Source organism: Nicotiana tabacum, chromosome 23, assembly GCF_000715075.1.
Source record: "Nicotiana tabacum cultivar K326 chromosome 23, ASM71507v2, whole genome shotgun sequence".
Lineage (NCBI taxonomy): Eukaryota > Viridiplantae > Streptophyta > Magnoliopsida > Solanales > Solanaceae > Nicotiana > Nicotiana tabacum.
Window position 1 is genome coordinate 26,088,678 of NC_134102.1, and position 72,089 is coordinate 26,160,766.

General features: G+C 37.5%; 1 protein-coding gene across 1 annotated transcript; it reads right to left on the reverse strand.

Moving 5' to 3' along the window:
- Positions 1 to 24,170: 24,170 nt before the first annotated feature.
- Positions 24,171 to 27,328, reverse strand: LOC107785741 (transcription factor bHLH14-like). Its single transcript, XM_016607110.2, has 3 exons — positions 26,465 to 27,328; positions 25,704 to 26,018; positions 24,171 to 24,584 (listed from the first exon to the last, which is right to left on the reverse strand). The coding sequence occupies exons 1-3, from the start codon at positions 27,212 to 27,214 to the stop codon at positions 24,330 to 24,332; spliced, it is 1,320 nt and encodes a 439-aa protein (XP_016462596.1). The 5' UTR covers positions 27,215 to 27,328; the 3' UTR covers positions 24,171 to 24,329.
- Between the last annotated feature and the right edge of the window lie 44,761 nt (positions 27,329 to 72,089).

Below are 72,089 nucleotides of genomic sequence, written 5' to 3' on the forward strand. Positions count from 1 at the left end.
GGCTACAGAGTGATTTGGACTTAGAAAAATAGCTGGTGTGCTTCAGCTGTGTTGCGGGTTTCAGACCTCGCAAATGCGAGGTCAGGGTTGGCATTTGCGATCACTGTTGAAGTCGCATTTGCGAACTTCTCATCACAAATGCAAAGAGAAGGTGGGCCAACCTTTGTTCGCAATTGCGAAATTTTCTTCACATTTGCGAAGGGAGTCTGGGAGGAGTATGGATCGCAAATACGATCTTTTGTTCGCATTTGCGAGGTCAGTGATCGCAATTGCGACACTTTCCTTGCATTTGAGAAGGGCAGCAGGATTGTGAAGACTTCGCAATTGCAATAGCCCCTTCGCAATTGCGAGCTTCGCATTTGCGAAGCTCAGGTCGCAATTGCGACGTCTGCAGCTGAACAAAATGTCTTTTGGACGGGAATTTTGATTCATTTCCCAATTTTTCAAGACCTAAAACACAAGATGCGATTTTCCAAAGACCATCTCTTCCCCAAATCATAGGTAAGTGATTCTAAACTGGTTTCTTTCAATCTTTCACTACATTTTACAACATTTCAACCAAAAATTTGAGGTTTTCATGGTAGAATAAGGGGTTTTTGGTAGAAACTAGGGATTTCGGAAATTTGGGTATTTAGACCTCAATTTGAGGTCGGATTTCAAAACCAATTATATATTCGGGCTTGGGGGTGAATGTGTAAATGGAATTTGGTCCGAACCTCGGGTTTTGACCAAGTGGGCCCGGGGTCGATTTTTGACTTTTTGGAGGAAAATTTAGGAAATCTAAATTTATGCAATGTAATTGATTCCTTTAGCAAAATTTGATATTATTGAGTCATCTTAATAGATACGAGTGGTTTGGAGGTGAATTCCAAAGAAAAAGCTGTGATTGAGAATTAAGTGGCCTTCGGAGCAAGGTAAGTATTGTGTCTAACCCTGACTTGAGGGAATTAGGAACCTTAGATTACTTGCTAAGTGAAATTCATGTGAGTGGCGTATATGTGAGGTGACAAGTACTTATGCGCCGCCAATTTACCTGTTTTTCATGTTTCTCAGTTTTTCTTATATTGTCTCAATCCTATGCCTAATTGCGATGTGTTATACTAGTGTTGTTCAACTTATCGTTCTTATCATGTTTAAGAATTTTCTGGTGATAATCGAGTTTTTATTTCAAAGTTGAGATTGATGTTATGGAACCAAATGTTGAGGTAAGGTTTGTACTTGCTATTCTATCTCCCTGTTGATATTTATGCATTGCATTATGGTAAGGGAGAGTGTTAATGCACGAAGGGTGATGTCGTTCCATATTGTTAGTGTTAATGCACGAAGGGTGATGCCGTGCCAAGTGTTAATGCTAATGCACGAAGGGTGATGCCGTGCCATATTGTGAGTGTTAATGTACGAAGGGTGATGCCGTGCCATATTGTGAGTGTTAATGCACGAAGGGTGATGTCATGCCATGATATGAGAGTTAATGCACGAAGGGTGATGCCGTGCCGTTTCTATTGATTTTTATGGTGAGATTGAGAGTAAAAGCACGAAGGGTGATGCCGTGCATTTTTCCATACTGTATTCACTATTCCTATTGATTCATGGTATATTGACTGCTCTGGTGATCATTCTATTGTAGTTCTTTATCTTGTATTCCCCTCAGTATGTTCCCCTCCCGACAATTCCTGTTTAGATCTTCATTTCTGTTATTTGTATATACACTGTTAAATTGTACAGGTTGATTCGTAGGTGCCTTGCCTTTGCCTCGTCACTACTTCGTCGAGGTTAGGCTAGACACTTACCAGTACATGGGGTCGGTTGTACTGATACTGCACTCTACACTTTCTGTGCAGATTTTGATACCGGCTCGGGTTGATCGAGATTCTGCTATTGGTCCGCTGTCCGGAGACTCAAGGTAGATCTGTCGGCGTTCACAGACCTTGAAGCCCCTGTCTATCATTTCTGTTCTACTGTTTCTTTCATTCAAACAATTGTATTTCTTTCTGACTATTACTTGTAGCAAATTCTAGAATGCTCGTGAATTGTGACTCCAGATCCGGGTGGTAGTAGTTAATACAGATTTATGATTTTTCGCACTTATTATATTTCATCTTAGTTAATTATTGTTAATTACTAAATAGAAATAAGGAATTGGTTAATGATTCTCTAACGTTGGATTGCCTAGCAAGTGAAATGTTAGGCACCATCACGGTCCCGTCGGTGGGAATTTTCGGGTCGTGACAGTTGGTATTAGAGCGCTAGGTTACATAGGTCTCACGAGTCACGAGCAAACTCAGTAGAGTCTGAAGGATTGGTACGGAGACGTTTCTACTTATCTCTCACAGGCTATGAAGTTTAGGAAAAATATCACTTCTTTCATTCCTTATCGTGCGGCATTGATTTTTGTTTGAAACCTATATCTCGTATTCCATTATATCCACTCGTGTATGATATTTTGCACTCGATATCAGTTGTGCGTCGATGGTTCGTGATGCCGCAGATGAACTACGAGGGAGCCAGAGATGCTCAAACAATACCTCAACGTGTGATTCTGACTAAAGATCACCCAGTGAATAATGTGGGGGGTGCAACGTACCTTTGCATCTGGTTGATTTATACGAGTTGTGAAGGTTAGTATTTTGGACCATCAGACATTGTGAGCTACGACTTCGCGCCGAGTGGGGGAGTCCACTATCAATGAATGGATTGCAGGGTCATGTGTTATATCAATTTTGGCCTGAAATATATATAAGTAGTACTGAAAGGTTCCCCAAAATTTACACATGTTTAAGGCCTGAGATTTTGTAGAGGATAAGGTTGGTACTTGCGGTATGTCCGCCTACTTAATAATCATATACTTCAGTACCAAAGAAGTTAGAGAAACAATTTTAAATTTATAGAAGATCTACTCAGCGTGGACGTCATGGTTGCAGATTTTGGGATGCTTCAGAGGAAGCACAGTGGTTGACGAGATTCTGGACTATGTGGTTTGTGCCAAGATTTGTCTATATGGAGATCTACTTTTGTGATCGTTGTGTATAAATAGGGGTAAGGGATACCTCTGAGAAGAATCGAAGAGTATGTTAAGAAATGGGTCAGCTCAACAGTGTTGAGTCAGCATAACAAAAGAAGAAATTGGCCTTGGGAGAGATAATTCTCCATAGGTATCCGTGGCAAGCCTATGAAGAGGGCAGACCAACCAATGCAACACTGCCCACTTGGCTCAGTTCTCAGAAATGCTTTTGAAAGAGTTTGTTCCCGGACTCTCCGCATAGGGTTTGAACGATTGCGTCAGGTCAACATGACGGTGTCATAATATTCCATAGGGTTCAATAAGTTAGCCCATCATATTCCTACTTTGCTTCTTACAGCTAGAGAGCGAGTCCACAGACTCATTAAAGGATTTAATAATGATCGTAAAATTTTGTATGACTCGGGAGCTACAGGTTGATACTTGATTTCCACTAGTGGTAGAAATTGCCAAGATATTAAAACGTGTTCGGGGTGAGGAAAAAGGAAACTAAGGAGACTAAGACGTCTCAAGGTTCTGGGGGATTCAGTGGATTCTATTATGCGAGTATAAATCATTATGGCGGGGGCTTGGGTAGTCAGCCAGCCCGGTTCGCACATCGAATTAATCGAGGTGCTCCAGTAAGTTCTTTTAATGCACCACTGGCATGAGTTTCCTACAATGGTTATTCCAGTTATCTGGCACATACTAAATATGAGCATCCAAACCCGCAAAGGGGTTGATATAAATACGGCGATATTAGGCATCATGAGAAAATTGTCCCAGACTTGGGAGAGATATATTTCATCAAATCACTCAGGCTACGTGCCCCATTGCAGTTACCACACCACCCACACGATCAGTTAGGGGTGGAGGACAGGCGAGTAGAAGGCGTCCTAGAGGTGGAGACTCAGCCGTTGTTATATTTGTTTTATGGTATGATGGAGGTCGTTACATCAGATGGTGTCGTTATAGGTACGAGCTCGATTTAAAATAAAGGAATAATTTCCTTAACTTGATTCGGTTCTGAGTATCAAGACGAGTCCTATTGTGCTCCACTTATGAGTGAGCTTCGTAATTCTATAATCTACTTATGTGTCTACTTCTGTGGGGAGGTTTTATGGAGATAACTACACCTATCATTCCATAATAGACTCTATTAAGATCTGTGAGGCTAAAGGTGCCTTTTTGGTATTTATTTCGGTATGTTTTGATGTATTTCCGGATAATTATTTACAAATTGTGAATTATATGCCCTACCGGTGTAGGGTTCATTAGGTGTTGTGATTTTATTTAACGAAAGTTATTTAAAAGGAGAAAATGGAAAGTTTCGATTAGCAAGATGTGCATATTACTTGTGATTCAGAACTGAGGCCGAGGTCCTCATATTTTTAAAATAAAGTGATATGTTTAAAATGGGCTATGAGCTGCGATGAAAGTTATATAAGGATGAGATCCTTGTGCTACAAATTCTTGTGTTTAAATTCTCCCTTGTGAAAATTAAATTTATACTACAGTACTAATAGGGAGTCATGCCTTCTAGGCTTATTTGAAAAAAATTTGTATGAAATTCTCTGTGCATACTTTCCAAATTCGTGTTGTAATATTGAGGTGTAGCCTACGAGGTAGGTGCCCGCTCATGTGGCGTTAAATGTGACTCGTTAATTCGGGTAAATAATTATGAGGTCTTCATGCCTCGCATCTCGTTATTAGTATTGTGAAGGTTTGAAACGAGATTTTTGTTAACATGAAGTTAATTGGCGATTCTGTAATTGATTATGAAAAACTATTAAGACCAGATTAACCCAGAAGGGTGCCCCATTTAAATGGTCAGACAAGTGTGAGTTAAGCTTTCAGAAGCTCAATACCGCTTTGATTACAACGCTAGTGTTGGTATTACCCACAGGTTCAGGATCATATACGATATATTATGACCCTTCTCACATTGGGCCTGGTGCAGTATTAATGCAAGATGGCAAGGTAATTGCATATGCGTCACGGCAATTGAAAGTTTACGAGAAGAATTATCCTGTTCATGACTTAGAACTGGCAGCCATTGTTCATGCGCTGAAGATTTGGAGGCATTACTTCTACGGTGTTTTGTGTAAGGTATTTACTGATCATCGCTGCCTTCAGTACCTGTTCAAACAAAAAGATCTTAATTTGAGGCAGAGAAGATGGTTGGAGTTGTTGAAAGACTATGATATCACCCTGGAAAGGCCAATATGGTGGCCGATGCTTTGAGTAGAAAGGCTGTGAGTATGGGCTGTCTTGCGTATATTCCGGTTGGTGAGAGGCCATTAGCTGCATATGTTCAGACTTTGACTAATCAGTTAGTAAGGTTAGATGTTTCGGAACCCAGTTGGGTTCTAGCATGCACAGTCGCTCGGTCTTCCTTATATGAGCGCATCAGAGAGAGGCAATATGATGATCTTCAATTACTTGTCCTTAAGGACACAGTGAGGCACGGTGATGCCAAACAGGTTGTTGTGGGGGAAGAAGGGGTTCTGCGAATGCAGGGTCGTATTTATGTGCCTAATGTGGATGGGCTTCGTGAATTAATTCTTGAAGAAGCACACAGTTCCAGGTATTCTATTCATCCAGGTACCGCCAAAATGTATTAAGATTTGCGGCAACATTATTCGTGAAAGAGAATGAAAAAGGATATAGTTGCATATGTAGCTTAATGTCTGAATTGTTAGCAAGTTAAGTACAAGCATCAGAGACCTGGTGTTTGCTTCAGAAGTTAGAAATTCCTGAGTGGAAGTGGGAGCGTATCACTATGGATTTTGTTGTTGGGCTCCCACGGACTCAGAGAAAATTTGACGCAGTTTGGGTCATTGTGGACAGGTTAACCAAGTCAGCCCATTTCATTCCAGTGGCAGTTACCTATTCTTTAGAGAGGTTAGCTGAAATTTACATTTGTGAGATTGTCCGCCTTCACGGTGTGCCCGTGTCTATAATTTCAGATTGAGGTACGCAGTTTACCTCATATTTCTAGAGGGCTGTACAGCGCTAGTTAGGCATGCGGGTGGAGTTGAGTACAACATTTCATCCACAGACAGACGGATAGTCAGAGTGCACTATTCAGATATTGGAAGATATGCTTTGCGCTTATGTTATAGACTTTGGAGATTCTTGGGATCATTTCTTACCGCTTGTGGAGTTTCTTTATAATAATAGTTACCAGTCGAGCATTCAGATGGCTCCATATGAGGCATTATACGGAAGGCAATGCCGATCGCCAGTTGGTTGGTTTGAACCGGGAGAGGCTCGGTTGTTGGGTACCGATTTGATACAGGATGCCTTGGATAAGGTCAAGATTATTCAGGATCGACTTCGCGCAGCTCTGTCTAGGCAAAAGAGTTATGCCGACCATAAATTTTGTGATATTGCATTCATGGTTGGAGAAAGAATATTGCTCCGGGTTTCACCTATGAAAGGTGTAATGAGGTTCGGAAAGAAGGGCAAGTTGAGCCCTAGGTATATCGGACCGTTTGAAATTCTTGAAAGGGTGGGTGAAGTAGCTTACATGCTTGCATTTCCACCTAGTTTATCAGCGGTTCATCCGGTGTTCCATGTGTCTATGCTCCGAAAATATCATGGTGACCCGTCCCACGTGTTAGATTTCAGCTCTGTCCAATTGGACAAGGATTTGACTTACGAGGAGGAGCCGATGGCTATTCTAGCCCTGCAGGTTCGCAAGTTGAGATCAAAGAATTACCCTTCAGTTCGAGTGTAGTGGAGAGGTCAGCCTATTGAGGCAGCTACTTGGGAGTCCGAATCCGATATGCAGAGTAGATATCCCCACCTTTTCACCAGCCTAGGTACTTTTCTATGTCCGTTCGAGGACGAACGGTTATTTTAAAGGTGGAGATTGTGATGACCCAAAAGGTCATCTTATGTTTTAGAACTCGAATCTGCGCTCTTAAGCCTTAAAAATCTCATTTTACCCTCCTCGATTTACGTGCGCAGTCAGGGCAGGTTTCCGGAAAGCTTTTATGTTGAAAACTAATGAAAATAAGACCTTTTGTCTGAAAAGTTGATTTTAGTTGTCTTTGGTCAATATATTTGGTAAACGGACCCGGATTTGTGTTTTGACGATCCCGGTAGGTCCGTATCGAATTATGGGACCTGAGCGTATGCCCAGAATTGAATTCGGAGGTCCTTTGCTTGAGTTATGAATTTTTGATGAAAATTAAAAGTCTGGAAATTATTTGTTTTTAAAAATTTATTGATATTTGGCATTGTTAGTATCGGGTCCGTATTTTGGTTCTGGATCCCGGTACAGGTTCATTATGATATTTAAGACTTGTCTGTGAAATTTGGTGAGAAACGGAGTTGATTTAACGTGATGCGGACGTCCAGTTGAGAAAATAGAAATTTTAAAGTGTTCTTGAGAATTTCATTTGTTTTGGTACTAAATTCGTAGTTCTAGGTGTTATTTTGGTGATTTGATGGCGCGAGCAAGTTCGTATGATGTTTTTAGACTTGTGTGCATGTTTGGTTTGGAGCCCCGATGGCTCGGGTGAGTTTTGGATAGGCTACAGAGTGATTTGGACTTAGAAAAATAGCTGGTGTGCTTCAGCTGTGTTGCGGGCCTCAGACCTCGCAAATGCGAGGTCAGGGTTGGCATTTGCGATCACTGTTGAAGTCGCATTTGCAAACTTCTCATCGCAAATGCGAAGAGAAACTGGGCCAGTCTCTGTTCGCAATTGCGAACTTTTCTTCGCATTTGCGAAGGGAGTCTGGGAGGAGTATGGATCGCAAATGCAATCTTTTGTCCGCATTTGCAAGGTCAGTGATCGCAATTGCGACACTTTCCTCGCATTTACGAAGGGCAGCAGGATTGTGAAGGCTTCGCAATTATGATAGCCCCTTCGCATTTGCGAAGCTCAGGTCGCAATTGCGACGTCTGCAGCTAAACAAAATGACTTTTGGACGGGAATTTTCATTCATTTCCTAAATTTTCAAGACCTAAAACACAAGAGGCGATTTTCCAAAGACCATCTCTTCCCCAAATCATAGGTAAGTGATTCTAAACTGGTTTCTTTCAATCTTTCACTACATTTTACTAGATTTCAACCAAAAATCTAAGGTTTTCATGGTAGAATTCGGGGTTTTTGGTAGAAACTAGGGATTTTGAAAATTTGGGGATTTAGACCTCAATTTGAGGTCGGATTCCAAAACCAATTATATATTCAAGCTCAGGGGTGAATGTGATGATCCAAAATGTCATCTTTAAATTTAATAAGTAATTATGTGTTCTAAGACCTCGAAAAGCACCATTTATCATTCCTCGACTTGCGTGCGCAGTCCGTACATTTTTCCAGAAAGTTTTTATGTGAAAAATAGATTAAAATGGGAAATAGAGCTTTAAAACTCAACTAAGTTGACTTTGGTCAACATTTTGAGCAAACGGACCCGGATTAGTATTTTAAAAATTCCGATAGGTCCGTATTGTGAATTGGGACTTGGGCGTGTGCCTGAAATCGAATTCCGAGGTCCCTAGCCCGAGTTATGGAATTTTGATGAAAAATTAAAATCTTGAAAGCTTAATAATTTTTAAGAAATTACTGATATTGGATTTATTGACCTCGAGCCCGTATTTTGGTTCCGGAACCCGGTATAGGTCCACTATAATATTTATGACTTGTCTGCCGAATTTGGCAAGAATCGGAGTTGATTTGACGTAATTCGGACGTCCGGCTGTAAGTGTCGGGGTTAACCTTGACTTGAGGGAATAGAACCCTTAAATTGTTTGTTATGTGAATTGCATGTAAACGATGTATAGGCGAGGTGACGAGTGTCTATACGCCGTCAAATTAATTGTTTGCCTGCTTACTTGAAAAAAAACATAACTTATTTTTAATCATAAATTAATTATTATAATAATTGTTTCTCTTTTATTCTTTGCAAATATAAATTCTTGAATTCCTACATTAATTGTTACATGCTATTTGAGTTATGTGCCTTAATTGTTATTTGACATTTAGCATAATAAATATTAAACTGCCTATTTGCTCCCTGATTTCCATAATAATTTGCTATTTGTCATTGTTTGCTTCATAATTAAACCATAATTATTGTATGCTTGTTGTCTTGTAATTTTATATTAATTTTTATATTTATTGGGAAAATTTCTTCAATAAGAATTGGTAAATGAAAATGTTGGAGGAGCGGGTTGCACGCCACAATATGATTGATTATTAAAAGTCAATATTGGAGGATCGGGTTGTACGCCGCAACAGATTTATTAAAAGTCAATATTGGAGAATCGGGTTACACGCCGCAACAGACTTATTAAAAAGTTAATATTGGAGGATCGGGTTGCACGCCGCAACAGACTTGATTAAAATGAATATGTTGGAGGAGCGGGTTGCACGCCGCAACAGAACTGAATGTGGATATATTGTGAGAGCGGGTTGCACGCTGCAACAGAAATAATGGAAATGATAATTGGTTATGACTTCTGAGTTGCCTTCAATTATTATAAATGAATTACCTGATTTATTCCTATTATTGTTATTGTTACTAATATTGTGTACATGTTAATGTAAGTGAACCGCCTTAGCCTCGTCACTACTTCGTCGAGGTTAGGCTCAGCACTTTCCAGTACATGAGGTCGGTTGTACTGATACTACACACTGCACTTCTTGTGCAGATTTTGGAGTTGGTCCCAGCGGCGTACCATAGACTTGCTCGGATTTCAACTATCAGAGAAGACTTGAGGTATAACTGCATGGCGTTCGCAGTTCTGAAGTCCCCGTCTATTGTACTTTAGCTGTGTGTTTATTTCCAGACAGCTTTATTTTATTCAGACATTTATTTGTATTTATTCTAGAAGCTCGTACACTTGTGACACCAATTCTGGGATAGTATTTAGACACCGTTATTATTATGGATTATTTCAAAATAGCTTCCGTATTTTCTTCCTTGTTATTAATAAATTTAAAAATTATTTTAAAAATGGATAATGTTATTCTAACGTTGGCTTGCCTAGCAAGTAAAATGTTAGGCGCCATCATGTTCCGGAGGTGAAAATTTCGGGTCGTGACAGTTGGTATCAGAGCACTAGGTTACATAGGTCTCACGAGTCACGAGAAAGCTTAGTAGAGTCTGAAGGATCGGTACGGAGACGTCTGTACTTATCTCTCAGAGGCTATGAAGTTTAGGAACAATATCACTTCTTTCTTATTCTGTTGTGCGATTTTATTCTATCATCGATGATCGAACCATTCTACTCTTATTCTCTCGCAGATGGTGAGAACACGTAATACCTCTACCGATGGACAGGGACCAGAACCCCCGGTGGCAACTATGGCCAGGGGTAGAGGTCGAGGCCGAGGTCATGCTAGAGGCCGAGGCAGAGGCCGAGGTAGAGCTCAGTCCAGAGCTCAAGCAGCTGCACCTGTTGAAGAACCTCAGATAGACCTTCAGGAGGAGGTCCCAGTTCAGAATGTACCAGTTGGACCAGTTCAGGTCCCAGTTCAGAATGTACCAGTTGGACCAGTTCATGTCCCAGAAGGATTCATAGCCACTCTAGTGCTTCAAGATGCTCTAGTCCGATTGGTGAGTCTTATGGAGGGTGTCGCCTAAAATGGTACATTTCCAGTGGTACCAGCCATCTCACAGGCTAGGGGAGGAGCACAAACTCCCACTACTCCCGCTCCGGAGCAGATGGCTCCCCAGAATCAGGCTCCAGCAGCCCCGCCAGTTAGGGTAGTTTAGCCAATTGTTACGGCACAGACCGGTGATAGGCCCGCCATGTCTTTTGAGGCCTTATTGTGACTGGATAAGTTCACTAAGCTCTTTCCAGTTCACTTCAGTGGTACACCTTCTGAGGACCCATAGGATTATCTTGCTGCCATGAGGTGCTGCGGAACATGGGTATAGTTGAGACCAATGAGGTTGATTTTGCTGTATTCCAGATGAAGGGTTCCGCCAATAGGTGGTGGATAGATTACGCATTGACCCGACCAGTCGGATCACCTATACTTACATGGGAGCAGTTCTCTCAGCTATTTCTGGAGAAGTTCCTCCCTATCACACTAAAAGAGGAATTCCATAAGCAATTCGAGCGTCTACAGCAGGGCAGTATGACTGTTATTCAGTATGAGTCCCGTTTTGTGGATTTGGCCCGTCATGCTCTCCTTTTACTTCCTACAGAGGGAGAGAGAGTGATGAGGTTCATTGAGGGACTCACTCACCCTATCAGACTTCAGATGGCCAAGGAGACCGGAAGTGAGATCTCTTTTCAGGCTGCTGCTAATGTCGCAAGGAGGATCGAGATGGTTCTTGCACAGGAAAGAGGGCAGAGGTCCGATAAGAGGCCTCGTCAGTTCGGTAGTTACAGTGGTGCCTCTTCTGGAGGCCGGGGTAATTTTGGCAGGGGTCATCCTCCCAGACTGTTTCATTCAGCACTTTATGTATCTCCCGGTGCTTCAAGGGGTCACGATCCTATTATGCCTTATTCTGGGCAGCCAGTATTCAGTGCACATTCAGCTCCTATCAGTGCACCACCACTCCAGAGTTACTATAGTGGTTATCCGACACATCTGGGTCAGCTTCAGCTTCAGCAACCACGACATCAGGATGGGTGTTATGAGTGTGGGAACATTGGTCACATCAGGAGGTATTGCCCTAGATTGGCAAGTAACAGATCTCGGCAAGATTCTCGTGCCATCATACCGGCACCGGTTGCTTCACCGCCTGCTCAGCCAGCTAGAGAAAGGGGTCAGGCAGTTAGAGGTGGAGGTCAGGCCATTAGAGGTGGAGGTCAGACCGTTAGAGGTGGAGGCCAGCCAGTTAGAGGCCGTCCCAGAGATGCATTTCAGAGTGGTGGGGCCCAGCCCCGGTTTTATGCTTTTCCAGCTAGGCCTGAGGCCGAGTCATCTGATGCTGTGATCACAGGTATTATTTCAGTTTGCCATAGAGATGCTTCAGTTCTATTTGATCCAGGATCTACTTATTCCTATGTGTCCTCCTATTTTGCTTCATATTTGGTTGTGCCTTGTGATTCGCTGAGTGCTTCTGTGTGTGTATCTACACCGGTGGGAGACTCTGTGGTAGTAGATCATGTCCACCGTTCGTGTGTGGTTACTATTGGTAATCTTGAAACTAGTGTGGATATTCTACTTCTTGATAAGGTAGATTTTGATGTCATCTTGGGTATGGATTGGCTGCCTCCTTATCATGCTATATTGGACTGTCATGCCAAGACAGTGACCCTAGCTATGCCGGGGTTACCTCGATTAGAGTGGAAAGGAACTTCTGGCCATTCTGCGAGCAGGGTTATTTCTTATATGAAAGTTCGGCGTATGCTAGAGAAAGGATGTCTAGCCTATTTGACTTATATTTGTGATCCCGGTGTGGATGTCCCTTCTATGGACTCAGTACCAGTTGTTCGTGAATTTTCAGAAGTATTTCCTGCAGATCTGCCGGGGATGCCACCCGACAGAGATATTGACTTTTGTATTGATTTGGCTCCAGGCACTCAGCCCATTTCTATTCCACCATACTGTATGGCCCCGCCAGAGTTGAAAGAATTGAAAGAGCAGTTACAAGACTTGCTTGATCAGGGATTCATTAGACCCAGTGTCTCACCCTGGGGTGCACCAGTATTATTTGTAAAGAAGAAAGATGGCTCGATGCGGATGTGTATAGACTATCGGCGAGTTGAACATTGCCACATCAAAAACAAATATCCGCTGCCAAGAATTGATTACTTATTTGATCAGCTTTAGGGTACCAAGGTATTTTCGAAAATTGATTTGAGATCTGGTTACCATCAGTTGAAGATTAGGGCATCTGATGTCCGTAAGATAGTTTTTCGGACTCGGTATGGGCATTACGAGTTCCTAGTGATGTCATTTGAGTTGACAAATGCTCCAGCATCATTTATGGATTTGATGAATTGGGTGTTCAAGCCATATTTGGATTCTTTTGTGGTTGTATTCATTAATGATATCTTGAATTACTCCAGCAGTCGAGAGGAGCATGAGCAGCATCTTCGAAGTGTGCTTCACACCTTGAAGAATAATCAGTTATATGCCAAATTTTCAAAATGTGAGTTTTGGTTAGACTCAGTTGCCTTTTTGGTACATGTTGTATCGGCAGAAGGCATAAAGGTGGATCCTAAGAAGATTGAGGCTATTCAGAATTGGCCTAGACCTACTTCGGTTACATAGATTCGGAGTTTCCTGGGTTTGGTAGGTTATTATCGTCGGTTCGTGGAAGGGTTTTCATCTATAGCAAGCACATTGACCAAACTAACCCAGAAGGGTGTTCCATTCAGATGGTCAGACGAGTGTGAGTTGAGCTTTCATAAGCTCAAGACCGCTTTGACTACGGCGCCAGTATTGGTATTACCCACAGGCTCAGGATCGTATACGGTATATTGTAACGCATCTCACATTGGGCTTGGTGCAGTATTAATGCAAGATGGCAAGGTAATTGCATATGCGTCGCGGCAGTTGAAAGTTCACGAGAAGAATTATCCTGTTCATAACTTAGAATTGGCAGCCATTGTTCATGCGCTGAAGATTTAGAGGCACTACCTCCACGGTGTCTCGTGTGAGGTATTTATCGATCATCGTAGCCTTTAGTATCTGTTCAAACAAAAAGATCTTAATTTGAGACATAAAAGATGGTTGGAGTTGTTGAAAGACTATGATATCACCATTTTGTATCACCCCGGAAAGGCCAATGTGGTGACCGATGCTTTGAGTAGAAAGGTTGTGAGTATGGGCAGTCTTGCGTATATTTCGGTTGGTGAGAGGCCATTAGCTGCAGATGTTCAGACTTTGGCTAATCAGTTCGTGAGGTTAGATGTTTCAGAACCCAGTCGGGTTCTAGCTTGTACAATCGCTCGGTCTTCTTTATATGAGCGCATCAGAGAGAGGCAGTATGATAATCCTGATTTACTTGTCCTTAAGGATACGGTGCGGCACGGTAATGCCAAATAGGTTGTTGTGGGGGAAGATAGAGTTCTGCGAATGCAAGGCCGTATTTGTGTGCCTAATGTGGATGGGCTTCGTGAATTAATTCTTGAAGAAGCACACAGTTCTAGGTATTCTATTCATCCAGGTACCGCTAAAATGTATCAAGATTTGCGGCAACATTATTGGTGGAGGAGAATGAAAAAGGATATAGTTGCGCATGTAGCTCGGTGTCTGAATTGTCAGCAAGTTAAGTACGAGCATCAAAGACCTGGTGGTTTGCTTCAGAAGTTAGAAATTACTGAGTGGAAGTGGGAGCGTATCACTATGGATTTTGTTGTTGGGCTCCCACGGACTCAGAGAAAATTTGACGCAGTTTGGGTCATTGTGGACAGGTTAACCAAGTCAGCCCATTTCATTCCAGTGGCAGTTACCTATTCTTTAGAGAGGTTAGCTGAAATTTACATTTGTGAGATTGTCCGCCTTCACGGTGTGCCCGTGTCTATTATTTCAGATTGAGGTACGCAGTTTACCTCATATTTCTGGAGGGCTGTACAGCGCTAGTTAGGCATGCGGGTGGAGTTGAGTACAACATTTCATTCACAGACAGACGGACAGTCAGAGCGCACTATTCAGATATTGGAAGATATGTTTCGCGCTTGTGTTATAGACTTTGGAGATTCTCGGGATCATTTCTTACCACTTGTGGAGTTTGCTTATAATAATAGTTACCAGTCGAGCATTCAGATGGATCCATATGAGGCATTATACTGAAGGCGATGTCGATCGCCAGTTGGTTGGTTTGAACCGGGAGAGGCTCGGTTGTTGGGTACCGATTTGATACAGGATGCCTTGGATAAGGTCAAGATTATTCAGGATCGACTTCGCACAGCTCAGTCTAGGCAAAAGAGTTATGCCGACCGTAAAGTTCGTGATATTGCATTCATGGTTGGAGAACGAATATTGCTCCGGGTTTCACCTATGAAAGGTGTAATGAGGTTCGGAAAGAAGGGCAAGTTGAGCCCTAGGTATATCGGACCCTTTGAAATTCTTGAAAGGGTGGGTGAAGTAGCCTACAGGCTTGCATTACCACCTAGTTTATCAGCGGTTCATCCGATGTTCCATGTGTCTATGCTCCAGAAATATCATGGTGATCCGTCCCATGTGTTAGATTTCAGCTCAGTCCAATTGGACAAAGATTTGACTTACGAGGAGGAGCCGGTGGCTATTCTAGCCCGGCAGGTCCGACAGTTGAGGTCTAAGAGTTATCCTTCAGTTCGGGTGCAATGGAGAGGTTAGTTGGTAGAGGCATCTACCTGGGAGTCCGAGTCGGACATGCGGAGTAAATATCCACACCTTTTCTCCAGCTCAGGTACTTTTTTTCTAACTCCGTTCGAGGACGAACATTTATTTTAGAGGTGGAGAATGTGATGACCCAAAATGTCACCTTTAAATTTAATAAGTAATTCTATGTTCTAAGACCTCGAAAATCATCATTTATCATTCCTCGACTTGCGTGTGCACTCCATACATTTTTCCGGAAAGTTTTTATGTGAAAAATGGATTAAAATGAGAAATAGAGCTTTAAAACTTAACTAAGTTGACTTTGGTCAACATTTTGAGCAAACGAACCCGGATCAGTGTTTCAAAAATTCTGGTAGGTCCGTATCATGATTTGGGACTTGGGCGTATGCCCGGAATCGAATTCCGAGGTCCCTAGCCCGAGTTATGGAATTTTGATGAAAAATTAAAAGCTTGAAAGCTTAATGATTTCTAAAAAATTACTGATGTTGGATTTATTGACCTCGGGTCCGTATTTTAGTTCTGGATCTCGGTATAGGTCCACTATAATATTTATGACTTGTCTGCCGAATTTGGCAAGAATCGGAGTTGATTTGACGTGATTCGGACGTCCGGTTGTAAAAATATAAGTTTTAAAGTTTTCTTGAAAACTTTCTTTGATTTGGTGTCCGATTCGTAGTTCTAGGTGTTATTTTGGCGATTCGATCGCACGAGCAAGTTCGTATGATGTTTTAGAACTTGTGTGCATGTTTGGTTTGGAGCCCCGAGGGCTCGGGTGAGTTTCGGATAGGTTATGGGGTGATTTCAGACTTAGGAAATCTAGTTTTCTGCAGACTTCAGGCTTCTGGTGTGTTCTTCTTCGCGTTCGCGAAGGTACTCTCACGCACGCGAAGAGCAAATTGAGCTGGCATGTTTTGTGCTTCGCGTTCGCGCCATAGTGACCGTGTTCGCGAAGACTTGAGGTTGAAAGCTTTGCCTTCGCGATAGAAGCCTCGCGTTCGCGAAGGGAAAGAGACTGGCCAGGAAAATTTAGCCTTCGCGTTCGCGAAGGCCAAGCCAGGCATGCATCGCGTTCGCGAGGTATCCCTCGCATTCGCGAAGAGTAAAATTTGATACCACATAATTGTGCTTCGTGAACGCGAGGTACTGACCGCGTTCACGAAGGGTAAAAATCCCAGAAACAGAACTTAAGTTCTGGAAATGGGGTTTCGACCCATTTTTGAGCTGGGGTAAGGCGATTTTTGGGAGATTTTTACGGGAAAATATTGGGGTAAATGTTCCTTATCCTATATTGATTATATTTCATGATTTCATACTCATTTATATCATGTATCCGTGAATTTATGGAAGAAAAATCAGATATTTATAAAATCTTCCAAAAACAAAAATTTAAGATTTGAAGGTCCATTTGATATCGGAATTGGACAAATTTGGTATGGTTGAACTCGTATCGGAACGGGTGTTCGGATTTCATGAGTTTTCCGGAATTTGAGATGTGGGTCCCACTTCCAAATATTTTAATGAATTTTGGATTTTTATCCGGAAAATTTATAAATTCATATGGAATTAATTCCTATGATTATTATTGAATATATTGAATTGTTTGTGAATAGATTTGAAGCTTTCGGAGGCAAATTTAAAAGGAAAAGCTGTGGTTGAATAATTGATTTGGAATTTGCAAAGCGAGGTAAGTGTCGGGGTTAACCTTGACTTGAGGGAATAGAACCCTTAAATTATTTGTTATGTGAATTGCATGTAAACGACGTATAGGCGAGGTGACGAGTGTCTATACGTCGTCAAATTAATTGTTTGCCTGCTTACTTGAAAAAAATCATAACTTATTTTTAATCATAAATTAATTATTATAATAATTGTTTCTCTTTTATTATTTGCAAATATAAATTCTTGAATTCCTGCATTAATTGTTACATGCTATTTGAATTATGTGCCTTAATTGTTATTTGACATTTAGCATAATAAATATTAAACTGCTTATTTGCTCCCTGATTTTCATAATAATTTGCTATTTGTCATTGTTTGCTTCATAATTAAACCATAATTATTGTATGCTTGTTGTCTTGTAATTTTATATTAATTGTTACATTTATTGGAAAAATTTCTTCTATAAGAATTGGTAAATAAAAATGTTGGAGGAGCGGGTTGCATGCCGCAACATGATTGATTATAATGAATATATTGGAGGATCGGGTTGCATGCCGCAACAGACTTATTAAAAGTCTATATTGGAGGATCGGGTTACACGCCGCAACAGACTTATTAAAAGTCAATATTGGAGAATCGGATTGCACGCCGCAACAGACTTATTAAAAGTCAATATTGGAGGATCGGGTTGCATGCCGCAACAGACATGTTAAAAAGTTAATATTGGAGGATCGGGTTGCACGCCGCAACAGACTTGATTAAAATGAATATGTTGGAGGAGTGGGTTGCACGCCGCAACAGAACTGAATGTGGATATATTGTGAGAGCAGGTTGCACGCTGCAACAGAAATAATGGAAATGATAATTGGTTATGACTGCTGAGTTGCCTTCAATTATTATATATGAATTACCTGATTTATTCCTATTATTGTTGTTGTTACTAATATTGCGTACAAGTTAATGTAAGTGAACCGCCTTAGCCTCGTCACTACTTCGTCGAGGTTAGGCTCAACACTTACCAGTATATGGGGTCGGTTGTACTGATACTATACTCTGCACTTCTTGTACAGATTTTGGAGTTGGTCTCAGCGGCGTACCATAGACTTGATCGGATTTCAGCTATCAGAGGAGACTTGAGGTATAACTGCATGGCGTTCGCAGTTCTGAAGTCCCCGTCTATTGTACTTTAGCTGTGTGTTTATTTTCAGACAGCTTTATTTTATTCAGATCTTTATTTGTATTTATTCTAGAAGCTCGTGCACTTGTGACACTAATTCTGGGATGGTATTTAGACACCGTTATTATTATGAATTATTTCAAAATTGCTTCCGCATTTGCTTCCTTGTTATTAATAAATTTAAAAATTATTTTAAAAATGGATAATGTTTTTCTAACGTTGGCTTGCCTAGCAAGTGAAATGTTAGGCGCCATCATCGTCCGGAGGTGGGAATTTTGGGTCGTGACAGTGAATGTGTAAATGGAATTTGGTCCGAACCTCGGGTTTTGACCAAGCGGGCTCGGGGTCGATTTTCGACTTTTTGGAGGAACATTTAGGAAATCTAAATTTATGCAATGTAATTGATTCCTTTAGCAAAATTTGATATTATTGAGTCATTTTTGAATAGATACAAGTGGTTTGGAGATGAATTCCAAAGGAAAAGATGTGATTGAGAATTAAGTGGCCTTCGGAGCAAGGTAAGTATTGTGTCTAACCTTGACTTGAGGGAATTAGGAACCTTAGATTACTTGCTAAGTGAAATTCATGTGAGTGGCGTATATGTGAGGTGACAAGTACTTATGCGCCGCCAATTTACCTGTTTTCCATGTTTCTCAGTTTTTCTTATATTGTCTCAATCCTATGCCTAATTGCGATGTGTTATACTAGTGTTATTCAATTTATCGTTCTTATCATATTTATGGATTTTCTAGTGATAATCGAGTTTTTATTTTAAAGTTGAGATTGATGTTATGGAATTAAATGTTGAGGTAAGGTTTGTACTTGCTATTCTATCTCCCTGTTGATATTTATGCATTGCATTATGATAAGGGAGAGTGTTAATGCACGAAAGGTGATACTGTGCCATATTGTGAGTGCTAATGCATGAAGGGTGATGCCATGCCATATTGTGAGTGTTAATACACGAAGGGTGATGCCGTGCCATATTGTGAGTGTTAATGCACGAAGGGTGATGCCGTGTCGTTTCTATTAATTTTTATGGTGAGATTGAGAGTAAAAGCACGAAGGGTGATGCCGTACATTTTTCCTTACTGTATTCACTATTCCTATTGATTCATGGTATATTGACTGCTCCGGTGATCATTCTGTTGTAGTTCTTTATCTTGTATTCCCCTCAGTATGTTCCTCTCCCGACAATTCCTGTTTAGTTCTTCATTTCTGTTATTTGTATATACACTGTTAAATTGTACAGGTTGATTCGTAGGTGCCTTGCCTTAGCCTCGTCACTATTTCGTCGAGGTTAGGCTCGACACTTACCAGTACATGGGGTCGATTGTACTGATACTGTACTCTACACTTTCTATGCAAATTTTGATATCGGCTCGGGTTGATCGAGATTCTGCTATTGGTCCGCTGTCCGGAGACTCAAGGTAGATCTGTCGGCGTTCACAGACCTTGAAGTCCCTGTCTATCTTTTCTGTTCTACTGTTTCTTTCATTCAGACAGTTGTATTTCTTTCTGACTATTACTTGTAGCAAATTCTAGAATGCTCGTGAATTGTGACTCCAGATCCTGGTGGTAGTAGTTAATACAGATTTATGATTTTCCGCACTTATTATATTTCATCTTAGTTAATTATTGTTAATTACTGAATGGAAATAAGGAATTGGTTAATGATTCTCTAACGTTGACTTGACTAGCAAGTAAAATGTTAGGTGCCATCACGGTCCCGTCGGTGGAAAATTTCGGGTCGCGATAGATAGACATAAAGACGACTTGTGACACAAGAAGATTTATAAATATCCTAGCATTGTTTATATGGAGACGTGTTCTTTTGTGGTGGATGTAGTCATTTCAGGTTTTAATCTGGAAATACATGAAAAACTTGATATGCGTATAATGGAAATCATTGAAGGATTTAAATTATTCTGAAGCATATTAAGGTTCTCAAAAAATTTATTAAATAAAGCTTCAGAAAATTCTTATGTGAATTAGAGCGATCATGGCGTACACGATTTGTTTTTGTGTCTAGTATAATTGGTGCACTAATGTATCTTGCTAGAACTATGAACACAACAATATGCAAGCAAGATATAGTTTTATTCCTATATGAAGATATTGGAATACTATTAGGATTATATTGCAAAAGGAATCCTTGATATAGATTTTTTTATTCTAACAAATATTGCCAAAGTTTTATTGGTTATGCAAATGCAAGCATTTTCTGAAGTTCGTTCTTCAAACAATCTATTTGTATGTGAGGGCACTGCCATATTATTATTTCACAAGGAAATCAATTATTGATACTTATTCAACAATGTCAATATACTAGCAACTGATTAATCAAGTCACTCAACACACAACCGGTGTATGACTTTACTTTGAAGAGAAGACTCTAATAATAGTGAAGATGATGATGTTTGCTTATCTCAATTGAAAGAAGGATATATTGAAGGAGACAGAATAAATCATATATTTCATCAAAGTTCTTTATTAGACATAATCTTCACCGAACGGTGAAATAGATGTTCAATAAATTTGTTCGCTTGATAATTTGGTGATTCTATTCAACGAAGCATGATCAACCTCAACATTTAAGAAGTTCGTATACATGATCGTAACACATCATCTAAGTGAAATAAATTGATGTTTTCATCAGGGGGAAGCAAATACGCGTTGTACTCTTTTTTCCTTAGCTACGATTTTATCCCACTGGATTTTTCTGGCAAGGTTTTTAATAAGGCAGCAAGCAACGCGTATTACATGATATGTGTACTCTTTTTCTTTCAATAGGATTTTTTTTCCCATAAGGCTTTTTCTTAGAAAGGTTTTAACGAGGCACATTATCTATGGACATCCAAAAGGGAGTGTTATAAAATCTTGAATTATGGTGGATGTCCAGAACCACCAAAGGAGTAATGCTCACTACTCTTCTCCATTATCTCCATAACTTTCACTACTATAATACTTATGGAATTATGATATAACCTCCCCATGATCTGCCTCCATGATCTCAAATGCTTAATGATATATTCAATGACATATTTCTTTATTTTTTATGCCTATATAAAGGCCTTGTAATAGATGAAAAGAACACACAATTGAAGAAAAAATAATAATCTCTCCTCTCTTTCTCTCTATATCTCTTAGCTTGTTTTTCCTTATTCTATATTATTACTTTGAGCTATATTTTATAACATTAACCTACTTCTGATTTTTGTTAGAAAGGGTTAACGTTAATAAGTAGAATGAACACATAATATGGATGGCCAACTTAAATGGGGACTATTACCTAGTGATGTGACTACTCCCTTGTCTTACTCCCTAATTTCATTTCGTGTGAGTGTTTATCTAGACATAGAGTTCAAGAAAAAAAAAACAAAACTTTTAGAGTGTGTTTGGTATAACGAAAAATATTTTTTTGGTAAACAAGTAGTAATCTTACTCATTTTTCGGTGTTTGGTACGTAAATTAAGGAAAATAATTTCTCAAGAGTATTCATAAATAATTTAGATACAATAAACATGAAACCATAAACTTTCGAACCACCAACCTTCCGAACCCACAAATTTCATAAACTTCTGAATCACTAAACTTTCAAATCCGAAAACTCTATAATTTTTAAACCTGCAAACTTCCAGACACATAAACCTCCAAACTCATAACTTTGGAACTCGTAAAATTTCGAACCTGTAAACTGAAAAATGAAAAAATCAGAACTGAAAATATTTTTTTTTAAAATTGCGGGGGGTGGGGGTGGCGCGAAAAAACGAAAAAAATTGAAAATTAAAGTTGGAGGGGGTTGAGTTAAATGTGAGGGTAGGTGGAGTTTTTGAAAACTGTTTTCCTAACTTTTTATAGGGAAGTTATTTTCATTCAATTTCAGGAAAATGTGATATCTAGAAAAATATTTTTCAAACTATTTTGTGCAACCAAACAGTGAAAAATGGGAAAATATTTTCCTTCATACCAAACACACCCTTAGGATATGTGGTTTTAAAATGTCAAGACACGTCCCTTCGTTTCCATATAGATGATTTAGCTTGACTTTGCAAAATGTTTAAGAAAAAGAAGAAGACTTTTGAAACATGTAGTCCTAAAGGCTTAAGGGATAAAAGCTTTGTGGGGCCATAGTATTTGTGTAACTATAAAAACTTCTCATTAAGGGTAAAGTGGGTAGAATGAAAAGTTTAAAGTTAAATTGTTTCTAAATATAGAAATGTGTCATTCTTTTTGGAACATACTAATAAAAAAAGTGTATCATTTAAATTGAAACGGAAGGAATATGTATTATAAAAATTTAATGAACGATAAAATGAGAAGTTTTAAAGTTAGATCGTGTCTGAAGAAAAAAATAAAATATATTTTAAAAAAAGTATATCACATAAAATAAAATAGAAGAGTAAATTTTGGCAGGGAAAAACATTAGTAGTAAAAGAAAGAAAGGTATATATGATTAATCACGGCTCGTTTGGTACGAGAGATGAGCAATAATTAATCTCCGAATTAAATTTAAGAAGAGTTTATTTCATGTTTGGTAGGTAAACAAATACGGTATAATTAATTCCGAAGAATTGTAGTGTCTTTTTATCCCCATTAAAAAATAGAATAACTAATACCATAATAATTAATCCTGGAATAACTTCTTTCCGACCAAACGACCCCTCACATTTGTAGTAATGGCGGGGTCACGGGTAACAGGATTGCATGTGACAATAGCCGTATACCTCAGTCTTTCCGTAGAAATGAGGGAATCCATGCGAATATATTCCTGGACGATTTATTAGCTGATAGTTTACTGTTAAAAATTTAGTATTAATGTACTTTTACCTATTAAAGCAGGCCACGTTTATTTTATCTTTAAAGTTACGACATTAGGTTTATTTATAAACAATTACATGTGGGGTTGTGAGTTTCACCTTCAACCAAGAGGTTGTGAGTTCGAGTCACCCCAAGAGTAAGGTGGGGAGTTCTTGGAGGGAGGGAGCCGAAGGTATATCAGAAACAGTCTCTCTACCCCAGGGTAGGGGTAAGGTCTGCGTACACACTACTATCCCAAGACCCCACTAGTAAAATTATACTGAGTTGTTGTTGTTGTAATTACATGTTGTTTTTCACAATTTAACCATATGTGTGTAAATATTTTGCAGTATTAATGCATATAAGTTAAAATCGTTTCAAGATAAACAAGTAAGATAGACATATATTATCAGAGGTTTCGAGTTTGAATCCTTGTAATTGAGGAAAATCTCTGATTGAAAGCGCTTCATTCTCAGTTGGTTCATGCGGCATGAATTCAAAAATTAGTTGAACTAGTGAGTTTCGGATAGTATATTGACAACAATAATAAGATACCCAGTATATCTCACAAGTTGGGTCTTGCAATGGTAGTGTGTACGCAAACCTTACTACCACCATGTGGAGGTAGAGAGGTTGTTTTCGAAGACCCTCGGCTCAAGGACAAAATGAAAAGGAGCAGTAGCAACAAGCTGCAGTAACAACAGTGATATAGTAAAATAACTGAAGCAAAAAAATAACATGTACAAATATAACTCTACAAACAAAAATACAAGACTAATGCTACTGGCACCGGTATGGCAAAAGAATAAATCAATTACGTCATAGCCTTATACCCTAATCTTCGACCTCCATACCATTCTGTCAATGGTCATATTCTCAGTAAGCTAAATTTGTGTCATGTCTTACCTAATCACCTCACTGCAATATATATTTCCGAACAGTAGATCATTAAACAAAAAATGACATGACTCGACCATCGTAATTTTTACACCGCGTGCTCGTTTAATTTTAGTATCCGAATTAAAAAAAGCCACATAAGAATATGCAGCAATGTGCATCCCATTAATTTGACCAAAGCTTACTATACAAGGATTTGGCTATCTCATAAAAAACCATTATTACACAATTACAGTACAAACGCAAGATATTAAAGAAGGATTTTAGTTACTATAACAACAACAATAAACTTCGTGTAATCTCATAAGTGAAGTTTACGGAGGATACTGTGTACGCATACCTCACCCTACCTCGTGAAAGTTGAGAGACTGTTTCCAATAGATTTTCGGCTCAGTAAAACATAGTCACAGGCTCACAGCGTTATTGAAAAGAAATAGGGTAATGGATACATACGGATATTAGTTACTAGCTAGAAGAAGATTTAAAAAGGAAGAAAAGGCAAAAGAAATATGTACATGCTCAAAACTAAACGACAAGATAAGGCAATTATATATCAACAGGCCTCTATTTGCTCTAAGCTTCTAAGAAGAGCAGCTCTTAATCCATCTTCAGTTTTCAACTCCTTAGGAACTCTAATCACTATATTTTGAAGCAAAATGTTGTTGACACTTGAGATGCTGGCATGGTGGACATGAAGTTCAAGATCTTGAAGTGCACACATCAATCTTGTTGATGGGTAATTCACATTTTCTGATTGAACTCTAATCATGGCATTTGGACCCACCATCTTCACTTCAACCTCCAATGTCTGGTTTTGTTTGGTCGAAATTAATGTTGTAGAAAATGATGTTAGATTGTGAGTTTGTTTGTAACATAAGAAATGAACTATCTTTCCATGAAATAAAATAACTATTTCTCAATATCTTTTTGTCAACTCTATAAATCCACCCTTCTCCAAATGGCAGTATTTTAAAAATCGCGGGCACAAAACAAGGTGTTTTCTCCCCGAGGCGTTGGCCGTATGCCCCATGATCTTTGATTTTTCGTATTTTATAAATCATTATAATAGAAATAAATATCAAAAGAAGGTAAAATTATAAAAAATTTAAGAAAATATAAAATAAATATAAATGTATATAGAACGGTTTCATCTTAAACACTAATCATAATTAGCAATTGACTAAAAAATTAATTAGAACTCTTTCATATAATAAAAACTAGCCATACTTTGAAAACAAATGAGTAGAAATATATAAACTAACTTGAAAGAGCAAAAGAGTTTGAAAAGAAAGTTGCAAATTGATTTTTTCCTTTACCCAATAGAACGCGAAGAGAAAGAATAAAAATTAGGGCTAAGATAAAAAAAAATCTTTTGACTTTTAAGTTTAAATATTTTAGAATTTAATAACAAGCAGATATTTGTGTTTTTTAGCAATTTTATTTCTAACTCGAGGAGGTTTTTGGGGCTTATGCCCCAAAGCAAAAACTCGCTCAACGACTAGGCGTACACCTAGAATAATGGGGCTAACGTCTCGCGATACTTTACCCCCAAATCATTTCGATGCGTTTTTGCTATCCCTCGACCCGAGACTCGCCCCAGAAATACTTTTTAAAACACAGTTAAAAAGTGATTAAGTTAATTAGTGCCTTTGTTAACTATGTTCTGAAAAGACTTGCTATATATAATATCCTAAAGAATATACATGCAATATTTATTTAAAAATAATGATTATTTACGTGTCAAAACATTTTTCTCTTGCTTAGGTTTTTCTTTTTCATCGATTCTTGATACTAAAAGTAGTCTACAGATGCATAATATATGTATAATTTATGTATACTGGCTAGAAAAAGTAAATTAAGAATCCGTCGGACTATTTGTATAAAAATACGTAGTTTTAGTCTATTTTCAAACTGGAGAAGGGCTTACATGATCAACCGAATTGGTAGAGCTTTGGTTGTCCACAGCATCATTGGATTCCATTTGCAGTTTCTTCTTGAGCTCCAAGTTTCTATGAAGTTTTGACTCCAATTTATCCACTTTGGCTTTGAGTTCATTGATATAGGCCACAGCGTCTGATAGCAATGAGGCTTTGTCCATTCTTGTAACCTGCGGAACCACCGAGCGCAACGCGTAGAATCGGTGGTTGAGTTTCTCCCTCCTCTGCCTCTCCACCTCTACGTGGTTCATTTGCTTGTCGCAATCTTCTCCTGGCTTTCTTCCCCTTTTCTTGTAGGTCCTTTTCTGCAACGCGAATTCGTAAGTTTCAGAAGTTCAGAATGAATTATTTCTTGAACATGTTTGATGTGACTAAAGTCATTTAATTTTTAAAAATATATTTTTCATGAGGAAGTCATATGTGGCGTGTGGCGTTTGGTTATAAGAGTTCTCCATAGAAAACATTTTTCATCAAAACGAGAAAAATGATTTCTCTCTTTTATAGTCGGAAGTCATTGTTCAATGAGTTGTGAAGCCAAGATTTAGAATTTATGGATTAGGAATTCTAATTCTTTTAAGTTACTGAATTCTAAATTAATTATTTTTACATATTTAATGAATTTTTTAATATAAATATAAGATTTGAACCGAAACTATTAGGTCAGCTGAACACGCAACCAATGTGCTGGTTCTGTCCCATGTGTATATGGAGAGAGAGAGAGAGAGTTGAAAGCAATAATTTCAGAACCCACCTTAGATCCAACTCTGCTTTTCTGCACCGGATGTTCTAATAATTGACAATCTGAAGCCGATAGCTCGGAATCTGGAAATGAAACATGGCTTGTTGTGGCTACCTCTTCGAATTTCTTCAGCTTTGATTCCTGATTTTTGTTACTGTTGTTCTCTGATTCTTGACCATCTTCTTGCAAGCCGGTGACAAGATCAATATTAGCAAAATAAATGGTATTTTGATCAAGAAAGTTATAAATTGGACCATTTTCTTGATCTGAAGAAAACAGAGACTTGACTTGTTGAACCAAGCTCCAATCCTCTTTGATTATATCACTCGAGCCCAATTCGAGCACCCCATTTGAAATTGAAACATAAACTAGAGTTTTAACGCCATTGTTCTGAGCTTCTTTAGCCCTTTCGCAGCTACAAAACTGAACTTGTTGTGCCCCTGTTAGCCACACAAAAGTAGCAGTACTAAAAACTTTTCCTATAACCCCTTCATTAACAGAATAAGACTGAGCCAGTGACAACACGTAGAACCATTCTATGTCTTTATTGGTCCCCTGAAAATGGCCATCGCCCCAAGTTAAGAGGAGGCTCCCATTGTTATCTTCATTGGAAGTTTGCCAGAAAATGGTGTAAGCCCAAGAATCTGTTTGACTATTGAGAATATATTTAAGCTTCTGTTGAAGAGTTGATGGCTGATTTTCTTGAGAAATTAAGGCTGGTGTAGAAAATGATGATGTTGCGGGAAAAATTACTTCATTCATTTTTGGTAGTAATTTTGTTTAGATTACTCCATTAGATGTGATGATGGAGATGGAAAGGAGAGATGAATAGTTGAAGAAGGACGATGAGGGAAATATGATTGCAACTTATATACATGCACTATACAGTTTTTGGTTTAAATCATACACTTAGGGGGCGTTTAGTAGGATGTCTTAGGTAAAATAATTATACGTGTCAAACCATAACATTATCACTACACTGATTTTTTGATAGATGGATAAGTATATATAAAGACAAAATTGCCCTTAAAATCAACACACCAAACAATCAATAAGAAATAATTTTAATATAACTAATTCCAGCATTACTAATATTTTATATTCAATACTATTTTTATACACCTTAAGGGTCGTTTGGTAGGATGTATTAGGGAATTTCTTTTGTATTAGTTTTGATATTACTAATCCATTATTTATTTATTTTTTATAAAAAAATTGGGTTTGTTTGTTGTTGGCGTTGTTATTTGGTAATATTTTTTAACATATATATAACTAATACTTATATTAGTTATACATCCTATTTAGTATTATTATTATTATACATAGCAAACTATAGCAAGCAATGCCATAGTGTTTAATACATGGATTAGCATTTATAAAGATAGAATTACCTTTTCAAAACTTTTTTCAAATCATTTCCAAAGAATGTGGAGGGTATTTTTTGTAAACAAACAAATTTTTCAAAAAATTATGCAAAGCATGTTGTTTTTAATAAACCAAACCAAACAGTCGCTAAGAAATAATTTCAATATAACTAATTCCGGCATAACTAATCTCATCATTACTAATATCACCATTGCTAATACACCTTAATCAGTATATTATTATACACCCTACCAAACGACTAGGGTAAAGTTTTTTTTTATACCAGTGAATTTTAAATGGAAAAATGACATAGTGTACCACTGTAAAAATAATAGCCGAAAAAATATATAAAATTTATATATTTTTTGTATATATATACATTATGTATGTTATATACAAAAATTATACAAGTTTTATACACTCTTTCGGCTACCAAATATAAATAGTTTCTGGCGCGAGTTAAAAGTGATAATACCCCATTTAAAATTGTTATACTAGGTATAGCTTACAAATTTTACCAAATTATTAATTACTTAATATTTATCAAAAGATTTACTAATAATTACTTAATAAATAATCTGATTATATAAATAATTTAGACATCATCATTGCAAAGAACTTAAACACGAACCCTTTTTTATTTTATGTAATTAGTGTTTCTAACTGATTATAGCAGATCATTTACTGTATTTTTTGTTATTAAATTTAAATAATTACCATAGGAAAATACGCATATTTATGTGAGTAACCTAAGTTAATGATGTAAAAATTGTACGCATCAATACACAAAAGTTAAAAACTGCTAAAATATGCAGAGCTAGCTACGTCTTGGTTAGTAGTAGAACGTTATCATGTTCAGAAAGGGTAGGTTGAAACTAAAGCTTCTTGCTTGTACAGTGTACTATGTTTGCTCGTCATTGATTACCTCGAAATTTAAACACACGTTTCAAGCTACCAATAAAAAATTAGGACGTAATCTGTCTTTTTAAATAAAATAATAAAGAAGTCCTAGACCGCCATTGTGAATTTGGTGTTGAAAAAGTTTCCGGAAAAAGTTTTTTGGAAAGTTCCTTTATAGAATTTTTCACGTGTCGAGCAATATTTTGTGAAAAATACTTTTGATTTTAGAAAAAAAATAAGTTTTAGGGTAGAAGAGGTGGATTACAAAGAGAAACGATTTTTTGCAATTTGCAAACGTCTTCGAAAATATTGGCATGGATATATTTTGAAATTAAAATGTTTAATTGAACCACAGCTCCTTCTTAAACAAGCAAGTTGACCATAAGTCCATAACCAAAGGCCATATAACAATAAAATTATGTTCTATATCTTTGATTTGAGTTATTAATAAATCCAAATAGACTTGATTCTATTTAAGATCGAATCATGCCTCAGTAAAGGAAACATGTCTTATCATTCTCTATCTCATCATGTCTTGGCCATTCTTTAATCTTTTTAATTATTTGGTGTTTTAGCCTATACTTTGATTAATTTGAATTAACGTCATATTTAATATTTTAGTATTCCCTACTAGAAATAACTCAATTTCTCCTAACTTGAACTCTAGAAGCGATTCCTTGGCTTGATTACTTGATTCTCTGTCTTCCTCTATTGTCTCTTTTTTTAATTGTCTTCGTGGTATACGTCGTAGCTGTGTGCTCTAAAACCTTAAATAGAAAAACCATGTATTTGCTTAAGAGTTTGAACAACATATGTAACAAATGTATGACGTGTGTAAATGGAGGTTGAGGTATAGCTTAGTAGACTTTTACTTGCGCGCAGTATGGTATCTTTTTCATTCTAAAGTCTTGAATTTAAAACTTCTGATGAAGGGCCACATAATTGTTAGGATCGACATAATGTGTCATGCTATAGTTAGTAAAGCAAATCTTGAACAACGATAAATCAGACAAAAAAAAATATATCAAAAAAATACAAGTATTTAACGTGGTCCGGTCAATTGGCCTACGTTCATAGGCAGAGATGAACAATTCATTATATAAAAGAGAGTACAATATATCGAGAGAATAACCTCACAAAGAGGTAAACACAAGTGTCATGTTAATACTTATCCCGAAATTTTCCCCCTAAACAAAACTCTCAAGCCCCATGTGGCTACATTGTAGATGCTACTGAATGATAAAAAAAGATTTTCAATTTATAGAATTCCAAGCCTTTTCCTTCCGGAAAAGGACTAGCCAAATATGAAAAAGTTATAATTTCCTTCTAAAAAGGAAAATCCAATATAATAAATATGTTGCCCTTTCCTTCAAGAGATAGAAAAACTAAATATAATAAGGAAATCAAGACAAACACCTGACAAGAATCCTATAGCAACACGCAGTATCGTGTTTCAGTCTCTTATCTCTTTTTTCTTTCTCGTTCTTTTTAGTTTGTGGAAGGCAGTAAATAATGGAGGATAGAGGTGTACATAGGTCGGGCTGATTCGGATTTTTCAATTACCAAACCAAACCAATGGTGTCGAATTTTTAAATCTATAAATCAAACCAAACCAACAAAATTGGGTTTTTCAATCTCGGTTTTTCTCGGATTTTTTGGATTTTCGATTTTTTTTTCCGGTAAAGTCTTCATAGCACAAAATATGCAACTTGTGCTCCAAAAATTTCTTTAGTCCTAGTAAGATACAACTATATAATTTATTTTTCAAGAAATAACACAATAATATGAGATAAGTCATAGCATTATACTAAAATATTCAATAACAAATATAATAAAATTGCATAAGCCAAATATTGCTAATTAATAAGCCATAATAAAAATTAACATAATTTAAAAATACTATATATAAGTTATGCTAAAATAAGTATAGCTAATAAGTACTATTAATTACATAACTAAGTACTAAAGAAAAAGATAAACTAAGTTATGCATTTTTATTATAAACCAATGTAAAACTAAAAAATATATATCCAACACTGTCGTCATCTAACTCATCCCTTGTATTGAATTGAATTTCTTTTGTTAGCATTAATATTGATTTGAACTTTGTTTGAGTTATTACATTTATGAGCTATAAAATTTATTTATCGTTCAAAAATGTTAAGTCTAAGCTTGAAATAATATGTTAAAAGATAAAAATATGAAAAAGTTTAAGAAATATTTATAAATTACATTACAATATATATTTATATGTATAAAATATTTTTAAAAATTATATAAATGTACCACCAGGTTGGTTTGGTTTCGATTTGACTTTTTTTAGTTAAAATCAAACCAAACCAATTATGGTCAGAGGTTTTTCTCAATACCAAACCAAATCAAATCAAATCAAACCACAATCGATTTTTTTCCCCTGATTTAACTCGGATTATCAATTTGATATGATTTATCGATTTTTTTTTTGCACACCCCTAATGGAGTATAAGGACGAGAGTATTTGGTTTATTTACACCCGAGGTTAAAAGTGAGACTGTGAAACACCAAACTACAGCATGCAACTTGCTGGCCTGGTAGAATTTAAGACTTTTACCGCATATATGTAAATAGTACTAGGGAATCATTTATCGCATAGCCAGTGAAGAGGTACTTTTGCATAAACATAATGACTATTTAAAATGAATGCAATAATTACAGTTGCATGTTTTTCAAAACTCTTTCTCAATGTTTCCACCTTTACCCTCCACCTCTACCTCCACCCCACCCTCACCCTCCAACCCCCACCCCACGCCACCCCGAACACCCTGCTACCCCTAACACTGACACCGTCACTTCGTTTGTCAGACACCGACCTATCACCTTTTCCCGCTCTTACCCATTTCGTCTCTTATAATGTGTGCCTAAACTCTATATTTTTAAAAAATATTTTTTTACTACTTAACCAAACACTAAAAAATTAATTAAAAAATCACTTATTTTTAAAGAAAACATGTTACAAAAAAACCATTTTCCTCCGTACCAAACACACCCTGCATTTAGTTTAATAGATGAAATTACGTATAGCTTTTTCTCTTTCCGATAAAATAACTCAATGCAGAGCGGAATGACAGAGACAACAACAACGAGTTTAACTTGAAATGCATGTGACTGAAACATTTGAATTTTTAAAAATTAATATGATCAGATGTGAATAGTTACTCGTTTCATTGTGGAATTATTTAAGTTTAATTGAAAATCTACAATTTTTCAAAAGGACGAAAAGAATGAAGAACTTTAAAGTCGCAAGCAAAGACGTCACTGTAGAAAATCCTACAATTTTCAAAGATCTTAAAATTAAATAACAATGGAGATAGAGAAGATAAACGGGTCTGTTAAAGAACTTATTGACTTCTTAGCCGAGTTTAACAATAATAATAGACTCCCCACTTAGAGAATTATCTATATTTATTTATACTAGATTAAAAGTGGGAAGGATTTAAATTAAAAGTTGAATTACAAAAATATTCTTAAAATTTTACCCTTCGCCTAAATAAATATTACCTCCTACTCAATGTTTAAGATACGTTAAAGCAAAATAAACCAATACACTAAACAACATGACTCTTCATTTCTATCCAACTTTTGAAGAATTTGAGTAGTTGCTTTGCATATTTTTCATTATACATTTGACTAATTCAATAAAAGACGAAATTCATCTACCAAATGGAAGTTATAACGTATTGTCCATCCATATTTATCTTTTCGTTTCTCATTTTCACAAGCCACGTTATATATCTCTTGCTGCAGAAACATCAGTTTTAGAAATTGAATTACCTTACTAAATTAAAAAACTGTCGTGCAGCCACACTTCTCTACGACTCTTACTAGTGTTATATTGTCATTAAACTTACAAAAATAAAGGCAATACATATTATTTTTATTATCATATTTTGTGATAGGAATAGGGCGGCTCAAGCACATGCAGGGCCTAAGGCCAAAATTTAATATGAGGCCTAAATTTTTAAAATGAAGTTATAAGATATATTGTTATTTGAAATTTAATGTTCTAGCTTTTTGAGATCTAAAGTTGTTAATGATATTTTTTTATAATCATTTTTTTCAAATGATTCTTTTTCAATCGATATTATAGACAACTCATTAAGTCTTTCTTGAGATATTATTGATTTCAGATAAGATAATATAGCAATAGAAGTATAAAACTATTGGAAGCTTAAAAGTATTGTTGAACACTTAAACTTATAAAATTTTGGAGAAAGAATGTGAGTAAGCATAATAAAAAGAAAGGCAAAAAATATGTAGGGTTTTTGAAATATGAAGATATTGGTAAAAAGAAATATTGACTTAAACAAATTAAGAAAGGGAAAGTAAAAATTTTACACGTTCTCTAATGAAGGAGTAAAAAGTAAAAAATTGGAACGTTGGAAAACTATTCATCTACCAATTTTTAAAAAGTCAAATTATTACTTTATTTTTATATATATAAAGAGCTTTCTTTCCTTTTATATTAAAAACTCTACTTTTGAATTAAAAATATTAAATATTATTTTTTAAACACCTATAAATCTATTATTTTTTTAAAATGGGGCCCCTCAAATTTGGAGGCCCAAGACATAGGCCTTACCTCTTGTACTTAGAGCCGGCCTTGGGAATAGGACTGTGGAGGGGTCTTGATTGATGTATGGCTAGACATGCAATAATATTCACCAATGCTTTTAAAGAAGAAAGAGGCAATAAAATCGGTTTTACTATCTTTACCTAACTTTTTTTTTTAATTTCTATCCTTTATGATTTATGAAATCCAGTTCGTAATATCTGTTATATGATGATTTTAGAAAATATTTTTTTTTTATAGAAATTGATTTATCGGTATATAATTTAGTAGCATGCATGAAACTATGTGAAAGATTGTTATTCGGGTTGCAATACGTAGACTATTATATCAAAGCCCCCAATTTTTTATTTTTCTGAAAATTTATTTTTCTAACTGTGAATAATTACGATTTCATCTCTATCGATCCTCAAACAAATTAAATTAAAGAAAAAAGTAAACTCGGGAAAAAAGTGATAATGTCCAAACGCCATAAGTATCATTTTGTTATTTTCTGAATAGTAGATATTTGTATTGTCTTTTCCGCTTTCAACCCAAAATAATTGGAGCCTAGGATAGCTAGGAGAATTCTAATAAGAGGAAATTTATTTAACGTTACATAGTACAATATGTGGACATGTCGACAATAAGATATGAAGTAGCTCTGAGATTTGGTACTGTGATTTCTTATTTTTCGTCAGTTATATAGAAAGAGAGAAGACTGGAAAAAGTTTTCAATTAATCATCTTTGTTTATGCTTAGCCTACCTATCAAAAAACTCTTGGACCTTCATTATTGGACCACTAGTCAGTGGCAATTACCGATATTTTCAGAAATATACGAAAAAATTCATATTTACAGTAATTTAATTCACGAGTGAATTCAGAATTGTTTTATATCTGTTGATTAAAATTTTACATTTAAAAACTATATCAAAGTATCACAAACCACAATATTGTATTATGCGTAGTCAAAAGTATTTGAAAATTTGTATAGATTTAACAATTCAGACTTTATAAATAGTATAGTGGTGTTTTTGTTTTTGGAACGAAGAAGTACAAGAGAAAGGAAAGAGATCTAAAATTTTAGAAGTTTTCATGCCTGTGCTTGGCGTGCAGCAGGAGCGGAGTCAGAATTTAAAGTTTATGGATCCGGATTCTAAGTCTTTTAAATTATTGGGTTCTGAATTAAGAATTCGCGCATATTTAATAAATTTTTTAAGACAAATACATAATTTGAAACAAAACTACCGAGTTCGACCGAAATCGTAGCTTCTACTCTCCCCCACCCCAGCTTGCATGGGTAAAAGTGGGAAAGAAGATGAAAAGAAAGATGAACCATTTTCCTCTGGGTACGACCATTTATTAAACTTATATTTTGGGCTTACGCAGAATCCTTTGTTTTTGGGCTTCCACAGAAGCCTTTTGTTACTCTCTTGAACTACTAACCAAAAAACAAGAAGAAAACAACATCATCCATCTTTTATACATACTGAAATTAAAAGCACTAAAAAAAACTGAAGCATTAGAATTTAGAATCTTACGCACGGAGAAATACTTCAATATACTAATTTATCAATATCCAAATACTTAAAGAAAATGGTTGAGAAGATTTTATGTACAATCCTCGGGAAGAGAACAATGAGAAAGGGCGGTTATTACATACTAGTATTAGCACCCAAGCGAATGCGCGGACACTAACCATATCAAATATTTGAGTTATTTGGATTATACGTAAATAATCTTAAAATTTAAATCTTCTTAATAAATATAGATAATTATTGGATATTAATTAAGAAATACTACACGAAAAAGATTAACCGTTTCTCAAATCTCCTAGTTATAATTCTTTTTTTTTTTTGGTACCATTCTCGCGGGTATCATTGGATCCTAAAAATAGTTAGGAATGAAAATAATAACTCGTATTTATGGCAAAACAATCAAAGGTTGAGACTATGAAGGACTCTTTGGATACGACTGGACTCTTTGGATATGACTTGACTCTTTTACTACTACTTGAACTCTTATTTGGTATGTTGATATCTTTCAAAAAATATTTTTATTTTAAAATTTAATTTCTAAAACTTTATTTTTCAATAATAATTATTTTTATAATAATGTAAGTGAAAATATTATCCTTAATATCTGAGTTATTTGAATTATATGTAAATAACCTTAAAATTTAAACCTTCCAGATAATTATAGATAATAGTTAGATATTAATTAAGAAACACCATATAAAATAAGACTAACATGTTCTCAAATCTCGTAGTGATAATTTAATTTTGCACCATTCTCATTGGTGTCATTGGAACCTAAAATTAGCCACAAAGTGAAATAATAACTCGTATTTATGGCAAAGCACAAAGGTTGACACAATATGAACGATTCTTTGGTTACGACGTGACTCTTTTATTACGACTTGAACTCTTATTTGGTATGCTGTTATCTTTCAAAAAATATTTCTATTTTGAAATTCCAATTTCTAAAACTTTATATTTATTTCAATAATGATTATCTTTATAATGATGCAAGTGAAGATATTATCCTTAATTTAAAATCCACTTTAATCGGCTATCTAAAAATTTAAATGATAATTTAGCTAGTGAAACTTTATTTCAGTATGACCATTTTGAGTTTATCGATATCTCTACTCATATATTTTGAATTTTGAATACCCTGTATATACAGATTTTTTGTTCTTTGAATCATTACATGTTAAATTAGTTGATTGTTATTATATAACATTGCATATATTGTCTTAATTGCCAAGTAATTTTTTCTCGACACCATACTTGGTTTAACCTCAATGCAAACTACTCAAATTGCATTAAATTTAGATTCGAATATCATATCAGTTTGTTAGTAATAGTGATTTTTTAAAAATGACACACAATGTAAATTAAAAAAATATATTCTAAGATATTCTTATCTTATAATCTATGTATTTGAGTTGAAAACAATATTTGAAATTGATGAGATCAGCTTCCAAATTGTTTATACTCAACAATGATGAAATAGAAGAAGAAATTCGTTGTCATCTCTTATTTCTGGTATTTAGATTTTTTATACATTTTTTTCTATATTTATTTTCTTTTATCTTATTTTTTATGTCTTTCTTTCTTTTGTTACCAAAAATTAATTTATTTCGCTATCAACTGATGAGTTTTAATAGAAATTGTCTATATAAGAACTTTATTTAAATATTTAGTCTTTGGATGAAATTCTTTCATATTTTTCTTTTGGCTTTACCTAATCAGCCTAAATAGGTGCTCACTCGACCACTTAAATTAAAAAATTGAAAGATGTGTAATTTATATATAATCCATATATAATATGTGTATAATCGTTTGTTGTCGGTATATCATCTATGTATATTAGCTATAAAAAGTAAACAATAAATCTGGCCGGATATTTATGTAAATATTCCATAGGATTTCAGTTTCTTGATTTTATCCATGATATGACTTCTATTATAATAATTTTAAAATTCTCTACTAAAATTCAAAAATATCTTATCTTTTTATTTTTAAAAATTACTATATATTTTAAAAAATAATCCCATTTCTAAATAATTTATTTACATTTAAAAAAAATATTTCAGGTCATACCAGTTTCTTTTTTTTAAATATACTTTTTGTTACACTTGAATATCGCTATAGAAACTATCAAATAGAAACCAATATCCCTCTTGTTGAATTCAAAAAAAAAACCTTTCACATAATTTAATGATTCTAAACTAATATTCTTCAACGAACAAAATATTATACCTTTGCAATGTTTGCTTGACTGCAGCTAAATGAAGATGTTCCACCTTATACCCTTCAATTCTTAGAAGGTGCTAAATTGAAATTAATGATAGCAATTGTATAGCCAAAACTTTGTTATTTGTTTGATGACCATTTTTTACAAATTAACTCCTTATACAAATATTCTTCAAAAAGAAAAAAATAATTTTTTTTTGAATATTGACTGATTTTTGTGATGTTTCTTTCTCCAGCATGTAGGTTTACTTCACTATATATGTAAGTAAACTTTTATTCAATTTTTAAACTCTTTTTTGTTATCTGGATAAACATAGATGTGTACCCTATATATTACATTTATTTTAAAAGAAATCCGCTTTAGTCAAATTTAGCTATAGTGTTTTAAAAAACTATAATTATAGGGTTTTAAATGTGAAAGAGTTTTATAGCTATATGGAGTAGTTTTTTTTTTTTGCCAGGGGCGAAGTAGTATTTAAATAATTAGAAAAGATAACAAAAGTTCCTAACATGATTGCATATGATCATTAACCGAATTAAGTATGATAGCATGATAAAAAAGATAATTTATTTTTATTTTAATTCAAATTTAAAAACTTTATCTATAAATTCAAAATTATCCTTTAATTCAAAGTCGTTATATATATATATATATATATATATATATATATATATATATATATATATATATATATATATATATATATATATATATAACATAGTCAAATATAGAATAAAGTTACCATATACTATTGGCATTTATTAGCTTGCCAGTTGGCTTAACCACAATGTCAATTATATATGGTAACTTTATTCCTTTAATATATACATATACTAGTGTTATACCCCGCACCATGCGTGGACAAACTTAATAAATCTTATGAAATTATGATCTGATATATCATATTATTTTAATAAATTTTAGTTGTTATTTTATTTTTTAATACAATGTGCAAAATTATAAAAATATTTATATAATTAAAGGATACACATCATATGATAATTAAATGTCACTATTTTTCTATAAGATAACATATGTATATATTTTCTTACTCTGAAAATATTTTTATTATTTTTACTGTTTAAAATTCTTTAATTATCTAAATTTATCAATATATTTTTTGAGTGTTGTTTACTTACCTCTTAATTTTATTAATTAATATAAATTATAAATATTCTAATATTATCTTTAGCCCTCTCTTTTCATCCATTCTTTTCTACTGCAATATTGGATTAGTTTTCTCATTTTGCATTCTACTTGTAATTAAAATTATGTAATATCATTTTTTGGTTAATTTATAATTTTGAATTCATAAAAAATATAAAATGATAAGCGTTTTATTTTTTTATAATATACTAATATTTTTAATAATTGTTATTTTGTGTTATATATATATATATAATACTCTTATCTTATTTATAAATATCCTAATACTATGGGTTATATTCTTCTATTTAATAAGTAAAACTTCCTATATGAAAAAGTAATTAATATATACAATTTACATTATCGCTTGAAATTCTTTCTTTCTTTAATATTCTTCCTTTATGACTCTTTATTTTTTATAATTTCAATTATGATTATATGTATGAATTTTCTCATCATAATTCTACTTATAAGTCTTATATTTCTATACTTTTTCTAAAATTTATATTTCTTTTGTTCCTTGCTTATTCTAATTGTATTATTTGTTACTTAGTATTATAAAATTATGACATGAAATTTTTAGTAACTTACCACATTATTATAATAAATTGGATATAGTTTTGTATTACTCATAAAGTTTAACTTGACTTTATCTTGTATGACTATTTCTCACAATTCTCTCGTTGTTCAAATTTATTAATAATATTTTTGAGTATTATTTATTTACTTATTTTTGTCAAATAGATTTAAAGTATGGATAAAATCATATTATCTCTATTTTTCTCTTTGTACATTGGTTTTTGTTCTATAATATTTTAACTTTTTTTTATTTACCGTTTATCTATAATATGAATATTGTTATATTATTTTTCTAAATGCGTGGTGTTGAATTAGTTCAAAGTTTAAACAGAGAAGTTCGTTTGTTATATGTCATAAATCTACTAACAATTGTAATAATTATTATTCTAGTATCACTTTAAATAAGCAATTAAATTAAATTCTCCTTCCTTATTATATTTTGTATGAAATTTGGTTTTTAATTTTTTTAATTAAAATTACTACATAAAAATTTAAATTATTATTTTATTTTTATTTGTTTCTTAGAGTTATGTCAATTATCTATATTTTTTATTTTAGTTTTACCTATTATAATATTTTCAGTTACACGATCTTATCTATATAGCATGACCATATGAATTATTTCAAAAAACTTTCTCATCTCAAAGATCAAATAAGTCTTACCTACTGAAATTTTATATTTACAGATTTTCTCCCTTTTTTTGATTTCTTATCCATGTTCTTAAGTTACTCATAATCTACAATTGTTGATATCTTCCGCCACTCTCATTATAATAATGACTTTGGTTTTTTTTTCTTGTAATAAAAATTTTCATCTACTTTTTGTCACGATCCGAAATTTTTCACTGAGGGGACCGTGATGGCGCCTAACATTTCACTTGCTAGGCAAGCCAACGTTAGAAAATCGTTAAACCAATTCCTTATTTTCATTCAGTAAATAATAATAATTAACTAAGATGAAATATAATAAGTGCGGAATATCATAAAACTGTATTAATTACTACCACCCGGATCTGGAGTCACAATTCACGAGCATTCTAGAATTTACTACAAGTAATAGTCTGAAAGAAATACAACTGTCTGAATGAAAGAAAACAGTAGGACATAAAAGATAGATGGGGACTTCAAGGTCAGTGAACGCCGACAGATCTACCTTGAGTCTTCGGATAGCGGACCAATAGCAAATCTCGATCAAACTGAGCCAGTATCTAAATCTGCACAGAAAGTGCAGAGTGCAGTATCAGTACAACTGACCCCATGCACTGGTAAGTGTCGAGCCTAACCTCGGCGAAGTAGTGACGAGGCTAGGACAAGACACCTATATATAACCTGAACAATATAATCATGTTAGTGGCAATAACAGTAAATAAAGTAATAACGCAAAAATAATGGGAATGAGACATACAGTGGGGGAATACAACATAAAGAGTGAGAATAATAAAAAGACAGAATTAAACAGAAAATCCTTAAATGAATTGAGCAATTAAAACAGCAAAGAAAAACTGCACGGCATCACCCTTCGTGCTTTTACTCTCAACCTCACCAAATAAATAAATAGAACGACACAGTGTCACCCTTCATGCTTTTCACTCTTCCTCACAATATAAATAATGCATGCACGACATCACCCTTCGTGTTTTACACTCTTCCTCACAATATAAATAATACATGCACGGCATCACTCTTCGTGCTTTACACTCTTACTCACAATATAAATAATGCATGAACGACATCACCTTTCGTGCTTTACACTCCTCCTCACCAATCACAAAATTAATAACAATAGATAGATAAGAGTATCACAAAGAAACCAGTATTTTACCCATAATCAATAGCACAATGTAATCTCAATCTTGAATCAATATTCGAAAGTTACCAAATCTCAGTGAAATCAGATATGAGTCACCCATCATTTCAAATAACCCGATAAGCATGGATAGTAGAATTTAAGGCTATAAAATAGACAAGAATAGAATTTCACTCGCATGCTATGACTCGACGATGACGCATAGATGCTCGTCACCTCACCTATACATTTTATTTAACAACCAAACACGTAGCAAATGAACACATAATACCTATTCCCTCAAGCCAAAGTTAGACACGACACTTACCTTACTCCGAAGGCCACTAATTCTCAATCACAACTTTTTCTTTAGAATTCACCTCCAAACCACTCGTATCTATTCAAAAATGACTCAATAATATCAAATATTGCTAAATGAATCAATTATATTTCATAAATTAAGTTTCCCAAATTTTCCTCCAAAAAGTCAAAAAATCGACCCCGGGCTCGCTTGGTCAAAACCCGAGGTTCAAACCCCGAGCCCGAATATATAATTAGTTTTGGAATCCGACCTCAAATTGGGGTCTAAATCCTCAAATTTTCGAAATCTCTAGTTTCTACCCTAACCCCTAATTCTACCATGAAAACTCTAGATTTTAGGTTGATAATTCATAAAATGTAATGGGTAATTGAAAGAAAATGGTTTAGAATCACTTACCAATACTTTGGGGAAGAAAATGGCTCTTGAAAATTGCCTCTACCCGTTTGGTTCTTGAAAAATGTTGAAGAAATGGCTTAAAGCCGTGTTTGGAGTCTGTTTTAAGTCACTGGACAGGCCTTCATCGCGTTCGCGAGAGGCCTGTCTCGATCGCGATGCACAACGGCCTAAGACCTTCACGTTCGCGAGTCCTTCTATGCGTTCGCGTAAGGCAGCTCCCCCAAAGCCTTCACGTTCGCGACCCAGAGGACGCGTTCGCGTAGAAGAACATGACCCCCCTCCCCCAGGTCCCTTAAACTATCGCGTTCGCGTGAGACAGATCGCGTTCGCGAAGGGTACCACCCCCAACGCTTCGCGTTCACGACCAGTCCTTCGCGTTCGCAAAAAAGAAAATTCCCCTGGCCCCATTTTACCTTTCGCGTTCGCGACACTACCTATGCGAATGCGAAGAAGGGCACACCAGAACAGCTGCTGCAGCAAAAATCTCTGATTTTCTAAGTGCAAATCACCTCGTAGCCTATCCGAAACTCACCCGATCCCTCGAGGCTCCAAACCAAACATGCACATAAGTCTAAAAACATCATACGGACCTGCTCGCGCGATCAAATTGCCAAAATAACACATAGAACTACTAATTTAAGCACCAAATCAAATAAAATTCTCAAGAACACTTTAAAATTTCTATTTTCTCAACTGGACGTCCGAATCACGTCAAATCAACTCCGTTTCTCACCAAATTTCACAGACATGTCTTAAATATCATAATGAACCTGTACCGGGCTCCGAAACCAAAATACGAACCTAGTACTAATAATGCCAAACATTAATCAATTCTTAAAAATAATTAATTTTCAGACTTTTAATTTTCATAAAAAATTCATAACTTGAGCTAGGGACCTCCGAATTTGATTCCGGGCATACGCCCAGGTCCCATAATTTGATACGGACCTACCAGGACTGTCAAAACACGGGTCCGTGCCTATTTACCAAAAATATTGACCGAAATCAACTAAAATCAACTTTTAAGGTAAAATTCTTATTTTCATTAATTTTTAACATAAAAGCTTTTCGGAAACCTGCCCGGACTGCGCACGCAAATCGAGGAGGGTAAAAAAAAAGATTTTTAAGGCTTAAGAGCGCAGAATCGATTTCTAAAACATAAGATGACCTTTTGGGTCATCACAATCTCCACCTCTAAAACAACTGTTCGTCCTCGAACGGACGTAGAAAAGTACCTGGGCTGGTGAAAAGGTGGAAATATCTACTCCGCATATCGGACTCGGACTCCCAAGTAGCTTCCTCAATAGGCTAACCTCTCCACTACACTCGAACTGAAGGGTAACTCTTTGATCTCAACTGGCGAACTTGCCGGGCTAGTATTGCCACCGGCTCCTCCTCGTAAGTCAAATCCTTGTCCAACTGGACAAAGCTAAAATCTAACACATGAGACGGATCGCCGTGATACTTTCGAAGCATGGACACATGGAATACCGGATGAACAGCTACTAAACTATGTGGTAACGCAAGCTTGTAAGCTACCTCTCCCACTCTCTCTAGAATCTCAAAAGGTCCGATATACCTAGGGCTCAACTTGCCCTTCTTTCCGAACCTCATTACACCCTTCATGGGTGATACCAGAAGTAACACTCTCTCTCCGACCATGAATGCAACATCACAAACTTTACGGTCGGCATAACTCTTCTGCTTGGACTGAGCTGTGCGAAGTCAATCTTGAATAATCTTGACCTTATCCAAGGTATCCTGTACTAATTTTCTGCCCAACAACCGAGCCTCTCCCGGCTCGAACCACCCAACTAGCGACCAACACCGCCTACAATATAATGCCTTATAGGGAGCCATCTGAATGCTCGACTGGTAGCTGTTGTTGTAGGCGAACTCTGCAAGGGGCAAGAACTGATCCCACGATCCTCCGAAGTCTATAACACAAGCGCAGAGCATATCCTCCAAGATCTGAATGGTGCGCTCGGACTGCCCGTCCGTCTGAGGATGAAACGATGTGCTCAACTCAACCCACGTGCCCAACTCACGCTGAATTGCCCTCCAAAAGTGCGAGATAAACTACGTACCTCGATCAGAAATGATAGACACGGGGACACCGTGAAGACGGACGATCTCCTGAATATAAATCCTTGCTAACCGCTCTGAGGAATAGGTAACTGCTACATGAATGAAGTGCGTTGACTTAGTCAGCATGTCCACAATGACCCAAACTGCATCGAACTTCCTCTGAGTCCGTAGGAGTCCAACAACAAAATCTATAGTGATACGTTCCCACTTCCACTCAGGAATTTCTAACCTCTAAAGTAAACCACCAGGTCTCTGATGCTCACACTTTACCTGCTCGCAATTTAGGCACCGAGCTACATAGGCAACTATGTCCTTCTTCATTCGCCTCCACCAATAATGCTGCCTCAAGTCCTAATACATCTTGGCGGCGCCCGGCTGAATAGAATATCGAGAACTGTGGGACTCCTCAAGGATCAACTCACGAAGTCCATCCACATTAGGCACACAAATACGACCCTGCATCCTCAAAACTCCATCATCTCCAAAAGTAACCTGCTTGGCACCACCGTGCCGCACTGTGTCTCTAAGGACAAGTAAATAAGGATCGTCATCCTGCGGATCTCTGATGCGTTCAAACAAAGAAGACCGAGCAACTGTACAAGCTAGAACACGGCTAGGCTCAGAAATATCTAACCTCACGAACTGGTTGGCCAAGTCCTGGACATCCAATGCAAATGGTCTCTCACCAACTGGAATATATGCAAGGCTACCCATACTGACTGATTTTCTACTCAAAGCATCGGCCACCACATTGGCCTTCCCGGGATGATACAATATGGTGATATCATAGTCTTTCAATAGCTCCAGCCACATTCTCTGCCTCAAATTAAGATCTTTTTGTTTGAACAGGTACTGGAGGCTACGATGATCAGTGAATACCTCACATGGCACGCCGTAAAAATAGTGCCTCCAAATCTTCACCGCGTGAACAATGGCTGCCAGCTCTAGATCATGAACAGGGTAATTCTTCTCATGAACCTTCAGCTTCCACGAAGCATATGCAATAACCTTGCCACCCTGCATCAACACTTCACCCAGACCAATACGAGATGCGTCACAATATACTGTATAAGATCTTGTACCTGTGGGTAACACCAATACCGGTGTCATAGTTAAAGTTGTCTTGAGCTTCTGAAAGCTCACTTCACACTCATTTGACCACCTGAACGGGGCACCCTTCAGGGTCAATCTAGTCAACGGGGCTACTATGGATGAAAAACCCTCCATAAATCGACGGTAATAGTCCGCCAAACCCAGGAAACTACGGATCTCTATAGCTGATGTGGGTCTAGGCCAGTTCTGGACTCCCTCAATCTTCTTAGGATCCACCTGAATACCCTCTGCTGATACAACGTGACCCAAGAAAGCAACTGAACTCAACCAAAACTCGTATTTTGAGAACTTAGCATATAACTAGCTATCTTTCAGAGTCTGAAGAACGATCCGAAGGTGCTGCTCATGCTCCTCTCGATTGCGGGAGTAGATCAAGATATCATCAATAAACACAACCATAAAGGAATCCAAGTAGGGTTTGAACACCCGGTTCATCAAATCCATGAATGTTGCTGGGGAATTTGTCAGCCCAAATGACATCACTAGAAACTCATAATGCCTATACCGAGTCTGAAAAGCTGTCTTAGGAATATCGGATGCCCTAATCCTCAACTGATGGTAGCCAGATCTCAAATCAAACTTTGAAAATACCTTGGCACCCTAAAGCTGATCAAATAAATCATCAATCATCGGCAATGGATACTTGTTCTTGATGGTGACTTTGTTCAACTGCCGATAATCTATACACATCCTCATCGATCCATCTTTCTTCTTCACAAATAACACAGGTGCACCCCAGGGCGAGACACTAGGTCTAATGAAGCCCTTATCAAGCAAATCTTGCAACTGCTCCTTCAATTCTTTCAACTCTGGCGGGGCCATGTGATATGGCGGAATAGAAATAGGCTGAGTGCTCGGAGCCAAATCAATGCAGAAATCAATATCCCTGTCGGGTGGAATCCCCGGCAGGTCTGCAGGAAACATCTCTGGAAACTCACGAACAACCGGCACCGAATCTATGGAAGGAACCTCCACACTAGAATCACGGACATAAGCCAAATAATCTAGACACCCCTTCTCGACCATATGCTGAGCCTTCACATAAGAGATAACTCTGCTGGCAGAATGGCCAAGATTCCCTCTCCACTCTAATCGAGGCAACCCCCGCAAGGCTAAGGTCACCGTCTTGGCATGACAATCTAGTATAGCATGATAAGGTGACAGCCAATCCATACCTAATATGACATCAAAATCAACCATGTCAAGAAGTAGAAGATCTACACGAGTCTCAAGACTCCCAAGGGTGACCACACACAAACGATAAACACGATCTACAACAATAGCATCTCCCACTGGTGTGGACACATATACAGGAGCACTCAAAGAATCACGGGGCACGACCAAATAGGATGACACATAGGAGTTAGTAGATCCCGAATAAAATAGAACTGAAGCATGTCTACTGCAAACTGAAACAGTACCTGTGATAACAACGTCAGATGACTCAGCCTCAGGCCTGGCTTGGAAAGCATAACACCGGGGCTGGGCCCCACCACCCTGAACTACATCCCTGGGGCGGCCTCTAACTGGCTGGTCTCCACCTCTAACGGCCTGACCTCCACCTCTAACAGTCTGGCCTCTACCTCTGGCTGCCTGACCCCTGCCTCTAGCTGGCTGAGCAGGTGGTGCAGCAACTGGTGCCGGAATCATGGCACGAGAACTCTGATGCTGTGAGATGCCCGTTGCTCGAGGGCAAAATCTAGCAATGTGCCTCGGATCACCACAAGTATAACATAACTTCGGCTGCTGTGACTGCTAACCCTGAAGCTGGCCCTGTCGACCTGAATAACCACCCTGATAACTCTGGAGTGGAGGTGCACTAATAGGAGCTGGTGGTGCATTGTAGTCTAGCTGGTTGAAATAATGCATCTGAGGGCCATGACCACCTGTGGCACCGTGGGATGCTTGGAGCGCTGAATGAAATGTCCTGGGAGGATGGCCTCTACCAAAAGTACTCCTGCCTCTAGGTGAGGCACCGCTGAACTCATCGGAATGACGAGGTCTCTTGTCAGACCTCTGACCTCCCTGAGTAAGAACCAGTTCGGCTCGTCTGGCGACATTAGCAGCCTCCTAAAAAGAAATCTCACTCCCCGTCTCCTTAGCCATCTGTAATCTGATAGGCTGAGCAAGTACATCAATAAACCTCCTCACCCCCTCTCTCTCGGTGGGAAGCAGAAGAATAGCATGACGGGCCAAATCCACAAAACGGGTCTCATACTGAGTAACAGTCATATTGCCCTGCTTGAGACGCTCAAACTGATGGCGACACTCCTCTCTCAATGTGATAGGCAGAAACTTCTCTATGAATAGCTGAGAGAACTGGTCCCAAGTAAGAGCAGGCGACCCAACTGGTCTGGTCAACAAGTAATCTCTCCATCATTTCTTGGCGGAACCAGTCATCTGAAATGCAGCAAAATCGACCCCATTGGTCTCCACTATACCCATGTTCCGTAAAATCTCGTGACAGCTGTCAAGATACTCCTGGGGATCCTCTGAAGGAGCACCGCTGAAGTGAATAGGAAAGAGCTTGATAAATCTGTCCAATCTCCATAAAGCCTCGGAAGACATAGCTGGCCCATCTCCGACCTGTACCGCAATAACCAGCTGAACTAATCCGACTGGCTGAGCTACTGCAGCCTGATACTGGGGAGCTATCTGCTCCGGAGCGGGAGTGGTGGGAGTCTGGGCTCCTCCTCCAGCCTGAGAGACTGCTGGTGCCATGGGAAATGCGCCAGTCTGGGCCACGCTCTCCATAAGGCCCACCAAACGGACCAAAGCGTCTTGAAGTACTGGGGTAGCAATGAACCCATCCGGAACCTGAGCTGGTCCAGTAGGAACAGTCTGGGCTGGAACCTCCTCGTCAAGCTCTATCTGAGGCTCCACTGCTGGGGCTGCTGCTCGGGCTCTAGGCTGAGCCCTGCCCCTGCCTCGGCCTCTGGCATGGCCTCGGCCTCGACCTCTACCCGCGTAGGAGCTTCCACTGGAGGCTCTGGCTGCTGCTCAGCTGAGGAAGCGATACGTGTTCTCGCCATCTGCGGGAGAATAAGAGTAGAAGAGTTCAATCAGTATTGAGAAAGAAAAATCGCATGACAGAGAAGAATAAAAGTGAAACTTGTTCCTAAACTTCATAGCCTCTGGAAGATAAGCACAAACGTCTCCGTGCCGATCCTCCAGACTCTACTAAGCTTGCTCGTGAATCGTGAGACCTATGCAACTTAGTGTTCTGATACCAACTGTCACGACCCGAAATTAAATTCTCCTTCCTTTTTATATTTTGTATGAAATTTGGATTTTAATTTTTTTAATTAAAATTACTACATAAAAATTTAAATTATTACTTTATTTTTATTTGTTTCTTAGAATTATGTCAATTATCTATATTTTTTGTTTTAGTTTTACCTATTATAATATTTTCAGTTACACGATCTTATCTATATAGCATGGCCATATGAATTATTTCAAAAAACTTTCTCATCTCAAAGATCAAATAAGTCTTACCTACTGAAATTTTATATTTACAGATTTTCTCCCTTTTTTTGATTTCTTATCCATGTTATTAAGTTACTCATAATCTACAATTGTTGATATCTTCCGCCACTCTCATTATAATAATGATTTTGTTTTTTTTTTCTTGAAATAAAAATTTTCATCTACTTTTTATCACGATCCGAAATTTTTCACCGAGGGACCGTGATGGTGCCTAACATTTCACTTGCTAGGCAAGCCAACGTTAGAAAATCGTTAAACCAATTTCTTATTTCCATTCAATAAATAATAATAATTAACTAAGATGAAATATAATAAGTGCAAAATATTATAAAACTGTATTAATTACTACCACCCGGATCTGGAGTCACAATTCACGAGTATTCTAGAATTTACTACAAGTAATAGTCTGAAAGAAATACAACTGTCTGAATGAAAGAAAATAGTAGGACATAAACGATAGATGAGGACTTCAAGGTCTGTGAACGCCGACAGATCTACCTTGAGTCTCCGGACAGCGGACCTGTAGCAAATCTTGATCAACCTGAGCCGGTATCAAAATCTGCACAGAAAGTGCAGAGTGTAGCATCAGTACAACCGACCCCATGTACTAGTAAGTGTCGAGCCTAACCTTGGCGAAGTAGTGACGAGGCTAGGACAAGACACCCACATATAACCTGAACAGTATAATCATGCTAGTGGAAATAACAGTAAATAAAGCAATAACGCAAAAATAATGGGAAGGGGACATATAATGGGGGAATACAATATAAAGAGTGAGAATAATGAAAAGACAGAATTAAACAGAAAATCCTTAAACGAATTAAGCAATTAAAACAGCAAAGGAAAACTGCACGACATCACCCTTTGTGCTTTACACTCTTCCTCACAATATAAATAATGCATGCACGACATCACCATTCGTGCTTTACACTCTTCCTCACAATATAAATAATGCATGCACGGCATCACCCTTCGTGCTTTACACTCTTTCTCACAATATAAATAATGCATGCACGGCATCACCCTTCGTGCTTTACACTCCACCTCACCAATCACAAAATCAATAACAATGGATAGATAAGAGTATCATAAAGAAACCAGTATTTTACCCATAATCAATAGCACAATATAATCTCAATCTTGAATCAATATTCGAAAGTAACCAAATCTCAGTGAAACCAGATATGAGTCACCCATCATTTGAAATAACCCGATAAGCATGGATAGTAGAATTTAAGGCTACAAAATAGACAAGAATAGAATTTCACTCGCATGCTATGACTCGACAATGACGCATAGATGCTCGTCACCTCACCTATATATTTTATTTAATAACCAAACACGTAAAAAATGAACACATAATACCTATTCCCTCAAGCCAAAGTTAGACACGATACTTACCTCGCTCCGAAGGCCACTAATTCTCAATAACAGCTTTTCCTTTGGAATTCACCTCCAAACCACTCGTATCTATTTAAAAATGACTCAATAATATCAAATATTGCTAAAGGAATCAATTATATTTCATAAATTAAGTTTCCCAAATTTTCCTCCAAAAAGTCGAAAAATCGACCCCGGGTCCGCTTGGTCAAAACTCGAGGTTCGGACCAAAATTCTTTTACCCATTCACCCCCGAGCCCGAAGAAGGACATGCCAGAACACCTGCTGCAGCAAAATACTAGATTTCCAAAGTCCAAAACATCTTGTGGCCTATCCGAAACTCACCCGAGCCCTCGGGGCTCCAAACCAAACATACACACAAGTCTAAAAACATCATACGAACTAGAACTACGAATTTAGTACCAAATCAAATGAAATTCTCAAGAACACTTTAAATTTTCTATTTTCTCAACTGGACGTCCGAATCACGTCAAATCAACTCCGTTTCTCACCAAATTTCACAGACAATTCTTAAATATTATAATAAACCTGTGTTGGGCTCCGGAACCAGAATATGGACCCGACACTAATAATGCCAAGCATCAATCAATTCTTAAAAATAATTAATTTTTAGACTTTTAATTTTCATAAAAAATTCATAACTTGAGTTAGGGACCTCCGAATTCGATTTCGGGCATACACCCAGGTCCCATAATTCGATACAGACCTATCGGGACCATCAAAGTACGGATCCGGGCCCGTTTACCAAAAATATTGACCAAAATTAACTAAAATCAACTTTTAAGGTAAAAATTCTTATTTTCATTAGTTTTCAACATAAAAGCTTTTCGGAAACCTGCCCGGACTGCGCACGTAAATTGAGGAGGGTAAAATATAATATTTTTAAGGCTTAAGAGCGCATATTCGGATTCTGAAACATAAGATGGCCTTTTGGGTTATCACAAAAACTTCTATTTTTCTTATGAATAAAGGGAAAACGTGAAAACAAATAAAACTCTGTTAGTTACTATATTTTAAACACATAAATAGTTCTATATATCAAATGCACTGTGTGGAAGAGCAATATATTCTTTTTTTAGCAGTTCATATAGCTTTATTTATTTCGTCTTCCTTTTTGTTAAAGTAATTCCTATAACTTTTTATATCCATGAATGTTTCGATGGATTTGTCTTCTCTTTTTTTGTTGCCATAATTATAGTATTCTATATGACATCTGCATCTTTATAGAAAATTGATACACCTTTTAATTATCTTATCAAATCCCTACTTTTCCTTCTTCTTTTTTTCATATTTGTTTGGACAAAGGAAACTACTTAGCCGGAGATGAAACAATTAAAGATCCATAACAAAGTTGAATTGAATATTGCCATATAAAAGTCAAAACTAAATTAAAAAAAAACTCATTAGATCCCATATAAGTTATATTTTTTTATTTGAAAATCTCCCCCTAAACTCACTTTAAGAATGCCAAGCGGCTTTTTAATAATTTGCCACTTAGCTTAATCAAAATGTCAATTATATATGTCAACTTTATTCCTTTAATATATATATAGAAAGAGAGAGAGATTACATATACAATTGATCAATTTCGAATTATGGTCTACGGTCAAGAAGGAAAAAATGCAGAGGAAAAAGGAACTGTATATCTAGTGTACTAGTGAAGTAACTTTGTGATAAATGTAATTATTACTTTAGGCATGTAACATAATGTCACAACCCGAATTTTCCTCCGTAGAATGTCGTGATGGCACCTAGTATTTAAGACTAGGTAAGCCTAACACTTACTAAATTAATATCAAAATTTAACCAACAACTATGAATTTCGATATGGAAATTTTCATACAAGCCAACAATCCCAAAACCGGTAGTACAAGTCATAATCTCTATTGAGTTTACTAGAAAAATCGTTAAATACAACTGTTTCGAAATTTGCAAATTAAAAGTTTAAAATTCAAAGTTCGAATCGGGGTGTGAATTATAATTTCAGTATTGTTTGACGTGATTTAGACCCCGAGTCAGTTCGTATTATGTTACGGGACTTGTTGGTATATTCGAGCGGGGTCCCGAGTACCCCGAGAGTAAAACGGATTGAAATCGGAACAAGAATTGGACTTAAGCAAAATCTAAAATTTTGAGTTCTGGTGTAATCTCACCTGCGGAATTTTGACCGCAGGTGCGAGCTCGCAGAAGCAAGACTTTTATCGCAGATGCGGTCTTCGCAGGTGCGGCCCTTTTGCGCAGAAGCGGACGTCGCAGGTGCGACATTTTGTCCGCAGGCGCGGAACCTCGCCTGGCAGCCCCACTTCGCAAATGCGAGACCACAGGTGCAAAAATATAGCCCGCAAATGCGAAAAATGCTGGGCAGAATACATAAAATCGGGTCTTAGCCATTTTTACTCATTTTTGAGTTTTAAGTCTCGGATTTGGGCGATTTCAAGGGGGATTTTCACGGCTTTGAACTGAATAAGTGTTCTTTATCATAAAGTGATTATATTTCACAAATCCATTTCTATATTCATCATTTATTTCGGATTTAGATGGAAGAAAATGGAATTTTTGTAAAACTTTTTAAAAATAAAAAATTTAGATTTGAAGGTCCATTTAATAACGGAATTGGACAAATTTGGTATGGTTGAACTCGTATCGGAACAGGTGTTCGGACTTCGCAAATATTTCCGGGATTTGAGACGTGGGTCCTACTGCCGAATATTTTAATAAATTTCGGATTTTTATCCGAAAAAATTATAAATTCATATGGAATTATTTCTTATGATTAGTATTGAATATATTAAAATATTTGTGAATATATTTAAAACTTTCGGAGGCTAATTTAAAAGGAAAAGCTGTGGTTGAATAATTGATTGGAATTTGCAAAGCGAGGTAAGTGTCGGGGTTAACTTTGACTTGAGGGAATTGAACCCTTAAATTGTTTGTTGTGTGAATTGCATGTAAACGATGTATAGGCGAGGTGACGAGTGTCTATACGTCATCAAATTAATTGTTTGTCTGCTTACTTGAAAAATCATAAATTATTTTTAATCATAAATTAATTATTATAATAATTATTTTTCTCTTATTCTTTGCAAATATAAATTCTTGAATTTCTGCATTAATTGTTACATGCTATTTGAATTATGCGCCTTAATTGTTATTTGACATTTAGCATAATAAATATTAAACTGCATATTTGCTCCCTGATTTTCATAATAATTTGCTATTTGTCATTGTTTGCTTCATAATTAAACCATAATTATTGTATGCTTGTTGTCTCGTAATTTTATATTAATTGTTATATTTATTAGAAAAAATTTCTTCTATAAGAATTGATAAATAAAAATGTTGGAGGAGCGGGTTGCACGCCGCAACATGATTGATTATAATGAATATATTGGAGGATCGGGTTGCACGCCGCAACAGATTTATAAAAAAGTCAATATTGGAGGATCGGGTTGCACGTCGCAACAGACTTATTAAAAGTCAATATTGGAGGATCGGGTTGCACGCCACAAAAGACTTGTTAAAAAGTTAATATTGGAGGATCGGGTTGCATGCCGCAACAGACTAGATTAAAATGAATATGTTGGAGGAGCGGGTTACACGCCACAACAGAACTGAATGTGGATATATTGTGAGAGCAGGTTGCACGCTGCAACAGAAATAATGAAAATAATAATTGGTTATGACTGCTGAGTTGCCTTCAATTATTATAAATGAATTACCTGATTTATTCCTATTATTGTTGTTGTTACTAATATTGCGTACAGGTTAATATAAGTGAACCGCCTTAGCCTCGTCACTACTTCGTCGAGGTTAGGCTCAGCACTTACCAGTACATGGGATCGGTTGTACTGATACTACACTCTGCACTTCTTGTGCAGATTTTGGAGTTGGTCCCAGCGGCGTACCATAGACTTGCTCGGATTTCAGCTATCAGAGGAGACTTGAGGTATAATTGCATGGCGTCCGCAGTTCTGAAGTCCCCGTCTATTGTACTTTAGCTGTGTATTTATTTTCAGACAGCTTTATATTATTCAGACCTTTATTTGTATAGCTTTATATTATTCAGACCTTTATTTGTATTTATTCTAGAAGCTCGTGCACTTGTGACACTAATTCTGGGATGGTATTTAGACACCGTTGTTTGATGGATTATTTTACTATATTTCAAACTTTGGTTCCGTATTTGTCTCCTTATTATTAATAAATTTAAAATTATTTTAAAAATGGATAATATTATTCTAACGTTGGCTTGCCTAGCAAGTGAAATGTTAGGAGCCATCACAGTCCGAAGGTGAGAATTTCGGGCCGTGACAAACAATTAGCAACAAGAAGCAAACAGATAGTAACATTGTAGAGTAAGCTGGACACATTCGAAGTCCGATGAAACCAAATAAAGGAAAACAAGTAACAACTCAACAAGAACAACATCTTTTACACCGGATCTATTCAGAAATTTTCACGAGGTACCAAACCTCATAATGACAAATCATGGGTCCCAATTCTTGAATCCTAATCACTTGGCCACTTGTGCCCACATTACAAATTCATAACCGCACGGACGACTCACGTGCCAAGAGAGTGACAATATCTATTATCCGCACGGACCGCTCACGTGCCAACAATAACAATGACTCATGACTGCGCGGACAACTCACATGCCAACAGGATAACTCTAACACATAAGGCAAGTACACGAAAATACCTGTAAATGGTCAATAATATCAGGATTCATCTTCTTAACCGATATGGATGCTTTATTTACAATTCAGGTGAACAAGTAAGAGTAAAGACAATGAATGGCACATAAGAAACGATTACCACGAAGTGTACGCGGTATAACTCACACAGGGTAGGCACACCACTATACAAATAATAACAATAACAATGCCCCTAGGCCATCACAGGTCATTATAAATCATTCCCCGACATAGCCCACCTTGTCTCGCCATGTACGCATAATAAAATAAATGCCCGCCTTGTCTCGCCGCACGCGTATAATAATATTCCCATCTTGTCTCGCCATATGCGCAAACCCACATATATAGCCCGCCTTGTCACACTGCATGTGCAAATATCAATAGTAACAATAGCACAGTTAATTCACGTGCGAACACCCTGACAATCCTCTCAACAATATCGCGTTTGGTATCATTTTGTTATTTTCTGAATAGTAGATATTTATATTGTCGTTTTCCGCGTTTAACCCAAAACAATTAATTGGAGCCTAGGATAGCTAGGAGAATTATAATAAGAGGAACTTTATTTAACGTTACATAGTACAATATGTGGACATGTCGACAATAAAATATGAAGTAGCTCTGATATTTGGTACCGTGATTTCTTATTTTTCGTCAGTTATATAGAAAGAGAGAAGACTGGAAAACGTTTTCGATTAATCATCTTTGTTTATGCTTAGCTACCTATCAGAAAACTTTTGGACCATCATTATTGGACCACTAGTTAGTGGCAATTACCGATATTTTCAGAAATATACGAAAAAAATTCATATTTACAGTAATTTAATTCACGAATGAATTCAGAATTGTTTTATATCCGTTGATTAAAATTTTTCATTTAAAAACTACATCAAAGTATCATAAACCACAATATTGTATTATGTGTAGTCAAAAGTATTTGAAAATTTGTATAGATTTAACAATTCAGACTTTAAAAATAATATAGTGGCGTTTTTGTTTTTGGAACGAAGAAGTACAAGAGAAAGGAAAGAGATCTAAAGTTTTAGAAGTTTTCCTGCCTGTGCTTGGCGTGCATGCAGAAGCGGAATCAAAATTTAAAGCTTATGGATCCGGATTATGAATCTTTTAAATTATTGGGTTCTGAATTAAGAATTCACGTATATTTAATAAAGTTTTTAAGATAAATACATAATTTGAAACAAAACTATCGAGTTCGGCCGAAATCGTAGCTTCTACTCTCCCCGCCTCTGCTTGCATGGATAAAAGTGGGAAAGAAGATGAAAAGAAAGATGAACCATTTTCCTCTGGGTACGACCATTTATTAAACTTATATTTTGGGCTTACGCAGAAGCCTTTGTTTTTGGGCTTCCACAGAAGCCTTTTGTTACTCTCTTGAACTACTAACCAAAAAACAAGAAGAAAACAACATCATCTATCTTTTATACATACTGAAATTAAAAGCACTAAAAAAACTGAAGCATTAGAATTTAGAATCTTACGCACAGAGAAATAGTAGAAATGGCGTGGGATAGCCTCTTTTTAAGATGATATTTAATTTTTATTCAGTATTTTTAATACTGAGCAAAAATAACCAATGCTCTATTAAAATTAATACGAAAAGATATTTTTACCATTTCTTCATGAGTGCTGTGTAAATATTAAGGACATGGTGTCCTTAACATTTACATTGCACACATGAAGTTAAGGACGCCATGTCCTTAACATTTACACTGCACATATGAAGTTAAAGACATGAGGTCCTAAAGTTTAACAACAGAAGGTGCAAATACAAGTTAAGGACATTATGTCCTTAACATTTACACTACAAAGATGAAGTTAAGGACGCCATGTCCTTAACATTTACACTGCACATATGAAGTTAAGGATATGATGTCCTAAAGTTTAACAACGGAAGGTGCAAATACAGGACACTTTGTCCTTAATATTTACACATCATTCATGAAATTAAGGACACCATGTCCTTAATATTTACACTGCACCCATGTCTAGCACGAGAGTATTTTCGTCCGAACGGGTAAAACATTATTAAGCATTAGCTAAAGAGTAAATATATTTTAAACAGTGACTAAAGAGTAAAGACATCTCTAATTAGTGGCTAACTGTGCACTTCTTCGAAGAAATACTTCAATATACTAATTTATCTATATCCAAATACTTAAAGAAAATGGTTGAGAAGATTTTATGTACAATCCTCGGGAAGAGAACAATGAAAAAGGGCTGTTACATATACAATTGATCAATTTCGAATCATGGTCTATGGTCAAAAAGGGAAAAAATGCAGAGGAAAAAGGAACCGTATAACCGGTGAACTATTGAAGTAACTTTGTGATAAATGTAATTATTACTTTAGGCATGTAACATAAATTTGTTAATAAAGGATCTGTAGTGGTAAAATTGGGTTGGACCAAGCCTAGTCAACCCAGCTCAAGAGGTAAAAACTTCACGAGCAGTCTATTTGGACGCCCCCATTTAATCTAAACTCACTTTTTCTAAAACTATTAAGTGATACCCAATTTAAACGAACTTCAGACGTCGGTTGCGACTCCTTCATCTCCTTCTTCCGGTTGCGACTCCTTCTTCATCTCCTTCTTCCTTATAACCTCATTCATCGGTTTCTTCTTCTTCTTCTTCTTCTTCTTCTTCTTCTTCTTCTTCTCCTCCTCCTCCTCCTCCTCCCCCTTCTTCTTCTTCTTCTTCTTCTTCTTCTTTTGAATTTGTTAAATTTGAAGTTACAACAATGGTGGAGGAGTCAGGAACTCCGCCGTCGTCAATCCAAGTGGAGGACCATATTTGAATTGACGCAAAAAGAAGAATAGATATTCAAGCGTCTTATTCAAGTTATTACACAACTTTGTGCTGGTGGTGGTTGGGTTCATGATAAGATATTTATTATAATCATAACGTCTGAAGAGAACAAACTATTCCTGAGAAATATTGACTGAACTTCAGGCAAATAAAGTTTTTGTTATAATCATCGGTTCCCCAAATATGGCCTTTCTCCTGGATTTGTTAAATTTGGAGTTACAACAATGGTGGAGGACCCAGGAACTCCGTCGTCGTCAATCCAACCGGAGGACCATATTTGAATTGACACAAAAAGAAGAATAGATATTCAAGCGTCTTATTCAAGTTATCACACAACTTTGTGTTGCTGGTGGTTGGATTCGTAATAAGGTTTTTGTTATAATCATAACGTCTGAAGAGAACAAACTATTCCTGAGCAATAATAACTGAACTTCAGGCAAAATTGGCTGAAGTTCATGTAAAAGTAGCTAAACTTCAGCCATATTTGCCTTAAGTTCATGCAAAAAATGCTTGAACTTCAGTTATATGTGCTTTAAGTTCATTCAAAATACCTAAACTTCATCCATATATGCCTGAAGTTCAATAAAAAATTTCTGAATTTCAGGCATCAATCATGACCTCCCAACTTTTGATTAGATTTTTATAATTTCAGGCACGTATGTATGAAGTTTGTCCCAAAAGTGGGTAAACTTTTAAATTATGCATTGTTGGTATGACTTCAATGGTGCCCTTAAAATCAAGTATATATGCACTTCCCCCACTCAAAACACGCCTAAACTTAGTTTCTGAAGTGGTCCCTACTAAAAGCAGACATGGACCTTCTGCGGCATACCGATGTGCCAGGTCTTGGGGCGAGTCCGAAGTTGCAACAGATATGGAATATAAAGTTTAAATTTATTAAGTTATGATCCCATCTTACCTCAAAAATGAAAGCTCTTCTTTGTAGTGATAATTCCGAAATATCAAGTTGGCGCAATCGTTTTTATCTTTATTTTGATACTCACGGGCCTCTTCGATTCTCTTTTTTCCCTATTTCTTCGTAGAATTCTACCCTGACAATCCTTCAAGGTTCACATTCTGCGATTCTCTACTACGTTCCCAACTCAATCAAGTTAGGATTCTCTGCTGTAAATAAGGACTCTAGTCCACTTCAATGATTTATACCCTCCTAAACCTGTCCTATCATAAATTGAAAGAATTATAGTTAATTTCTTTTGGGGAAAGGAGGATAACACAAATAAAGGTAAGTTCTACATAGGAAACTCCACAATAGAGGAAATTAGAAAAGTCTTTGTCAGTCAATTCTTTCTTACAAGATCTGTTAAAATTGTATATTTTGACTTTAAACATGTATATATTGATTTCACTAATAAAGTTGACTATAATCACATTCTCTTAAAAGAATATGTTGATATCAGAGAAGCACCAATGAAGATCATGAAACAGACTGTTGATTTCAAACCCGAGGAGAAAACATCTATTGTTCCAGTTTTGATTTTAATTCACCAATTACCATAGCACCTTTTTATATGGCAAGTTATATCTTAAATGGTCAGTGATATGGGAGTTATTGTTGCACCAGACCAAGCCACTTATTCCAAATTTAGAGGGAATGTGGCTAAAATAAAGTTTGAAATAGATTTGTTGAAGCCAAGGTTAGATCACTTTTAGATGGGGTACAATAGGTTGGATGGAACTGAAAATGGAAAATGGCTTGACATTGGGTATGAAAAAGTTCCAAGCTATTTGTAGCACCCCGGAAAATTTAAAAATACTTAAGCATATTTTAGAAAGTTGATGTGTGCTAATTATATTATTTTGTGTGCAGACAAGGACTATTAATATTATAAATATTAATTTGGATATGATAATAAGTGTACGAGATATATTATAAGTAATGTGGGGCTTAAGGAGAGCCCTAAGTCTAAGCCAAGTTGGAAATTATATGATAGACTAAAGTTTCAAATGAGTATACACAAGACCAAACTTTGGACGAGCATATGTACATATATATATATATATATATATATATATATATATATATAAGGAGTTATGTTGATTTATACAACCTATTAAATGAAAGATCTTCGAGTCTAGTTTCTAATGCTTGAAACCGTTTGTCATTTGGACATTCCTACAAGAAGTTATGACCAAATTACTAAAGGCTGACAGAGGAGTCTGTGGATGCAAAGTATCCGGGGCCGTGTCCGAAAGAATGGCTGGCAGTGAAGTGCTGCCATAGCATTCAAGGCCGCGTCCAAAACCCAGAAATCTGGGCCTATAAATACCAAGTCGGGGGAGAGAGTATTATGAGTATTGGGGGTTAGGGTTCTTGAGGTGAAGGGGCAATTTTAAACTCAAATCAAGTCCAATCGACCAAGATAAGTTGATTAAAACTTACCCTTTTTGAGGGACTTTCTCTAAAAGCATATTTCTAGTTAATACTTAAGTTATTTGCAAATGTGCTTTCGTATTTGTGGGGACAGACAAGTATAGATGTCTCCATGTATTTAAAGTATTATGTTGCATATGTAGTGTCATGCTGTATTATAAAATTTTATTTTAAATCTTGTTGGCAAAATGACACTCAAGGTAAATGTTATAAGTTTTTATCAAAACTTACGTATTGACAAGAGTATATATATTTGAGTGCTAAAGATAAGTTTTCATGGAAAGGGAAATTGATGAGCAGATAGATCCTTTGAGGCTACTATACTATGAATCTATTTTTGAAGTATCAAATATTTTGAGAGTTACTTGTATTCATCGAGATTGGCTTAGGACATATCGTGTTCGTTGTCATGAAACTACACGTGCCGGTGTAGGCGTAGATGGCCACTTTATGGTATAGACTATGGTAGAGTGCTCTCCCTCGAGAGGATACTATTTTGTGCTATTATTAGCATGGATGAGTCAATTCGTACGACACTACGATGAGACGACCTGAGCAAGTAGGGTATATGATACTTGACGCTAGGTACATAACCTAGTTGACCTTCTTATGTCGGTAATGATGTAGTACTCTCAGTGAAAGGTAAGGATGATTTTCTTATGTTTAGGCCTAAGGAGCCGAAAGTGATTTCGATGACTTAAAGCAAATGAAATGATTTTGCATGATTTTTATCCAAAATCTTGGATTGATGTAAATATTTTAAAAGTTTATAATATGGGTAATATTTCACTTGGTTGTTATTTAAAATAACAAGGGTCATGAATTGATAAAATTTCTTATCGTGTTATATCAAATATTGGTGCATTATTTTTATAAAGTTTGTCCTAAGAACTTAAGTTAGAAAGAGTCTATGTCACTTATAGACTACCGCTGTGGTGTACTCATCCCTTAGGCCCCCCCTCCAGGGCCCTACTTACTTTACATGTTTCAGGATGATATGATACGTGGCATGCAGTCAGGCTAGGATGACTCTCTTTCTGAGGTATTATAAAGCACCACTTTTATCTCGTGGTAGCTATCATGTTCTTTCTTATTTTATTTTGTTGGAATTACTCCAACCGTTGGTTCTATTCTTGGTATAGAGGCTCCACAGATAGTTGTGAAAGGTTGTAATAACGGGGTTGTACACGATATACATGAAATTATATTTATTTTACTTAGTCTCATTGTTATTATCATGAAAAATATCATGTGTGATTTTGAATTGAAAAATATTTTATCATTTAACTTGAAAAATGTATATGATTTTCAAGGAGCTTCCGCAGTTAAACTAGTTTTCATGCATACGATTTGGGTGCATCCGATGGTTTGTTTCACCCGGGTCGGGTAGTATGCCGGTCATGTAGTTTTGGGGTCATGACAAACTTGGTATCAGCGCACTAGGTTCTAAGTCGAGTCCTAGGAAGTCTATAAAGCCGTGTCAAATAGAGTCCCTCTTATCGGTGTGTTGCTGGCCACACTTATATCGAGGAAGCTACAATGACATCTAGGGCGTTTCACTTTCTTCATACTCCAGATCGTGCATTTGTACCTTAAGTGAGAGTACAGATTCTCGATAATATTAATTACATGTTGTGGAAGATATAGAAGTGACAAGAATACAACTCAAGGTTCAAGTTATAATACAAGATGTTTGGGACTGATATAGTCAACACGTATTACTTTGGTGAATAAGAATTTTCAAATGATTATTGGTGGCTCAGGAAAAAGAGATTCATATTTCAATGTCAGCTAGTGCTCTGTCACGACCCAAAATCCCAACCTGTCGTGATGGCGCCTATCTCGATACTAGGCAAGCCGATAATCTCAATAAACCCAAACTTCTCTTTAAGGTTGAAAATATAATATTTAAATACAATACAAACACTCCCCAAAACCTGGTGTTACTGAGTACATGAGCATCTAATATGAATACCAATTTGGAAAATATAGTCTATAATAGTCTGAGACCAAATACAGTGAATAAAGAGATAGAGAAGGAGAGACAAGGTCTGCGAAACACGGCAGCTATCTCAAAATCTCCTGAAAATCAACCGTGCAAAAGAATTAACACCCGCTATGTCTGGAAATACCAGGATCTGCACACGAGGTGCAGGGTGTAGTATGAGTACAACCAACTCAGCAAGTAACAATAATAAATAAGGAACTGAAGATAGTAACGAGCAACACAGTTATGGTTCATTTCCAGTAATCCCAACAAAGAATAGACATGCTATCAAATCTGGCAATTTAATGTCAAATCAATTTTTATACAGTTCCTGTTCATGTAATCCGTATATCAACAATCTTTCAGAGATTTTACAATAATGACAAATAGCAACTAAGGGCAACCTCTTAGGACAACAATCATTCACTGGGCTCCCAGCCCTCATCACTCCCTGGGCTCCCATCCCTCATCACTCACTCAATGGGTACCCGCGCTCACTGGGGGTGTACAGACTCCAAAGGGGCTCATACAGCCCAAGCTCTATAATCTGCACGGACAACTCACGTGCTGCATGGACAACTCATGTGCCATAATATAAATATCTGAATCCGCACGACCAACCCACGTGCTGCACGGCTAACTCACGTGCTATAGTATAATATAAGGATCTGCACGGCCAACTCACGTGCTATAGTATAATATAAGGATCCGCACGACCAGCTCACGTGCTATAGTACAATATAAGGATCTTCACGGCCAACTCACGTGCTGCACGGACAACTCACGTGCTATAGTATCAATATCTCACAATCAGGCCCTCGGCCTCACTCAGTCATAATTCTGTCTCTAGGACTCTCAATAATCATGAAATCAGCCCAAATAATAATGATATGATGTATCAATAATAATAACAGAGACTGAGATAAAATATGCAAGTAAAAACTAAGACTGAGTACATATAGCATTTAGCAGGCAATTCAACAAGTATGCGACCTCTGTGGGTCCCAACAGTACTATCACATAGCCTAAACATGATTTCTAACATGATTTACAGTCAAATTTTGTCAACACATAGAGAGCATATAGCTAACAACAAGTTATTCAACTTTACAGTTTTCCGGGACGGACCATGTCATAATCTCCTCGGTGCACACCCACATGCCCGTCACCTAGCATGTACGACACCTCCAAAAAAATCACATGATACCAAAATCTGGGGTTTAATACCCTCAGGACCAGATTTAAAACTGTTACTTACTTCAAGCCGTGAAATTCTTATTCTGCAATGCCCTTTCCTCGTGAATTGGTCTCCCAACACCTCGAATCTGGTCATAAATAGTTCGTTTCAGTCAATAAAATTCATTGGAATTAATTCTATAATAAAATAATGATTTTCCATAAACATTCAAAAATTAGCTCAAAAATTGCCCGTGGGACCCACGTCTCGGAACTCGATAAAAGTTACAAAATCCGGAAGCCCATTCAACCATGAGTCTAACCATACCAATTTTACCAAAATCCGACCCCAACTCGACCCTCAAATCTTCAATTTAAACCAAGAGGGTTTTCAAATTTCCCAACTCCATTCACCAATTAAATAATAAAAACAATCATGGATTCAAGTAATTTAACCAATATTGAGTTAAGAACACTTACCCCGTTGTTTCCTTTGAAAATCACCCAAAATCGCCTCAAATTCGAGCTCCAAATCGTCAAAAACTGAAAATGGGACGAAGTCCCATTTTCAGAACTTAAACTCACTGCCAGGCTTTTCTTCTTCGCGAACGCGGTCAGTGCCTTGCGTTCGCGAAGGACAAAATAACTCCAGTCCAAATTCCTCCATCGCGAACGCGACATCACCCTCGCGTTCACGAAGTACAAAATGCCTCTGCCTCAATGCCTTCTACGCGAACACGTTCAACCCATCGCGAACGCGATGCTTCGTTCCCCCTCACTACGCGAACGCGACATCCCCTACGCGAACACGTAGACCAATTGCCTGGGGTCCTCAGCTGCTTCCTCTCTTCTTCGCGAACACGTAACACCTATCGCGTTCGCGATGCACACCCAGTCCACCCTTCGCGAACGTGTGATTCTCTTCGCGAACGCGAAGGGAAAATATTGCCAGCCTCTCAGTTCCTCTGCGCGAACGCGATGAAGGAAACCAGATGGTGCATCAGAAAAATTCCAGCAGAGTTCGAAGTCCAAAATCCAACCCGTTAACCATCCAAAACTCACCCGAGCCCCTCAGAACCTCAACCAAATATACCAACAAGTCCTAAAACATCATACGAACTTAGTCGAACCCTCAAATCACCTCAAACAACGCTAAATTCATGAATTACACCGCAATTCAAGCCTAATGAACATTTAAAATTTCTACTTTCTACAAACGACTCCGGAACCTATCAAATCACTTCCGATTGACCTTAAATTTTGCACACAAGTCATAAATGACATAACAGAGGTATTCCAATTTCCAGAATCAGATTCCGACCCCGATATCAAAAAGTCAACCCCCCGGTCAAACTTCTCAAAAATTAAACTTTCGGCATTTCAAGCCTAATTCCTCTACGGACTTCCAAATAATATTCCGGACATGCTCCTAAGACCAAAATCACCATACAGAGCTATTGGAATCATCAAAATTCAAATCCAAGGTTGTTTACACATAGGGCCATATCCGGTCCCCTTTTCTAACTTAAATTTTTAATTATGAGACTAAGTGTCTCATTTCACTCCGAGTTTCTTCCTGACCCAAACCAACTAACCCGATAAGTCAAAAATCAATTACATGACATAAATTGAGCAGTAAATGGGGGAATGGAATTATAATATTCAAAACGACCGGCCAGGTCGTTATATTCTCCACCTCTTAAACAAACGTTCGTCCTCGAACGGGTTTAGAATAATACCCGGAGTCTCAAATAAGTGTGGATATTTGTTCCGCATCTCCTGCTCAGTCTCCCAAGTAGCTTCTCCGACTGGCTGGCTTCTCCACTGCACCTTCACTAATGCTATGTTCTTCGACCTCAGCTTTCGGACCTATCGGTCTAAAATAGCCACCGGCTCCATATTATAAGTCAAATTACCGTCCAGTTGTACTGTACTGAAATCCCGAATGTGAGACGAATCCACGACATACTTTCGGAGCATGGATACGTGGAAAACTGGATGAACACCTGATACACTAGGCGGCAAAGCAAGTTCATAAGCCACCTCCCCAATTTTCTTAAGTATCTCAAAAGGCCCAATATACTGAGGGCTCAACTTGCCCTTTTTCCTGAACCTAAACACACCCTTCATGGGTGAAATCTTGAGCAGAACCTTCTCCCCAACCATGTGAACAACATCACGAACCTTCCTATCGGCATAACTATTCTGTCTAGACTGTGCCGTGCGAAGCCGTTCCTGAATCACTTTGACCTTCTCTAAAGCATCCTGAACCAAGTCAGTACCCAATAGACTAACCTCACCCGGCTCAAACCAACCCACCGAAGACCGACACCGTCTCCCATATAAAGTTTCATACGGAGCCATCTGTATGCTTGACTGGTAACTATTATTGTAAGCAAACTCTGTGAGTGGCAGAAATTGATCCCAAGAACCCCCAAAATCAGTGACACAAGCGCGTAGCATATCCTCCAATATCTAAATAGTGCGCTCGGACTGTCCGTCTGTCTGAGGGTGAAATAATGTTGTACTTAACTGAACTTGTGTGCCCAATTCTCGCTGCACTGCCCTCCAAAATTGTGAGGTAAACTGCGTGCCCCGATCTGAAATAATGGATACTGGCACACCGTGTAGGCGAACAATCTCACGAATATAAATCCCAGCCAACCGCTCCGAAGAATAATTAGTACCGACTGGAATAAAATGCGCAGATTTGGTCAACCGATCTACTATCACCCAAACATCATCAAACTTTCTCAAAGTCCGTGGGAGTCCAACTACGAAGTCCATGGTAATACGATCCCACTTCCACTCCAGAATTTCAAGTCTCTGTAGCAATCCGCCCTGTCTCTGGTGCTCGTACTTTACCTGTTGACAATTTAAACACCGACATACAAACCCAACTATATCTTTCTTCATTTGCCTCCACTAATAGTACTACTTCAAATCCTGATACATCTTCGCGGCGCCTGGATGAATAGAGTACCACGAAGTGTGAGCTTCCTGGAGAATCAGCTCACGCAAACTATCTACATTAGGTACACATAGCCTGCCCTGCATCCGTAATACACCATCATCTCCAATAGTGACTTCCTTGGCATCACCATGTTGAACCGTGTCCTTAAGGACAAGCAGATGTGGATCATCATACTAGCGCTCTCTGATGCGATCATATAAAGAAGACCGAGAAACCACATAGGCCAAAACTCGATTCGGCTCGGAAACATCCAATCTAACAAACTGATTAGCCAAGGCTTGAGCCTCCAAGGCTAAAGGCCTCTCTTCTACCGGTAAGTATGCTAAGCTGCCCAAACTCTCTGCCTTACGACTCAAGGCATCGGCCACCATATTGGCCTTTCCGGGATGATAGAGAATGGTGATATCATAATCCTTAAGCAACTCCAACCACCTTCGCTTCCGCAAGTTAAGATCCTTCTATTTAAACAAATGTTGTAAACTCCGATGATCGGTATATACCTCACACTGGACACCGTACAAGTAATGCCGCCAAATTTTTAAGGCATGAACAATAACTGCTAACTCAAGATCGTAGACTAGATAATTCTTCTCATGTACCTTTAATTGCCTGGATGTATAGGCAATCACCCTACCGTCTTGCATAAGTACTGCACCGAGACCAATCCGCAACGCGTCATAATACACAGTATAAGACTCTGAACCTGTAGGCAACACCAATACTGGAGCTGTAGTCAAAGCTGTCTTGAGCTTCTGAAAGCTCTTATCACATTCATCCGACCACCTGAACGGAGCACCTTTCTGGGTCAATTTAGTCATAGGCAATGCAATAGACGAGAAACCCTTCACGAAACGACGATAATAACCGGCCAAGCCGAGAAAACTCTGAATCTCAGTAACTGAGGATGGTCTGGGCCAATTATGAACTGCCTCTATTTTCTTCGGATCCACCTTAATATCTTCACTGGACACTATATGTCCCAAGAATGCCACCGAACTAAGCCAGAACTCACACTTAGAGAATTTGGCATAAAGTTTCTCCTCTCTCAGCCTCTGTAATACAATACCCAAGTGTTGTGCATGCTCCTCCTGACTACGTGAGTACACCAGAATATTATCAATGAATACCACGACAAATAAATCAAGATATGGCTGAAATACACTATTCATCAAATGCATAAATACTGCTGGGGCATTGGTTAGCCCAAAAGATATCACAAGAAATTCATAGTGGCCATAACGAGTCCTAAATGCCGTCTTTAGAATATCCGAATCCTGAATTTTTAATTGGTGATACCCAGACCTCAAATCAATTTTGGAGAACACCCTCGCTCCCTGAAGCTAGTCAAATAAATCATCAATACGCGGCAATGGATATTTATTCTTGATTGTAACTTTGTTCAACTGCCTATAATCAATGCACATCCGTATAGTACCATCTTTCTTTTTCACAAACAGAACCGGTGCAACCCAAGGTGACACACTAGGCCTAATAAACCCCTTTTCAAGGAGTTCCTGAACTTGCTCTTTCAATTCTTTTAACTCAGCTGGTGCCATACGATACGGAGGAATAGAAATGAGCTGAGTGCCCTGCACCAAGTCAATACCTAAATCAATATCCCTGTCGGGTGGCATACCCGACAGGTCTGCAGGAAATACATCCAGAAAGTCTCGCACGATCGATACTGAATCAATAATAGGAGCATCTGCATCAACATCTCTCACAAATGCCAAATATGACAAGCATCCATTTCCAACCATACGTTGGGCCTTCAAATAAGAAATTACCCTGCTAGGAACAAGATCTAGAGAACCCCTCCATTCAACATTTGGCAACCCCGGCATTATCAACGTCATGATTTTTGTGTGACAGTCCAAAATAGCATGACATAGAGACAACTAATCCATACCCAGGATTACATCAAAATCAACCATACCGAGTAACAAGAGATCAACTCTAGTCTCCAGTTCCCCAATAGTTACCACACACGACCGATACACACGATCCACAGTAATAATACCGCCCACCGGTGTAGATACACAAACAGGTGAAACTAAAGACTCACATGGCATATCCAGATAATGAGCAAAATATGATGATACATATGAATAAGTGGAATCGGGATCAAATAATATAGAAGCCTCCCTGTGGCACACTGAAACAATACCTGTGATCACTGCATCTGAGGCAACAACATCTGGCCTGGCAGGAAAAGCATAGAATCGAGCCTGCCCGCCTCCTGATCGGCCTCCCTCTCTTGGGTGACCCCTAGCTGCCTGACCCCCACCCTGAGATGGCAGGGCGGGTGGTGTAACTGATGGTGCTGGTGCCGTTAGTTGAGAACTCTGCTGTGAAACCCCACTCAACAGCCTAGGACACTCTCTCTTGAAATGACCAAATTCTCCGCACTCGAAACAACCCTTCCTCTAATGGAACTGCTTCTCCTGATAACCCGAGGGATGACCTGCAGAAGCCTGTACGGACGAGGCATGATGAGAACTCTGTGCTGGTAGTGCACTAAATGAAGACTGGCCTGAGTGAGCACTGTAAGAACCATGGCTAGCTGATGCACCACGATGAGCTGGACGACCCGTCTGAGCGTGTCTGTAAGAACGACCCCTACCACGGTGAAACTGACCCCCCGAAGGAACACCGCTGTAATCACCTGGACCACGAGGCCTTTTAGCCTCTCTCTCTCTCCACGTTCCTGGCTACGAACCATCTCTATCTGCCGAGCAATGTCCACTACCTCCTCAAAAGTAGCACCAGATACTTTCTCCCTAGTCATAAGTAACCGCAGCTGATATGTGAGGCCATCAATGAACCTCCTAATCCTCTCCCTATCAGTGGGAACCAACCAGACTGCGTGACAATCCAACTCAAAAAATCTCATCTCGTACCGCGTCACGGACATATCACCCTGGCGAAGCTGCTCAAACTGTCTGCGCAGCTCTTCTCTGCGGAACTGAGGTACGAACTTCTCCAAAAAGACCATAAAGAACTGATGCCAACTAAGGGGTGCTACGCCAACAGGCCTACGTCTCTAGTAAGTATCCCACCATCTGAGTGCAGACCCAGAAAAGTGAAAAGTAGTGAATGAGACCGTACTGGTCTCCAGAATACCAGCTGTCCGAAGCATTCGTTGATACCTATCCAGAAAATCCTAAGCATCCTCTGACTCAGTACTGCTAAATGGTGGAGGTCGAAGCCTCTCAAATATCTCAAGTCTCCTCTGCTCATCATTTGCCATAACAGGAACTACCGGGGCCTGAGCACCTACAACCGGCTGGGCTGGTAGTGCCCCCGGTATCTGAAGTCCCTGTACTACCTGGTATGCAGTACGGGCAACGGGGGTATGAGTACCTCCCCCAGCCTGAGAAGTGGAAGGTGCGGCCTGAGCCGAAACCACCTGAGCAAGGCTAGTGCAGGCTACCAGTATCAGGGCCAAAGTCTCCTGAATGCCTGCAATCTCAATGGGCACAACTGGTGCCTGAGCTGATCCTGTCGGCTCAACTATATCTGGAATCTGCTCCTGTACTGGAACAACTGTTGGTACTGTAGGTGCTATTCCAACTGGGGTACGATCTACACCTCGACTTCTACCTCGGCCCCGACCTCTACCATGGCCCCGGTCTCTCGCGGCCCTAACTGGTGGCTGACCGTCCAATCCGATAGTACGTGTCCTCACAATCTGTGAGAGAATAGAATAGTAGAAATTTAGTTTCCAGAATCAACAAATTCGCACGACAGAATACAAGAAAGTGAAATTTTCCTAAGGGTTCTGCATCCTCTCGAAGATAAGTACAGACGTCTCCGTACCGATCTACAAGACTCTACTAAACCTGCTCATGACTCGTGAGACCTATGTAACCTAGGATTTGATACCAACTTGTCACGACCCATAATCCCAACCTGTCATGATGGCGCTTATCTCGATACTAGGCAAGCCGATAATCTCAATAAACCCAAACTTCTCTTTAAGTTTGAAAATATAATATTTAAATACAATACAAACACTCCCCAAAACCTGGTGTCACTGAGTACATTAGCATCTAATATGAATACCAGTTTGGAAAATATAGTTTATAATAGTCTGAGACCAAATACAGTGAACAAAGAGATAGAGAAGGAGACACAAGGTTTGCGGAACACGGCAACTACCTCAAAATCTCCTAAAAATCAACCGTGCGAAAGAATCAACACCCGCTATGTCTGGGAACACCTGGATCTGCACACGAAGTGCAGGGTGTAGTATGAGTACAACCAACTCAGCAAGTAACAATAATAAATAAGGAACTGAAGATAGTAACGAGCTACACAGTTATGGTTCATTTCCAGTAATCCCAACAAAGAATAGACATGCTATAAAATCTGGCAGTTTAATGTCAAATCAATTTTTATAAAGTTCCTGTTCATGTAATCCGTATATCAACAATCTTTCAGAGATTTTACAACAATGACAAATAGCAACTAAGTGCAACAATAAATGGAAATCAAGTACAACCTCTTAGTACAACAATCACTCATTGGGATCCCATCCCTCATTACTTTCTGGGCTCCCAGACCTCATCACCCACTTGGCTCCCAGCCCTCATCACTCACTCAATGGGTACCCGGGCTCATTGGGGGGTGTACAGACTCCGGAGGGGCTCCAACAACCCAAGCGCTATAATCTGCACGGACAACTCACGTGCTGCACGGATAACTCACGTGCCATAATATAAATATCTGGATCCTCACGGCCAACTCACGTGCTACACGGCCAACTCACGTACTATAGTATTATATAAGGATCCGCACGGCCAACTCACGTGCTGCACGACCAACTCATGTGCTATAGTATAATATAAGGATCCGCACGGCCAACTCACGTGCTATAGTATAATATAATGATCTGCACGGCCAACTCACATGCTGCACGGACAACTCATGTGCTATAGTATCAATATCTCACAATCAGGCCCTCGGCCTCACTCAGTCATAAATCTCTCCAGTCTCTCAGGCACTCAATAATCATGAAATCAGCCCAAACAACAATAATATGATGTATCAATAATAATAACAGAGACTGAGATAAAATATGCAAGTAAAAATTGAGACTGAATATATATAGTGTTTAGCAGGTAATTCAACAAGTACGCACCTTTGTGGGTCCCAACAGTACTATCACATAGCCTAAGCATGATTTCTAACATGATTTACAGTCAAATTTTGTCAACACATAGAGAGCATATAACTAACAACAAATTATTCAACTTTACAGTTTTTCGGGACGGACCAAGTCACAATCCCCTCGGTGCACGACCACACGCCCGTCACCTAGCATGTGTGTTACCTCCAAAAAAAATCACATGATACCAAAATCTGGGGTTTAATACCCTCAGGACCAGATTTAAAACTATTACTTACTTCAAGCCGTGGAATTCTTTTTCTGCAATGCCCTTTCCTCATGAATTGGTCTCCAAACACCTCGAATCTGGTCATAAATAGTTCGTTTCAGTCAAAAAAAATTTATTGGAATTAATTCCATAAGAAAATAATGATTTTCCATAAAAATCCAAAAATTAGCTCAAAAACCACGTCTCGGAACTTGACAAAAGTTACAAAATCCGGAAGCCCATTCAACCAAGAGTCTAACCATACCAATTTTACCAAAATATAACCCCAACTCGACCCTCAAATCTTCAATTTAAACCAAGAGGGTTTTTAAATTTTTCGAACTCCATTCACCAATTAAATGATAAAAACAACCATGGATTAGGGTAAATTAACCAATATTGAGTTAAGAACACTTACCCCGTTGTTTCCTCTGAAAATCACCCAAAATCGCCTCAAATCCAAGCTCCAAATCGTCAAAAACTGACTTAAACTCACTGCCCAGGCTTTTCTTCTTTACGAACGCGGTCAGTGCCTCGCGTTCGCGAAGCACAAAATAGCTCCCGTCCAAATTCCTCCTTCGCGAACGCGACATCACCCTCATGTTTGCGAAGCATAGAATGCCTCTACCTCAATGCCTTCTACACGAACGCGTTCAACCCATCGCGAATGCGATGCTTCATTCCCCCTCACTACGCGAACGCGATACCCCCTACGCGAATGTGTAGACCAATTGCCCGGGGTCCTCAACTGCTTCCTCTCTTCTTCGTGAATGCATAACACCTCTCGCGTTCATCATGCATACCCAGTCCACCCTTCATGAACGCGAAGATAAAATATTGCTAGCCTCTCAGTTCCTCTTCGCGAACGCGATGAAGGAAACCAGATGGTGCATCAGAAAAATTCCAGTAGAGTTCAAGTCCAAAATCCAACCCGTTAACCATCCGAAACTCACCCGAGCCCCTCGGGACCTCAACCAAATATACTAACAAGTCCTAAAACATCATACGGACTTAGTCAAACCCTCAAATCACCTCAAACAACACTAAAATCATGAATTATACCCCAATTCAAGCCTAATGAACATTAAAAATTTCTACTTTCTACAAATGACTCCGGGAACCTATCAAATCACGTCCGATTGATCTCACATTTTGCACACAAGTCATAAATAACATAATAGAGGTATTCTAATTTCCAGAATCGGATTCCGACCCCGATATTAAAAAGTCAACCCCCGGTCAAACTTCTCAAAAATTAAACTTTCGCTATTTC

What these genes read in the sequence shown, in the direction of transcription:
- LOC107785741 (XM_016607110.2), bottom strand. Translation starts at nt 27,214, where the DNA reads ATGAATGAAGTAATTTTTCCCGCAACATCATCATTTTCTACACCAGCC. An exon ending in AAAGCAGAGTTGGATCTAAG is followed by an intron (nt 26,019 to 26,464) that starts GTGGGTTCTGAA and finishes TTCGCGTTGCAG; the next exon opens with AAAAGGACCTACAAGAAAAG. An exon ending in CTACCAATTCGGTTGATCAT is followed by an intron (nt 24,585 to 25,703) that starts GTAAGCCCTTCT and finishes AAACAAAACCAG; the next exon opens with ACATTGGAGGTTGAAGTGAA.